Source organism: Lagopus leucura, unplaced genomic scaffold (genome assembly GCF_019238085.1).
Source record: "Lagopus leucura isolate 7727_CA_CO unplaced genomic scaffold, USGS_WTPT01 Super-Scaffold_739, whole genome shotgun sequence".
Lineage (NCBI taxonomy): Eukaryota > Metazoa > Chordata > Aves > Galliformes > Phasianidae > Lagopus > Lagopus leucura.
The window spans coordinates 15,873,435-15,939,706 of NW_024962255.1; the positions used below are offsets into that span (position 1 = coordinate 15,873,435).

At 45.1% G+C, this 66,272-nt stretch overlaps 3 protein-coding genes and 1 long non-coding RNA gene across 9 annotated transcripts in view; 1 reads left to right on the plus strand and 3 right to left on the minus strand.

Annotated features, from left to right (window-relative positions):
- The window catches only part of HELLS (helicase, lymphoid specific), a 20,496-nt gene extending 10,491 nt beyond the window's left edge, over positions 1-10,005 (minus strand). The window contains exons 1-12 of the mRNA XM_042862699.1: positions 9,939-10,005; positions 9,748-9,863; positions 7,736-7,858; positions 6,343-6,402; positions 5,286-5,322; positions 5,129-5,193; positions 4,639-4,680; positions 4,035-4,259; positions 2,609-2,791; positions 2,173-2,316; positions 1,424-1,620; positions 618-714 (exon numbers count right to left, since the gene is read on the minus strand). Coding sequence (XP_042718633.1) covers positions 618-714; positions 1,424-1,620; positions 2,173-2,316; positions 2,609-2,791; positions 4,035-4,259; positions 4,639-4,680; positions 5,129-5,193; positions 5,286-5,322; positions 6,343-6,402; positions 7,736-7,858; positions 9,748-9,863; positions 9,939-9,969 — 1,320 coding nt within the window. The 5' untranslated portion in view covers positions 9,970-10,005. The remainder of the gene's footprint in view (positions 1-617; positions 715-1,423; positions 1,621-2,172; positions 2,317-2,608; positions 2,792-4,034; positions 4,260-4,638; positions 4,681-5,128; positions 5,194-5,285; positions 5,323-6,342; positions 6,403-7,735; positions 7,859-9,747; positions 9,864-9,938) is intronic.
- A 21,165-nt stretch (positions 10,006-31,170) lies between these two features.
- Positions 31,171-60,383, plus strand: LOC122175231. 6 transcript variants are annotated; one of them, XM_042862690.1, is made up of 9 exons: positions 31,171-31,275; positions 40,192-41,045; positions 47,125-47,286; positions 49,914-50,100; positions 51,058-51,209; positions 52,367-52,393; positions 53,853-53,971; positions 57,895-58,028; positions 58,474-60,383. In XM_042862690.1, the coding sequence occupies exons 1-8, from the start codon at positions 31,227-31,229 to the stop codon at positions 57,998-58,000; spliced, it is 1,656 nt and encodes a 551-aa protein (XP_042718624.1). In that variant the 5' UTR covers positions 31,171-31,226; the 3' UTR covers positions 58,001-58,028; positions 58,474-60,383. The 6 variants fall into 6 exon arrangements, with proteins under 6 accessions (XP_042718624.1, XP_042718626.1, XP_042718623.1 ...); XM_042862692.1 differs by having other exon boundaries at positions 58,478-60,383; XM_042862689.1 differs by having other exon boundaries at positions 57,895-58,023.
- Positions 42,388-43,902, minus strand: LOC122175234. The gene is made up of 3 exons (XR_006177355.1): positions 43,721-43,902; positions 42,849-42,948; positions 42,388-42,472 (listed from the first exon to the last, which is right to left on the minus strand). It is a non-coding gene; the product is annotated as an uncharacterized LOC122175234 (long non-coding RNA).
- Positions 60,384-61,968: 1,585 nt separating the features above from the next.
- On the minus strand, positions 61,969-66,014 carry LOC122175416 (zona pellucida sperm-binding protein 4-like). The gene is made up of 11 exons (XM_042863088.1): positions 65,763-66,014; positions 65,582-65,684; positions 65,100-65,255; positions 64,557-64,744; positions 64,304-64,401; positions 63,854-63,984; positions 63,474-63,663; positions 63,254-63,401; positions 62,595-62,673; positions 62,191-62,307; positions 61,969-62,113 (listed from the first exon to the last, which is right to left on the minus strand). The coding sequence occupies exons 1-11, from the start codon at positions 65,805-65,807 to the stop codon at positions 62,013-62,015; spliced, it is 1,356 nt and encodes a 451-aa protein (XP_042719022.1). The 5' UTR covers positions 65,808-66,014; the 3' UTR covers positions 61,969-62,012.
- Between the last annotated feature and the right edge of the window lie 258 nt (positions 66,015-66,272).

The following is a 66,272-nucleotide window of genomic DNA, read 5'->3' on the forward strand; positions in this document are numbered from 1 at the left end:
GGGCTGGCTAAAAAAAAAAAAACAAAAACAAAACGAACACATCTAGCAATAAAACGTTATTTTCACAATTTAAACTAAGGGACTTAATATGTAGAGATTTATATTTCATTTTTTCATAGTGACAGCTACTGGTCCTCCCACCATCAGCTTACAAGGGGAAAATAACAGTTCTGTAAAGCACTTAGTTTTCTTCCTCTTAAAAAGAGAGTTTGAGTGTTACTTTAGTTTTGCCTTTGAAGACAGGCAAATCATAAAACTAATTTGTCAAAAGGTTTTCTGTTCAGTACCTTGGAGTTGCATAAATTGCCTCAAGGTTACCTTTCCACGAGATCAATAAACCAACCAAATCTTTAGGCAAATCAAAGCAAGCAACTGCAATTAATTTTAACTAAATTCAGTTCGGTTCCAAAAACTAAAACTAAGCATTACCAACAGTATGTTGTTCCTTTCAGCAGTTATAAATGCTGTAAATACAGGAGGGGAAAAAAAAAAGTCAATGAAAGACCAGAGGTGCCACAATAAGAATCTTACACCCATAAGTTGCCTCCACTAACAAGATTTTGGCCAACATCTGAAATAAATCATGAAAAAACAATATAAAGAATAAAAGTGAAAACCTGATGCAGCATATGCAAGATGTTTTGCTCCTTTTCTTTAGCAATAATATCTTCAGCAGTTTCTGTAATACTGGTGATATCAAACCACGATTCAAAGCTACAAAAACAAAGCAAAAGAAAAAAAAAAAGGAATAGTTTTCTTCATAGCTATTACTCTTCTTCATTGTGTACTTTGAAGTTTTCCAAACTTTGATGACTTAAGAAAAACAAGGCACTAGTACCCATCACACACAGAGGATGAACAGGTAATAATGTTTCTGATACATACCTGTCAGTTTGGATGCTAAAGTTTTTAAAACTGACAAGTAAAAAAGTTGTCTAAGCTAGAATTTCACTATGTTGTTATTCTCACTATAGTCTATAGTATTTTCCAAGTTCAGTCAGATTCAAGACTGTTTTGGCATTGTTCCTGACCTCCCCACGCTGCTCCAGAAAAGCATCAGTCTCCCATGGGTTTCATGTCTGCCTGTCTCACACAGCCATCTCCAACAGCTCACACAATCTCAGGCAGTACCAAAACCTTATGATTAGAAGCCATCTCTCTGTTTCCCCCAAAGCTCACGATTTAGTTCAGAATTGAGTTTCTACTATCAATGGGAATTGACAATTACTTCTTTCCTTTCCAAAACTACAACCGTGAAAGCAATACACATTTCAAAGCCTCTACCATCAGATAATTATATCAAATTACAACCACAGCACCAAAGAGCTCTTTAAATGCTGATACAAGGTTAATAATTAAAGAGTCAGATTAATGCCCAAACAGAACAAAAGGAAGAAGTTCTTACTACCAAATTGCAACCTACCTTTTCAAATCATCAAAAACATCCGGCAACAAGAAGTTAAGCAATGACCAAAGCTCTGCCAAGTTGTTCTGTAAGGGGGTACCAGTCAACAGCAGTTTGTTGTCTGCATTAAACCGTTTCAGTTCTCTGATAAGACGACAGTTCATATTTTTAATCCTATGACCTTCATCTACTATCAGATACTTCCAGAAGCAGCTCTACACAAGAAGAAAGGACATTTCAGTAAATCTTAGCTTACTCTATCAAAATGTGCCAACGATCAGCATTTGGTGTTGTTTCAATTTTGCCAGACTTGAACAGCAGAATCCAAACAATTAATGCTTCACAGTGAACACATACAGGAAGCTTTGGTGATTACATTGAAATTACAAGCTCTCATCACCAAACTAATCATTCCAATATTAAAATCATAACATTTCTACATCCAAGTCTCTACTCTCCGTCGTCTACACAGAGGTAATAAAAGGAAGTTGCAATACATAAACTGCAGCTGTAAATGCTGTAATTATCTGCTTACTTCATGTTTTGGATAGCATTCTATTTGAAGTACTTCTTAAGTATAAAAAAAAATCCAGTCAGCAATGAAACAGATGATGGCAGAACTGAATGCCAACATAGCTGCTATAGTACGACACTGTACAGGCAGCACACACGAGGTTTTTTTGTTCTGTTAGATGTATATTCAAAAGCACTGCCATTATTGATGAGACACTCCACCTGTCATCAGATTTCTGTGAGAAAAGAAGTACCTGCAAGGCATTTCTGTCCCGCATTGCGATTTCAAAAGAAGTAATGACCACAGGATGGATTTTCAGTGATCCTTGTCGCCCGTGAATTTTACGAACCAGTTTACGACGTTCCTGCTGAGCTCCATGATACAGCATGAGTGGAATCTGAAGAAATAAAGACTTAGAAATCAGGTGAATTAAGCTCATTTAAAGCTGTAAGCCCAAACAGAGATAGTAATGATAATTAACTTGCTTATAAGGTGGCTGTAAATACATAGCAAACCACAGCATAGTACACAGTTACATAGTAGTAACCATGTAAACAACCACAATTCAACTGATGTTCTGTATGAAGTTTCATGGCTAAGAATTACAGTAAGGATTCAGAATTTTGCTCTTTCAAATCCAAATTAAAAAAAAAATAAAATAAAAAAAGAGAAACCTTCATTTCTTTTACCTCTGGAGTAAATCTCTTGAATTCAGACATCCAGTTTGGAAGCGTGGACAAAGGACCACATACTAAGAAGGGACCAGGGACTCCTCTCTCCACCATGAGAGCTATTGTTGCAATGCACTGGATTGTCTTTCCCAACCCCATCTCATCAGCTAAAATACCATTGATACCATTTTCCCAAAGCATCTGCACACACAAAGAAAGACATATAAGCACAGAATAACCATCAAGTCTTAGGAACAACAGACGTTTGTAGGAATTTGGAAATTCTTAGTGGAAATTCTCTACTAAGCACATCAGATGAGTAAAATTTCTCTGTGGTAATAGCATCCTGTAAACCTATATATTAAAGTCTGGCATTTATGTGCTTTGAGTCTATTAAATGTCTGACTAGGAGGCAAAAAAAAAAAAACCAAAACAACAACAACAACCCCACAACAAAACAGTTTTATCTTTTAAAGCAGCTTCTACAGGAAGACTTTCAGCATAGTAGAGTACCTGACCAATGCAGCTTTTGCAGAAGTTTCATGCAAACACTGTCTATCTTAAAAACTGAAAGAGAACCTCTCACAACAGAATAGAAAGGAAGACACAGAAGTGCCTTTTAACTGTTCTATCTACTATTCATGAAGAAAGTTATAAGTGAGGGTCCAACATTGGAAGCTGTTTATTCCTCCAGACAAGTTAGTCTAGAGGCAATCACTTGAGAGATGAGTCAAAGCCTACTAGAACAGGATACACATTTGTTGGAAGAATTGAAGAAAACCGAGGAGAAAAATGAGATCAGCAGCAGAAAGTTCTATCTTGATCTGACAATGAGAAAGCAAAGTCATCCTCATTTGGCTTGCAACGAAAACCTGGGAGAAAATAAATACAGGGGCATTTTTTGCTTATAGCACGTTTCTCCCACTTTTGATTTCAAATGTTAAAGACAAAACATTTTTAAAACACTATGTTAATACTACTAGTAAAGTGTTCAGAATGCAGAGAGAATTGAAAACTGTCACCTGTGTCAGGCCTGCAAGGCAGTTGAGTCTAAAGACCTGGGCTACTCATGTCCTTGAGAGAGGAAAACCAGCAAGATTGCCCCTCAAGTTAAGTATGAATATACTGTCATAAAGCACTTTGAAGGGGAGGCCGAAAAAGCAGTTGAACAACAACATAGATGGAGAACACCAAAAAATAAAGCCTAATGAAATCTTAACAAATCCACATATCCTCCCCACCCTTTAAATTCATATCAACAGTATTAACAACTTAATAACACCAGATTCTTGTATCATCAAAAAAAAAAAAAAAAAAACCCAAAAAACAAGGAATTCTCCTTCTTATCTTCCCCGTATTGACTATAATCAGACTTGTTTCTCCTTCCCTCTGTTTCAGTCCCCAGTCAGCAAGAGATGCACTTTTGTAAACAGTTGCTCCATACCCTTAGCCACTCCATGCCTTCCACTTGATACCACCTCATTACACCTCCAGTAAAAATCTTTGGCTGCTGAAAAGGCACTGGTTGTCCATTAAATTTCCGCACTGGATCAAGGAATTGCTTGGCACTGTGTCGTACAGCTTGACACAACCTATCCTTAATGACACTATTTGAGTCCCCATTTTTCTGCAGGTCTTCTGGACACAGGTTGCCAGCAGAGCTTTCATCCTATAAAGGAATGTTCAAGGAACATGTGACAAATGGAATGTGTTAATAAAGCCCAGCTAAGACATATTTCTATCAAAACTCTGGTAAATCTACACCAGTCTGTTATAGCGTACTGAAGCAAAACAGCGCCTGACACAGATTTATTTTGAGTAACTGTCAACTGAAGACTAGAATTTATTTTGAGGATTAATGCCATAAAAACAGATGTATTCATGCAAAATTTCAATACCTTATAGGCAGTATTCTTTACTGCTTTGGAGCAGTGATAGCTCAGGTCTTCAACAGTTAGCAGATTTATTTACAGGAAAAATTTAGAAAGCCCTCCCTCTTTCCTTTTGGGCTCTAAATGTTTAAACTGTTCTAACATCTGCCAACGTACCTGATTTTCCACTTTACTTTTTTTTGCCACTGATAAGATTTCCTGGAAAAGAAGAAAAAAACCTTATACTTTTGTAGCCTTTCAGATTCAAAAGCACATAAATTTGTACCCCCGAAGATCTTTTAAGAATCTGGACATACTTGAAACAAATTTTCATACTTCATAATTGACTCTAAAGAAGGCCATGCATCAGCAAACATATTTCAATTACAAGAGGTAACTGGAAATTCAATAGGAAGATGTATTCCCTTCTCACCTCACCTCTCCAAAGGTGTTAAGAAAAGTATTTTGATTCTATAGGTTTGCCTGTTAAGTAGATCTTTGCTAAAATAAAGAAATATCTTACAGACTACTGTTGTCTGTTAGTCAGTCTGATGACAACGTATAAGGATGCACTGCAACAAAATACTGATGTCATACAGTGATTGTGACATTACTTAAAATTTGTGCTACAAGAGTTCAAACAAGTCCATTTACAGATGTGGCCTACCTCTTTGGACATGATTTCTGAAATGTTGTATGTTCCGTCATCTCTCCCTCTCTTCTTTTTTGTAGCTATAACATAAGATTTGAGTTTATACAACAGAGTAAATGTTGAGGGAACTAAAAACACCGGTACTGACAAAAAACAAAGTCTAATACATTACCTGATTTCTCTTCTTTTCCATCAGCTGGACTTTGAGTCTAGAAAACAAACACAGGAAGAGTTTCATGATCTATCTCAACACAAATGAAGAATATGTCATCAGACTCAAACCATTATTTTTGAAAGCTTTTTGAAGCACGTTTACTATAAAAAAAAGTAGCAAAGGCAGTTAAGCACCAGTCTTTTTCATCCTTGCTTTCGTGTGCCAGCACTTAGGCTCTCGGTTGACTAAGAAAAGTAATCATTGAATCATTGCTTAAAAAAATACCAGCTTTCAAGGCAAACCCATACCATTGCCTTTAATAAAATTTAGCCAAAATGTCTCCTTAGTAAGACAGTCTATACTATGTGATTTTTTTAAGCACAGTTTAGAACAGTTTTACCTAAAAAAAAAAAAAACAAACACACATAGCTAAAAACCATGGTATAATAGAATCATGGAATCACCAGGTTTGGTAAAGTCCTCTAAAGTCACGTACTCCAACTGTCCACCCGTCATCAATATTTTCCACTAAACCATGTCCCTCAGTACAACATCTAAATGTTTCCTGAACACTTCCAGGAATGGCAATTCCATCCCTGGGCAGCCCATTCCAGTGCCTTACTACTCGTGGAGAATTATTTCCCTATGTCCAACCTGAATCTCCCCTGGCACAACTTGAGGCCATTCCTTCTTGTCCTATCGTAAGTGATGCAGGAGAAGAGGCTGACCCATGGGCCTCAGCCCAGCCATCCAGCCTGTCCAGGTCCCCCTGTAGGGCCTTCCATCCCCCAAGCAGATGGACACTTCCTGCCATTTTGATGTCACCTGCAAACTTACTGAGGGTACATTCAATGCCCTCATCCAGGTCATCGATAAAGACATTGAACAGGACAGGGCCCAGCAAAATCATTCAATAAATCTTTTCTCATCAAAAGTTTCTATAAATAGACATATCTTCAAGTTAAATACTGGGCAAGTCTAACTTCTTTACCTTGACTAGAAGATCAAAATTGATATGGCAGTTTGACAGACTTTAAATACAGGACAGTTACATAAAATAGCTATCTAGTCTTACCTTGGCAGATTTTAACATCATCTCCCTCTTTTTTTCTAACTTCTCTTTCCTTTTTTGTTCCTAAAAAAGACAGAGATACTTCTTAAATAACACCTACAAGAGACCTATCCATTGTAGAAATAACAGATGCAAATTCCATCGGTAATCCAGATTTCTGTGTACCATACAGACTTGTCTTTGCAGTCTCACTACAAGCTTCTATTCTGACAGTGACATTGTTTAAAAAAAAAATAAAAAATCATGAAATAAAACTTAGGTGAGAAAGTGCAACTGCTCTGAGTGGTCTGTCAGTCACTACTCTAAACACTTTCAAATACAGTAATTTAACAAGACTCCAAAGATATTCCCAATTACAAACTCCTTCAAGAGATTCCATTTCCTACATTAAGTATTCAATATACACAGCTCCTCTTCAACTTTTACATGTTACTACTCGTGCTCATTGTGGAACAGAAAGCAACCTAAGTATCCTAAAATGCCTTTAAAGAATAATTGCGTTCATATCTTGATGAATCTAAGATTTTTTTTACATCATCTACTATTTTTACTTGCTGAAAGCAAAAGGACCCTGGGAAAAAAAAAATAATAGAACCTTGGTAAATATAAAACGAAGTAACAAAAGATTTAATATTGAAAAAGGCACTCTATCAATGCTGTAAACATGAATCCAAACTGACAGGAAAAGCTAGAGAATTATTTTAGAAAGGAGCTTTCAGCAGCTTGCCAGTGCCACTTCTCTGAGCAGTCATTAACCTGCATCCTCTCCTGAGATTTCTCCTTTCTCTAAAGCTCAAACTCCCACAAGTTTGTACATACAGGGTCAGTTAATAGAGTCGAGACAAGGCCATGTGTGAACTTAGCAGCCCATAGATTAAAAAAACCAAAAGCATCAAATAATTTTATGGAAGTTTGATTGGTAACAGCTTGGTCTCAGATCACTGTAATTTATACATTTGTCTCACATTAGCATCCTGAAAACAGGCCTCATCCTCAGCCATCAGTAAACAACACAAATAGGCCACACAATTCCTACTGGTTGAGTCTTTGTTGTTGTTGTTTTGTTTGTTTGTTTTTAAATCCTCCTTACAGGTTTTCTAGCTTCCTTAAAACTTTGTTTCTTATTTGAAATACTGACTTCCTCTTCCTAACAGAAGGATTTTAAAGACATCAGTGCTACCCTTTACATTGTGTCTGACCACTTTTCAGCCCGATTTATTTCTATATTTTAAGGACAAACTCAGAATACAGTGTAAAGCACCACCTCATCCTTGAGCAATACCTTCTGTAGATTTATACATTATTTTCACCTTAGTTCAAAATGCTAGATGGCAGGAAAACCAAACAGATGGCAGCTCATCTTAGGAATCCCGTTTGTAGACAAGAACACACCTACCTCCAGTTGCTGCTGCTCCATTTTAGTTAGCAAGAACTTGGAATAAATGTTGCTTTTTTCAAGCAGGTGTTGAAGCCTCTTATAGCGCATTTCACTTGACTCCCTGTCCCAAGTACTGCGAGCCTGGCCAACACAGAGACATCATCACCTATTTATACATGCTTCAGATGCAATGCTTTTAAGACAATGAAGGATTCTCTTACAGGTTAATTGCATTTGTCTCATAAACACACAAGCATTCTCTTTCAGTCATAACACATCCACAATTTGTGGGTGTGCCAATCCACATTTCTCTCTCTCTACAAAGTGCTCACAGATTAATGTAATTGAGGGTTGGATTTGCTCCCATATGTAAACAGAGCTCTGAGTCTATCTGCTTTCAGAGCAGCAGGACAAAGCATTCAAGGCCTCAAAGGTGTCTAATTTTCAGTTTACAGATTTAGAGCAAGGTCATCTAAGTTTATTCACAGCTCACAAAACCTGGCAGAAAAAAATAACTTCGCAAAATTCAGCAAACTGTTTCCCAAGCCATAGGCACAAAAGTACATCAGCAAGCTATTTAAACAGCCTAATTATTAATGCCTAAACCATTAATGCTTAATTTAGAGTGGCCAAGTGAATTTGCAGTATGAAAGCAGTAACTTATTTTGCTTTGCTTTTAAAATACATGCGCTTGAACTGCCACTCTCTTTTGAAAGTGACACTTGTTGAATTTATTCCATACTGCAATTAGAAGCCTGCAAGACATCTTTAAAACCGAGGTCAAGACCTCCTCCAAAAAGTAAAAAAAGCATTCACCCTAAACTGCTTGTTACATTGAGATGTCAAACACACGAAAATGTCTCAATTAGCATCTCCAAGAGAAACCAAAGGGAAGGCAAGTAGCAGAGCTTCGGGAGATCCTTATCTATGCCACAGCCTTCAAAAGGAACACGGGGGGGGGGGGGGGGCACACTAGGACACCAAAACAAGGGAATTTTCTGGAACTAAATGGACTAACAAGTAGTCTATTTACAGATATTAGCTGACTGATAGGGCAAACCGCAAGACAAAAAAGCTCTGGTAGAAATGTTGCCTTTAATTTTCCAAAAACGGTACTCCAAATCACAAAGCAGTAATCACTCTGCTCTTTAACGAGAGGAAGATCCATTTCCACGTGTCATTTGGAGGTTAGATGGCTTTCCTGTGATTCTCCATAAAGTTTTTATTTGCTTCTGCTCTCCTTCAAATGGAAGTACCTGAGCCCAGGAGGACCGACCCTTGATGGCTAGGCCAAGAGATAACGCAAGTAAAATTAAGCTATTTCGTTCAGTGAATTGCTAATACTTTTTTTTTCTTTTTTTTTTTTTTCAGGAGTTGAATTGTTTATTCCCACTAATTGCTTCTTTTGACGAACGCTTCCCTTGACCAACTTCAAGGGAAAAACAGAAAACCCAAAGACGACAAACAATAACAAACGCTTATGATTTCTCCAGAATAGGCATCGCTTTGTCCTTTGACTCCATCCAAACCAACAACAAAGCTGGGCTTTATACCCGTTATACTGACTAGGCCAAATGCACAATGCTTGCTTTTCATCACGCTACATTCTCACATACTTACATAGCAGTATTTTACCATCAGCCCATAGAAAGAACAAGTGCCTCCTTTGCTGCGCAACTCACCTGGCACGGGGTCCACAAAAGTGACAAAGAAACCTCCAAAAACCCAGAAGCCGAAGAACATCAGCTGCCCCCCAAGACGCGCGCATGCCAGGGATTAACAATGCGAGCCACCTCCTCTGCTCCAACATGCCCCGAGCAGCCTTAATATCAGCACTTGAAAACATACATAGCAAGGGGGAAACGAAGCACAGGAACGGCTATGCCTCGAGAGGTGGGGATGCGAAGCTCTTTAGGACGCGTTTCCCGAAGGCAAGAGCCAAGCGGAGCACTCAGACCAGTGCCACGACCAACACCGGTGCCAGCAGCACGAACCCCCCGTGCCCGGCAGCCGCCCAGCCCCCCCCTCACCTTCTCCAGCATCTGCCGCTCCTTCTCCAGCCCCGCCGCCTCCAGTTGCTCCTCTTCGGCCACCATGGCCGGCGTGATCACCACCTCCTGTTCCCCCATCTCGGCTCCCGGCGGCTCTGCAACGACCGCGCGCGCGCGGTTACCCCCGGGCTCGGCCCTCCGATCGCTCCCGTCCGCGGCCCGACGCTCACCGCTGCCGCTCGCCACGTTCTGGGCCGGCATGGCGCCGAGCAGCACCGCGGTACGCAGCGCAGCCGCCACACGCCTACCGCCTTCCCGCGCGCAGCCAACGCCGTGCTCCCGCGCGGGCCGCCCGCCGCCACGCGCCACCCGCCTCGCGAGACCAAAAACCGCGCGCTGCCTGAGTCTCGCGAGAAAAGGCGTCTGTCTCGCGAGACGGCTCAGCCCACCTCTGGCGGGCCCGAATGGAAGTCCTGTTGGGACCTGTCAGGTGATGCCCGTTTCCCCGCCCCGTTCCAGGGACCTCGCGGTCTGCGGTCAGCGGGCTTCGTCTTCCCGTTTCCGTCTGTCCCGAGAGGTGCGGCCCTGGCACCCGGTGTTGTGGATCTGCACCTGCGTAGTGAGGGCACCGCCATCAGTACAAGAGCCTTGAGTGCTTCTGTGCCACCAGAGGGCAGAGGAACGCTTAAAAGATGAAAGAGGGCTGGAATCACTCGAGTGAAGGAAAACTGCCTTTCCCAAAACATTGCCTGTGTTAAAGTAAATATTTCTGGAGCTGAGAACACAAACACTTCAGCGTGACCCCAATAGCACCAGCTGTCAAAATAACCCTGGGCTTACACCATCCCCTCAGGTCCATACAAACAGCCACACTAGTAATTGCTCCCGCCTGCCTGTCCAGTAGGTCACTGCTTTGAGCTCCACATCATGAGGACACGGAATCCTGGCTTTAAAAAGAGTCGGGGCAAGGGAGAGATGGGGGAGTAGCAGAAGGACAACCAAGTCTGGTAACAGCCGGGGTGGATGGCATTCCTCTCATTCCCAAAGCCTTAGAGGCTGGTTCTGGATGTTGTAATGTGGTTTATGGAAAAGCAATTCTGTTTTGCAACACTCAGTTTGGAGGCTGGCACAGAGTGGTTCTGCATTCACTTGAGGGAACATTAGCAGGGAAGAATGTTACTGACCCCTAGTAAAGTTATTTTATTGACACTGTGGTAACAGAATGCAGCCTTGAGGAGCTTCTTAACACCAATGTAGCATTAAGAGGTAGGCACTCCTTCACTGCACTGCCAGATGCACTGGGGGCAGCTCTACCTATAGAATTGCAGAATCATAGAATCACTGAGGTTGGAAAAGATCTTAAAGATCATCAGGTCCAACCACAACCTAACCATACTACCCTAACTCTAACAACCCTCTGCTAAATCACAACCCTGAGCACCACATCCAAATGGTTTTTAAACACATCTAGGGATGGTGACTCAACCACCTCCCTGGGGAGCCTATACCAGTGCTCTTTCTCTAAAGAAGTGTTTCCTGAAATCCAACCTGAACTTACTCTGGTACAACTTGCAGCCATTTCCCCTCGTCCTCTCCCCTGTCACCAGTGAGAAGAGACCAACCCCACTTGCTGTAAGCACCTTTCACATGTTGAAAGAGAGCAATAAGGTCTCCTCTCAGCCTCCTTTTCCGCAGACTGAACAGCCTCAGTTCCTTCAGTCTCTCCTCGTAGGGCATATTCTCCAAGCCCTTCACATGCCTTGCTTTCAGATTGTAGCTATATATACATGCTTAAGCTGTACATATGCATCATACTTCTGAGAACAATCATATTGTTTCTGACAAGTTCTTTGCATACTTCTCCACCCCTATGTGCGCGTGTATTGGGTGTTCTGAGTCTCTCTTGGTGGTCCCAAGGACTCCTTTCAATAGTCCTCCTCAGCTGCCCTTTGGTAACCTCTTCCCTCAGGCACACGCATTGCAGAGTTGGCAGAGATTACTTGTTTTTGTCTTACTTCTGCCTCATAGCTCTTGACCACAACGTTCTTGTATCTTAATGACATGTCTGTATCTACATCCTGGATGTCCTACCTGCAGCTGAGGCAGCAGTATCAAAGGCTGTCTTATAAAGTTTACTGGTTTTGGCTTTGCGGTTACAATTCTTTTTCACTTTCAATCAGTCTCAAGACATCCAAGACATCAAAATAAATAATCAGAGAAAACTTTTATTTTTTAAGGCACCTTTAACTGTATGAGACTCTAAGCAGTTTCCAAAGTACTTAGTGCTGACCTAGATGCCAGCATCAGTTCCAGGTGGGAAGCAAAGGTGAAGGTGTCACTAAGCTTCTGAAGCACTTGAGAAAATGAAACTGCACAAATTTTTGTTGGGATATATACGTTAATAACTCTGCTTCTTTAAATAATAATAATAATAATAATAATAATAGTAATAGTAATAATAATAATAACAATAATAATAAAGATCTGTTCTGTCAGCACATCTTGAATCAGACAGTGTTGTTTCAAGCATTTTCTGCTCTGCTCAGCACCATGCCTGCAAGCTGTTTGGGGCAGGTGAATATGCTGCTGCGTAGTGGTGCCATGGCCATTCCTTTTTGCAGGGAGAGATTACATTGTCCTGTCAAACCGTCATCCTCCCTCCCACCATTGCCGTGTCTGCATCCGTCCCTAGCCCAAGAATCCTGCCTGTGGAATGTAGCAGGAGAATGCTCTTTTAGCTTCTAGAATAGTATTTTCCTTTGTATGTGAGATGTTTTTATGTTCAATTAGTCATCACGTAGGGCTGGAATACTGTTTTCCCTGTTGGTCAGCAGGAATAAATGACAAAATGGTAGTTAATCAGACTTCTCTTGGGTGACATTCCAATATCCTATAATCACAAAACTTTATGCAATAAAGGAGTCTTTGTAAAGTATATCTTTCAAAAACCTATCCCAGGCAAATGGTACAGGATCAGACAATTGGGCCTGGAGCATGCTGGACACACACCGTGGCCTGCTTTTAGCATCCCAGAGACAGACACCAGGGAGTATGCAGAAGACTCATGTCCAGCCTTGCAGATGCAGGTACTTATTTTGGCTAAGCACACATGAGTGGGATGATGCCAACAAACACTCCTCTCCATGCAGCTATCATCATGGAATGAGTTAGTGCTGCTGATCACTGCTCCTCTTCAAACACTTTTGAGACTGAGACTTTAATATTTGATTTTAATGGTCTGACCTCACAAGGTGAATAAGGGAATGCTTATGTAAAATACTCATGGGGCAGATTCTTAGGGGTGGGAATAGGGCCACTTCAGTCAGCAAATAATGTTAAATGGGCAGACTTGGTAGCATCTTCCCTAAGTGCAGCAGGATCCAGAAGATGGTGCAACTTCATGGCATATATTTAGTTTCACTGTTCAGCCAGAGCAAACAGCTTATAACACATAACTTCTATCCAGAAGAAATGTCTTTTGTCTCACTAGGCAGTGACTTGTTACTGCAGTGCAGACAGTCCCTGGTCCATCACCTTTTGTTTTGGAAGATGAAAGTCCCTTGTAACACCTGGACATTTGTACAGCGTAATGCAAGGTGCAGAGAAAGCTGAACCTAGAGGCACAGAAGGGGGCTCGGGGAAATTACAGTGCAAGAGAGTAGATAAGAGTTAGAAAAAATGCAGATTGTAAACAAAGACAGTTCTGTTCTCAGGTCAGCCAAGTGATTGCTGTGAAGTCACAGGAACTCTGGACTGTCACCTTTGAAATTTACTTGTCGCTCTGGTATGCAACACAAGAATGTGTGTTGTTTCATCATGCTCTGTGCCTACACAGTTTTCCTAATGAGTTTATTCCAAGCAGTAAGAGCAGTGCCTTGTACTAATTGCCCTGACTGCTGAAGTTGGAATCTGGGACTTTAAATAAGCTGATTTTCTCTAGGGGAGAGAAGTGAGAAATACAGTCAGGATATTTGTCTCACTCATTTACAATATACGTACAAGGCTTCCTACTCCTGAACACATGTGAAAGTCTTCAATTCAAAGCACTGTGGAGCTCACATAGAGGCAGGTAACAGCAGCTTCCCTGAAGTTCGCTCAATAATCTTCAATATTTTTTTTTTCTTTTCTTGAGAACTAGTGCTGCTAAAATGCAGCAGCAGCCAAAACATCTTGCTTTTGCTCTTCCTGACAGAAGCAACCTGCACAATCTGTCTAAAAGAAATACTGTAGCAGAAGTCTCTCTTCCATCCATATGCACAGCTTTTAGGCGGCCAAAAATTTCAGAGGTCATCAGGATTAGTGGATTAGGAAGTTTAACTAAATCTCCTTTAACTTAGAGTTAAACATTCAGCTGGGAGACGTGCAGGAAGAAAGCTCTACAGTGAGCCAGGGCTCAGATGTTAGCCGGTGTACTATACATACAATAACACTAGATGGCTGCACAGACTCTGAAAAGCTACTCTTTCCTTCAGGCTCAATTCTGTAGCTTATGGGCCTGAAGCATACGAGGCAAAATGTGTTGATCAGTGAAGCAGGAGCATGTTTGTGTGCCAGTCCCTCTGTGTAAGCAAGCAGTCAAATCCTCCTGAGCTGGCAGCCAGGGCTGCAAGGTATGGCATGCAGCTGATGGTTGAACTGAAACGTCCCACCAAATACCATGTTGGCATGAAGTGTCCTTCCTCCAGATTTGCTCCATTTCCATCAGGAGGAGCTGAACTACATGTGAAGCAGCTCCTGAGCCCATTTCCAGTGTAGCTTTTCAAGTAACCTGAAATTGAAATCCCTATAACTGATGATCTAATCATCACAGTCAGCAATTAACCTGGCATTTGGATATAGACCTACTCATACATTGCTTAAAAGATTGCTTGTGTTCACTGTGGTTAGTTTTGGGTATTACAGCACTTTCATTTGTAACTGAGAATATGACATCAGCTAAGAAATGGTGTTTTTATCCAGCCCATCACCTGGTCCAAATCTTTTAAGTGTAAGCTCTGCCAGCAATGCATTTCCTGACTTATCTTCAGGTAACTAACAAATTCCTCTCTGGTTTCCCTGACCATAGCTGCTTGCCTCTGCAATGATTTGTGGGTGTACATCCAGACAGGCACCAACTTCATTCACAATGGTATGAGAAGCAGACCTCATCCTGATAACCTACTGCTCCAAAACTCCAGGCTGCTCTGACTTGATGTGAACATAAATGGAGGTCAGAACTTATGGCTGGCTCCAAATCCTGGAATGCATCCAACTCAGTTGGTCCCTAAACCACTTCATTGCTTTTAACTATCAGAAATGAAAACATTACAGATGAGGGAGAGCAAAGAAGAGCTGCTGTGCTGCAGCGTGCTGCTAGTGAAGCCTTGGGGTCACTGCATGGCTGACTGCAGCCTGTGATCCACAGGGATTTTACTGTTTCTAAGGGATTAGGATAAGAGATCAAAGGGTACAACTTTGCCCTTGCACACAGAAACCTACAGAGAGCGCCCTCACCTACATTCATACATGCCAGTCTTCTGCTTCTCTTTTCAGTCTAAGTCAACTCCGATCAGGAATGATTACATTTTTGAGCTGTCATATGAGACAATGACCTCTAATTCTCAGTAAAGTACACCTCTTGTGAAATGTTTGCTGTCAGGCAAAGGAGGAACACAAACATCTGTAAGCAAAATGTATCAAACGTGCAGGTCAAGAACTTACTACAGATTGAGAGCACAGAAAGGAGGCACACATGTACAGGCAAAAACCAGCACATAAAGCACATGAGAATGTGTTCCAAGCATCATCCATCCGTGGGAAGTAATCAGTTCCTCCTTTCGTGGCTTTTGATCACTGTAATTCAGCCCCAGTGCAAGACAGCTGGTTTGCGTGAGATGATCAGTCTTATTCTTTTGCAATTCCTTTAGAAGTGGGCTAGCTTACAAGATTTATCATCAGGAACATGTTCTCTACCCATTTAATTGTCATTAGAAATACCAGGAAATGCTGCATTAGCAAGACCATGGTTTAACACTGCAGTAAGGAGGGTCAGATTCCTTTTCACATCACCCCTTGAACGCCACAACTACGGTGGAAAGGGATCTTTCCACTATTGAGATCCTCTTCCTAAGGCATAGAAAACACCTTATTTACCAGTGTTACACTGTCGTTGGGGGAATCTCCACTGTAGATGATTTGCCTGCAATTGTACTTATAATGTAATTAAGTACTATAAACAAGACCCAAAATTCTGTTGGCTCACAGAATGCAGATGGTAAAGGAAAGCTGCTACTCAGTTGAAATCCCATTCCATCTGATTCCTCCCTGCTCAGTTTTTCAGTGAGTCAGAAGGGACTTGTACCCTGCAAGAGCATACTGATCTCCTAGAGAAAGCAGAGAAACATGCAGACCCAGAGCCTCCAGCCTGCTTAGCTCACCAGGTGCCAGAGCTGTGGGATCAGAGAGCCACAAATGGCTCCCTGCAACCTGGGTGGGGTGCAGAGCCCTACCTATAATGTATACTTTTAGCATATCTTTAGAGAAGTGAAACTCCCTTCCCTCACACTCACCAGAGCACAAAGGAATTTTGAATCCTACAGAAGGCATGCCAAAAATCAAATTTCTTGCCAGCAATGAAGAAAATGAGGAATGTGATGTAGCTGGTCTGTTGGGCTCAAAGGGGGAGATGACTAATTACCACTGAGGGAGGATGACTGTAGAGGACAAGTCAGCATCTCTGGGTATTTATTTTTACCTCCCTTCATCTATTTCTCATTTTAAAATGAATTTTAAGGGATTATTTACAGTAGAGTCCCCTCTGCATGCTTTGGCATCTCATCTGAAGTCGGTAAGTTCCATCCTCTCTGCCAGCATTCAGAAACCAGTCTAGAAGACAGAATCTTCCTCAAAGACAAGCCAAGGCATGAGGCGGTACAGGAGTAGCTGTAGGTGAGGACTCAGTAAATGATTTACCCTCAGTAAATTCGCAGATGACACCAAATTGGCTGGAAGTGTGGATCTGCCTGGGGGTAGCGAGGCCATACAGAGGGATCTGGACAGGCTGGAGAGCTGGGCTGAAGCCAATGGGATGAGTTTCAACAAGGCCAAATGCCGGGTCCTGCACTTCGGCTACAACAACCCCAGGCGACGCTACAGGCTTGGGGTGGTGTGGCTGGAGGACTGCGTAGAGGAAATGGACCTGGGGGTATTGATTGATGCTCGGCTGAACATGAGCCGACAGTGTGCCCGGGTGGCCAAGAAGGCCAATGGCATCCTGGCTTGCATCAGAAACAGTGTTGCAAGCAGGAGCAGAGAGGTGATTGTTCCCCTGTACTCAGCCCTAGTGAGGCCGCACCTCGAGTACTGTGTCCAGTTTTGGGCCCCTCACTGCAAGAAAGATATTGAGGCCCTGGAACGTGTTCAAAGGAGGGCAACAAAGCTGGTGAGGGGTCTGGAACACAGGCCATATGAGGAGAGGCTGAAGGAGCTGGGAATGTTCAGCCTGGAGAAGAGGAGGCTCAGGGGAGACCTCATTGCTCTCTATAACTTCCTGAAGGGAGGTTGTAGTGAGCTGGGGGTCGGCCTCTTCTCTCGTGTCATTAGTGATAGGACCAGAGCTACGGCAGGGGAGATTCAGGCTGGACATAAGGAAGTATTACTTTTCAGAAAGGGTGGTCAGGCACTGGAATGGACTGCCCAGGGAGGTGGTGGAATCACCGAGCCTGGGGGTGTTCAAGGAAAGGCTGGATGTTGTGTTGAGGGACATGGTTTAGTGGGAGCTATTGGGAATAGGTGAACGGTTGGACTGGATGATCTTTTAGGTCTTTTCCAACCTTGGTGATTCTATGATTCTATGATTCTATGATTCAGACTGGGGCTCACATGGCCACCAAAACATGGTGGTCCCAAACTTCTGGCAAAATTCCCAGGATTACACCCTGGAGATTTTCTGTACCTCTAGAGTCCACTCTTTGTGCAAGCTTCTGCTTTGATCCAGTTGGACTGCACAGCCCAAGAATGCTTGACTCAACATAAGAGGATGAGCAAAGGACGAGCCATGATAAGCAGCAGCCCAATGAGACCCCTCTTTTGTAACACCCACATCTCAGAGTGCACTGCAGCACAGCGCAGCCCATACATGCGAACAACACAGGATAAGCTACAGGCCCTACAATGATGGAGATAACGCCCTTTGGTTTGAATGGAAATCTGGAGTTTTCAGGCAATTACAATAATAAGGATCATATAGTATTCACTGAATAATGTTAATGTTTGCATCCAGATCAAATTCCACCTCCGACCACCTCCTGCCCTATATTTCCAGCTGGATACATTGCTCTTCATTTTGTCTCAAACTCCTGACTCAGAGTAAGGCATTTTCTTTAATGATGATAAGACAAGAAATACATAATCTACAAAGCATTCCATATAGGAAATGGGAAGCACTATACAGATGTGAAAGTGAATGTTTTCACACTTTCTTATAGGAAAGAGAAGAGACAGAACCCACTGAGCTTCTCTCTATGGGATTTATGCTATGGTCTTGATCCCGAGAAGATGGAAAAATAGTGGTTTTCCTCTGAGGGAAGTTTTTTAGGTGGTTTTGATAAATTTATCTACAGCTGTCTCTCTTTTATAAACCGAACGCTCTCTTTAACCTCTGTGCTGGCTACATAAGCAGAGTACCCACAAGGACTTACAGATGCATCTAGAAGAAGAGCATGATGCTTGTTAGGTAAGAGATGGTCCACTATAGATGAACTTACTCTTCTGTGGCATCCTAAGGTGCTGTGCCGTGTAATATGGGTACTCAGGGCTAGCATTGACCCATAGCTCTTTTTCTCAAGCAAAAATATTAAACCTAGGGCCTAAGAAGGAATCAACAGGAGCTGAAAACAATGGAGATGCTACCTTGCAAGTCATATAGGTACAGATCAGCTTTTTTTCAGTGCTTTGCACATGTAGAAACAACCTAGAATCAGTAAATCTGGTTTGCAGCAAAAAGCCAAAGAAATTTGGGAATTGTGGACCAAAATATTTAGGTGCCAGACAGGAGAGCTCAGGACATATTGTACAGACTATTTGTAAAGACACGTTCTCAGTGTTCTGAGTCCATAAATAATGTTTGCTAAAAGGTATTAGGTGCCTTCCCAAGGGCTGTCAGAAAAAAAGAAAGAACCAGACCAGAAGGAGCTTAGGCACATTCCAGTTTGGGGAGGAGAAAGAGGTTGCAGAGACATCTCTAGCAGACTTATCATAGCATATATCATATATCATAGCAGACATATCATACCTGGATGATATGTTTGCCTTTTCTTACCCAGAGGGCAGGCGCTGGGGAAATATGATTCCTTGCTCTGACAACAGTGGGGTTTGAATGCTGTATGGATACAAACAGCGCTCTCTTCTGTTTGAGCCACTCCTGACAAGGTGTCTTGAGCTGGACTGATGGCAGCCAGAGGCGTTTCTGGCAGCTGGGGGATGTGACAAGTATGTGAACTCGTCACATCAAACTCTGGAGAAAAGCAGAAAGAACAAGTAAAGCCTTTGGATCTGTGCAAACAAATCTTGTTCCATCCTTATTTACGAAGTTGATCCAGGCCAAAGCATCACCTCTCCAAAACAAACAAAAAAAATCACTACACAGAGAGCACAGAGAGTCTGCCAGTGTCCCTGTTGTGTTCCTGTATGGGTCTTGAAGCACTCAGAAACAAATGGATCATTATAATAAAGGAGAGTCATTTTTGCCTTATCATCGTATGCTAAGTAACTCCCATGAAAACTTAAGAAACTCCCCCTGCTGCTTCCCCAAATGCCTATGCCTCAGCCCCAGGCTCAGTTACCCCTTTAATCCTGTGCAGAAGATCCAAGATCAAAGTTGGTGAGACATGGTTTCATTGCAGCTGTTCTCAGCACCATTCCTGGAATTTGGACAGTTTTCATTCCTCAGCCCTGGGATAGCCAGTTCTGACACTTCAGTGTCAGCTCTTGGGTTTGGCACAGAGTAGGAACTGGAGGCTGTCTCCTGAAAACTCCTGTGCTCTGTGGAAGCACCCTGGGGGGCTACATGGTTAAATGGTTCTTGCCCCATGGGTAGCAATATTTCAGTGCCAAAGGGAGCAATTCTTATGCAAGTGTGGGTTCTCTGAGATGGAAGGTGATTTGTAAATATCTGCTATATTTTCCCTACAAAATGGGGAAGAGAACTGAAAACATCTAACATTTACTGGAAAAAAAAAAAAACAAAAAAAAAAACCAAAAACAAGACCAGCCCTGTATTTAATCAAAACATTTTGTTTTGTTCCATTTGTAATCATTTCCATCCAATGAACAAATATTTTAGCAATGAAAATGACAGTTCCCTTCCATGGACAAAAACATAAGAATTCACGTCAATTGCCCTACAATGCCACAGTGAAGGTGACATATTTTTAATGATGTGTTGAAATTTTCTTTACTTCGATTCCAGTATTTCTTTACTAAAGGCATCAATTTAGGATTAACAGTCCATTGTACTCCGTGCTGGAGGGTTTTGCTAGGGTGGTGCTGGGAAAACTAACCACTTGTGGGAAAGAAAGCTGAAGTAACACTTCATCTTACCCTGAAGTCCATGAGAACATGACTGAAAATGCCCACAGCATTTGATTGGAGCAGAACGCCAACCTGAATGTCTGCGGGAGTTATTTATGTTGCCAGCTATGCTGATACCATGCAGTTTTATTGGAAACACTACTTTTCAACTACTGAAAAGAAGGAAACAGGAAAAAAATCCCCATTCCTGTACGGGACTTGCTCACACTTGAAAAACAATCACAACGTTGGGGCAGTAAAGCATAGCTATCTCTGTTTTAGTTTACAGTAGTTCTTCATAGCAGCCAGAGGCTCTATGCACATTTTCTGTTATTATCACATGTCCCTAAAGTGTTAGAAACAGTTAACTGAGACTCCTACAACACCCGACCCTGCCCTATAACTGTCCCTCTGCCTTCAATACCTGAGTTCTGTATTTTCACAGAAAAAAAAGAAAAAAGAAAAAAAAAGAAATAACCACAGAGATATCCTCTGCAAAACTACTGGTGAAACAAGGCTTGGCATTTTCATACACTGGGATATCCCTCCTCTCTTCAGCCCCCAGCTCTAAAGCCAGCCATTTTCTCTCTCATATCAGCCAATTTCCAAGTGAAAAAGGAGATGCAACAAATGGGCATCACCTCATGCTTTTGTTGATTCTTTACCCAAGACCATCACATGGGTTCCTGCACCATCTCAGTGTAAATACATCTTCCCAGTGCTCTCTGCAACTCACCCAACCACCCAAAGAGGCACATTTTTGTGCCCTCTAGCAACAGGTATCCAGCGGAGGAGTCCGCCTCTGCCAACTGTGGCTAATACTAATGTATGCAGACTCCTTGCCATGTTCTCCTCCAGCTCACAAGATCAGCACTCCAATCACACACATCTCTTTCATTGGCACATCATATTACCTAAGATCAAAATAGCTCAGTGAAATCCAGCTGCACTACAGAGTTCATTGCCTTTTGTGGAGTGATGTGGCAGCGTCGGCACTCCTGGAAGAGCAGGAGTTTCTGCTGAAGCTGTGGGACAGACCCAGGTGCCTAACGAGCAATTCAGCAATTTGTACTGCCTCTCAGAAAAGTGTGGCATCTGGGGACCCCGCATTACATTGACTTATTAGTACATTCTGTAGCATCACTGGTGTGTGTGGTGGTGGGAAAACACAACTGATCTGAGGAAAGGGAGGAGGATTTTGAAGAACTATAGGCTCTTTGAAGAGCCAGAGGCTTTCCAAACCACCTGGAACACCACCTGGGAAGAAATACTGCAAAGATCAGGAGGTCTGTTTGCTGGTTGGGTGGAGTAAAAACAGCTCTGCAATGCTCTGCTTTGCAGTTGGCAGCACCCCAAGGGAGGAGAAGTTACTCCCTTTTGTGAGGAGAAACTAAGGTGGCCACAGCACACTTAGTAGGGCAGATCTTCATCCAAATATCAGGATGAAATCACAACTTTTTTTCTGAGATATCCAGACCTGCTGGTACCAAAGTTCTCATTACTCATCAAGCTCCACCTCGTTCTCCCTTTGGGTACTGCTGACATTGTGAAATCTTTCCTCACCACAATTCTTTCCACTCAGTATTTTCTGTGCCAGCAGTGAAGACTGGTCAGGGAGGCCAGGAAATTTATAGACCATAATCCTTCTAGTTCTTACAGCTACATGTGTGATTGGCTTGCATGAAAGTGAAAGTTAAAACCAAATAGTTGATCCAAAATATTTAGGATGTACACCAAAGCATCCCCTAAGAACTCAGGAGAATCACAGCCAGGTCCTAACTACAACTACCTAGCCTGTCATACATCCCTCTGTTTTGCTCCCCACGGCTTTAAGGATCACTCTTTTCTCCTAGAGCTTTCTCAAAGTGTTTCTGAGCTTCAAAATCCTAATTTGATTTAAATCACTGTAAAATTCCAGTTGTTCAGATAGAGAGCTTTGGTTATGTTCATGTCTCAGAACCATCTGATTGTTAGCTTGCATGCATGGGGGATAATAATTGAGTTACAGACTCACTTGTACAATTGAATCATGATAGATTTCCTCTAATTATCTTTTTTTCCTGAATTTTGAAGGTTGTGAACTATTGCAGGCAGGAATTTATACAGCCATAAAGATTAAGGCCAGGATATATTAGCATATATATATAATTAACATAAAATCTATACTATATTACAATAATATTAAATTAAAATTATAATTAGTATATATAATTAATATAAAATCTATATTATATTAAAATAATATTAAATTAAAAATATATAATATAATTAGTATGCATATATAATCTGTACATTAGTCTGTAGAGTATACTGACCACCAAGAGAGGCCAGGGAGGCGCAGAGTTAAGGAATATTTCTATTACAAGTGAACAAACAAGTAATTCTACCTGTAAGTCTTACTGATAAGAATGTGCAGACGCTCGGGCTAATGCTGGTGCCAGAAATGTTACACCAGCTCTGACAGGGCCTTGGCCTCCGGCAGCACTGTGATGCTCAGCACAGTTCAGCCTGTTTCCCTGCTGCTGCAGTGTAACCACGTGCCATGCCCTGAGCTTTCCTGTGCCATGGCACCACGCTGCTCCACCTGTATGACTCAAGTAACATCACTGAAAGAGGTACCAAACCTCTCCTTAAAATACCCATTGCCCAAAGCAGCACAATGACAGCAACTCTAGCTTGAGTTACTGCAGATGTGAGAACACCACAGGAAAAGTAAACAGCCTTGAAGACCTCTCCAAAAACAAGCGCTCTCTCTTCACAAAAAAGTGCCTGAGGCATAGTCCCACGACCTGTACTGCCTGCACAGGAACTTCCACAGCACCTTGTGTATGTCTACCAGCTTTCATTATTTGGGCCACAACACCTGCAAACACAGAGACAATGGCAACACCACTTATTATTTCTGAGGTTGCTGGTGCCAGGGCAAGTGGCTGCTGGCAGCATACTGTCCTCTGCCTGCCGCTGGGACCTTGCAGCATCCGTGAGAGGAACTGGGACATTCTCAGTAGAGCAGCTCCTTGTTGACTCAGCTGTGAGCTGCCTGTAGGACAGGGGCACTGAGAGGTAGTAGAAAGGGGCACTCCTGGCCTCCTGCACTCTATCCTTTTCCCACATTGCTCCTTTCCCCTCCTTCACCCAGCCCTTCCTCAGCCTTATCACATCCCCGTTCCTCACACTGCACTCCTCTCAGCCTACCCCAAAGCATGCAGCCCACGCTGGCCCTGTCCCAGAGCTTCCAGGCCCCTTGCTCACACCTCTCACACAGGGAACAGGGTGTGGAAGCTCTACCCTCCCTCTCATCTCCCACAGCTCTGAAGACTGCCTACACTCTCTATCCATCTTTGCTATGCAAAGCACTACAAAACCCTCCCTGCTTCTTGATGCTATCTATTTACCATAATTTTGTTTCCATAAACTCTCCTTCATTTATCCCTCACCGAAGCACCCTTATCTTATCTTGCAAACCTGACTTGACACCAGACAGTTTGGTGTTTATACGAAAAAGGATTCAGCTTTCACAACAGTTCAACGTCCACAAGCAGAGCTAGATCTTCAGAACTGCCTCAGCCTGCACTTTGGGGCAGTAAAATGAGCAGCCAACTCCTTCTAGAGGGCTCTTTGTGTGCTTGAAAACACAACTTTAAATATCCCCAAAACGCTTAGATGTGGAGCCTTTGTTGAAAAATCAGGCAGGTGCCTGCTGCAGCCAAGTGTACCTGAGGTCTGCTCTGCAGCCCTTTGCAGCACGCCCTTGTTTCCTGCTGCCTTCTGAGCCTGTACGAATATGGGATATCAGGACAAATACAAGTCTGTCCCTCACTTCTGATTTTGGCAGACCGGAATGTGACTGATGCAGTTTGCAATACTATATTGCATCTTTGCCAGTTTCTTTATACTAAGACTAACTCTGGAGGAAGAAAACTGTGCTCTGGGACTGCAACTCACTGACATTCAAAGCTAGGTCACCTGGAGGTCAGTATTCACTCTCTTTTTTTTCCTCTTCTGTTAAGAGCACTGCCAACAACTCTTTGGAAGGCACCAAAGAAAGCAAGCTGTCCTTATGCAAATACAAAAATACATATGCCAATTATTTGTACCTGGCATGGAAGCGTACAAGTCTTATTAACTCCTCAGTTCACTTGTATTGACTTTAAATGAAGGATTGTTGTGCAGTGACTGTTCTGTTGTACAACAATGTGGTGACATCAGTCCTCCATCCTTTGAGTTGTGGAGCACTGCAAGGTCATGAAGTGATGCATCACAAGTCTCCTGTTATTTCAGGATATGGAAATATCTCCCAAGAGCTGCATATAGACTAGGGATTCATCATGAGCCAACTTGGAAATTTCAGTCTGAACAGCAATCTTAAATTAGTAGCACAAGGAGGTCTGCAGTGGAATATCTGGCTGTCTCCATTCATCCCACACTAAACAGGAATACAAAGAGAAGCAGAGTTTTATAAACAGAAGCACAGGTAGTACCGTTAAGATAAAAATCACAAAAGTCATGGTCCCAGATTCCTGAAAGTCCTTGATTACGTTTCATTTCTTTCACAGGGTTTAGCTCAGATCTGAACAGAAAAGATAGCTCCAGCATTCCCCATTTGGAGAAGAGCCCTGCTTTGGGGTTTGTTTGAAAAAAAATGAAAAAACAAACTTTCTGTTGTAACTCTCGACAGCAGTGGTCACTCAGCAGATGAAAGGGTATGAAAAGCAGAGCAATGGACTGTCGTGCTCAGGAGGCAGAGCACCTCAGCACTGGTACCAAAGAGTTCCTGTGCTCTTTCCACAGCATGAAAGAGATGCCAGATGTGGGGCCACATAACAGCACACACCTGCTGCTTGCACACAGTCATGTACACAGACCATGGCGTAAGGTCCACAGTCACGTTACTGACTTGATTTCACAAACAGTGGAGCCAGAGATATCCTCCGGGATGTCCAGAGGAAATACACACCCAAGAACTGGATATCAGGGCTGTACACAAACGAAAGAGCACTGATTTGGCTTCAGCAATAGATTTTTTAAATAGCAGGTTTGCAGAAGCAGATGCTATTTGCAAAATATGTCCTGGGGTTATCCAGACAGGTCCTTGGCTACCAAACACCATCCTCCCCTCAAGGACAGTTGTTTTCAATCTTTCTCCATCTGGGAAGCCCTGTAAAATTTTCCAGTGGAGATCATAGAATCATAGAATCCTAAGAGTTGGAAGGGACCTTTAAAGGTCATCTAGTCCAACTCCCCTTCAATGAATGGGGACAAGCACAGTTCGACCAGAAGAGATGAAGGCTTGCGTAGCATATTCAAACCCACTCAAGGTTGGCCTGCTCTCGGCATTTACCTCTGAATAGCCAGAGTAGCCAGGTCTGCAGAAATAGCACTCACTGCTCCAGAGTCTTCTTCTCATACCTTTTTCAGTGGAAGAGTCTGTGGGGCAACTCCATGCTCATGGGTCAGGAGCTCCATCACTTCCCTGAGCAGAGCCAAAGGCCTCATTCCAGGTTCACACACTGCAGATCAGCAGTGTCTGGCTCCCAGTTTTCTTTTGGACAACAATGTATACCCCCTCCAAGTGGGAAACAGTCCATTCTGTAATCAGGCTGTGAAAGTGTAATTATGAGCACAATTAAGGTGAAATATAGCTCTATTGAAGTTGGTGGGAGTTTTATTATTAACCAAAGTTTCACCCTTGTGTTTTGGTTAGTTATCCAGCTCAAGGGAAAAAAGTCATTATTTAATCAAAATGGCATTTATACTGCAATGCCTCTGTCATATTCAAGCCTTCAGGACATGTTTACTTTAATCAGTTCTAATTAAATTGCTACATGAGAAAAATATTTAGTTCTACTGAGGTGTGTACATGTATCCAAGGGAATGCAATGCAAATTGCCCAGGATCTCATGGATTTTACTGCTGTGTTTAGCAAGTCACACCTAACTCTTCTCTTGCACCCCACTGAAACAGATTGCTCTAAATGAGAAGAAACACTTCCAAATGAAAACATTTTAAACAATGCAGCATTTACAACAAGGCCATGGCTTTGCTCCTGAGTTCTGCAGCAGTGGATGGATCTAGACTGAGCAAGTGGCTGGAGCAAGGCCCAGGCTGGCAGGGGTTAACATGTCACTGTCGAGGGAGCTGAGGGCCAATCTGGCCCAGCAGGCTATTTTTTGCACCATAAGGGCATTGCAGTAAAAAAAACTTCCTCTCTTCTGACCTCTTCACCTGGGCAGGCTGTACATGTGCAGGCCATTGCCAAGTTAGCAGGGACCCGTTTCACAGGAAGCTGGGGTCCTCAGGAAACTCCTGCCTGCAGGAACACAAGTGTCATGCGTTTCCACCTCAAACACCTCTTCTTTTTTTTTTTTTTTTGATCATTCACGGTGCCCTCAACCCAGCCTTTGTGTGAGGGGCTGCTGTCTGAGGCAGCAGAGGCTGCAACAAGCTGTGCATGGCAAAGGCAGCTGAAATCTAAAGCCAAGAGCAGCCCCTGATGGCTTCCATGTGGGACAGGTCCCACCAAATCCCAACAGCCGCGGGCAGGTCACCCCCTCCTCGCCCTTCCTCTGCTGATAGGGAACCCCTCTTCAGTGTCTCCTCCTTCTCCTCAGCTTGTCACAAGGATCCAGCGTCCTGCTGCCAGCTACATCCAAACTTTTGTTGCACCAAAAGGAAAGGCAATGCATTCCATTGAGGAGCTTATGGCATTTCAAAGGGTCCCTTCGTGCCACACCACAGTGCACAAACCCAAGCAGCACACAACTGAGCAACCTGTCCACATCCAGCTTTTAACTAACAGGGTCAGGATACGGTGGAAAATGAGCTCTGAGATACACATATGCTGAAAGCGCGACAGTTATCACATTGTGTCCTTCAGTGTGAAAACCGCTGCAACCCTGTTACTGGAATGTGTTTGTCTTCACAGTAAACAACTCAGGCCAGGTGGAGAGGTCCTTCATACACACGAGAAATCCTTTCATTTGGGGGCTGCACACCTTTCAGAAGACGAGTCCTGAAACTACCTACAAAAATCCTGTTCTGCGAGACAAGCTGCAGCAGCAGGAGATGAAGTTATTTGCACAAGGGACTCGCCTAAAGCAAAACAGCAGAACAACACCTGTCCCAGTCAGGAGGGCTCTCCCCTGCAAAGCTGCACATGCTCGGGGCTCTGTCCTGATACTGCTTAATTTGGCTCTCGGGGAGTTTTTCAAAGCAGGGATCACACCTGACAGGCATCCTCCTTTGTGTCTACAGAGCCTCTCAAAGGATGCTAGTGTTTGCTTATAGTGGCAGAACTGGGGCTGATTTCCATCCCGTAGTACACTGCTTCTCTGCAGAAGAGAAGTGCTCTATGCTCTCTGCTCTCGAAGTGCTTCCTACCAGACTGAAGTCTCACAAAGCTGACCAGGGAGATAGGATGCAGCTGTATGCCCAGGGGAACCAGAGACACAGCAGCTTTCCACACATGGGGACTTGCCTGGGTGGAGAGTTTTCTTAAGGCTGAGGAAACTGATGCATCAATCAGAAATGAAGCTGATGCTGACTAAGAGGTTTTTCCTCTTCCCGTTACATCCCCTACAGCTCAAGAGGGAATTTCCTGCCTGGATGCAATCCGGAGAACCCATCCCACAACACGGATGAGTGGGAAGGAGTGAGCCCTGGCACAAGGCCTGCACCCATGCTGGCAGCATGCTTCCTCACCTGGCAGCACAGCCTCACATCTCAGAGCCAGCTGTCCCAGCAGCTGCTTCCATCTTAATTCAAACAGAGCCAATGACCTGTATTTTTTCAACACATAAAATACATAGCTTAAATATATATCACAGAATCACAGAATCACAGAATCACCCGGGTTGGAAGGGACCCCAAGGATCATGTAGTTCCAACCCCCCTGCCTAGCAGGGCCACCAAACATACACATTCAGATATATATGAGGAAAAAAAAAAAAAGGTAAAAAGAAAAAAAGATGCCAATAATCAAAAAACCATGTGTAGTTATGCTACTAAAACTTTCCAATGCAGACAAAAACAACCATGCACAACAGCCAACAACAGCTCGTCAGGGCCCTCCAGACAGTGAACACTGTCACATGTTGTGTCAACACAGGGCACTTCCAGTATTCATTATCAGTTGCACACATGCAAACACACCCTCTTGTAAGAACACCTAGAGCATTAAAATCTTGTGCTCATTTCCAGTAATTTTCATCCAAGATTTACCCTAGCCTAGGGCTGCAATACTTGGCTGGTGTGCACTCCAGGGGTTGTTCTATTCCTGTTCAAAAGCTCACAGTCACTGGATTCATTTATTTATTATATTTTGGTAACAGAGTCACTTCTGTTGGCCCCAAGCACTTGCTGAACACAAAGGGGTAAACCGAGCTTTGAAACAGACAGCTTAAAACTCTCTCCTTAGTAACGTGGTTTTCTGAGAACCTTTTGCTCACTGCCAACGAGTGACAATTATCTGGTGAATAAAATACATAACTGCAGCTTCAAAATCACGAGACATTTCTGAAAATATTGGATATAATCTTCAGTGTCTCTTGGGTTTGGTCTAAACTGACAGTGACTTAAAGCGATGTCTCCTGAAGAAGGCCTGGGCAGGAGAAGACTCACTGAGATGAAAAAGTAGTCTATATGCCTATGAAAAAGGGAAAGTCCTATGCAATAATTATTCTCGGCATTTAATCCTGCCACAATACTTTGAGTTGTGACTGCTTAGACAGCAGAACAGTAGTTTTTTGGTTTTTGTTTGTTTGTTTTCTGTCTCCAAACTCATTTACAAAAAAACAAAAAAAAAAGCCCCTAGGTAGAATAGAAGTATGCTCAGCAGCATATAAGGGAATGAAGCCCTTTGGCAAGCAGAAAGATTGTGCAAACTGGACCAGGGAAGGTCTACGGTACACAGGCAGTGAGGAGGACAAGGTAATGCTTTGCCTTCCAAATCCTTCTGGCTGCTAAGAGCGCTACTGCATATGTCCTAAGGCACCTGGGAGTTACCCTACCACTGCTGTAATAATTCAGCACACTGACACCATCTCTTCATCCTGGAAAACATATTATGTGAGTGGGTGCTGAACACCTACAATCATTTGAAACCTGGCACCATTTGCAACATGAGGCCAAAGAGTGGGAAACTTGCTCTAAATACCATAAAGGAAAAGGCACATTACCAGCTAGGGTAGCTATCAAGGCTATCTTTAGCCAAAGTTTAAATTCATTCACATCTCCTCAGTAGCAATACTCTGCCTTCACTCGTTTCTGTAAAACAGTCTCTGACCTAAGAACACCCCATGGCAGGATGGAGGGGAGGCCATCACAAACAGTCTCTCCAGAAAGCCACTGGGGCTGAGGCCTTCCAGTCAATTTCACCCAAACATTCCACACCCACCCATAGCAGAGGGGCTCAGAGAGCAAAAACCCTACAGTGTCCAGGCTATAAAGGGGTCTTACAGCTTTTCCTTCTTGCCAGCCCTAACCCTCTTTGGCACTGTCACAGAACCAGAAGCAGGCACTGAATGCTCACTGAGTGCCCAGAGTGCCATAAAGGCACTTAGGAGGAGGGATGCTCTTTGCCAGATGACAAGATCTTGGGAGCTATAAAATAATAACTAAATACAAGAGCCATGTGGCGGGGGAAAAGGGCCAGTTAACACTCTGCCTTTAAATTGCAGCTGGCACAAATCAGCAAACTTCAGTGACTGCTACAGCAAAGAGTCAGTTCTCTTCTTCCCAGTTGTGTTTGTTTCAGAAGCACAGTGGGAGGACTGCTGGGAGAGAAGAGCAAGGGGCAGCTGGATTGGATCTCCCCTGACAGCTACTCTCCTGCTGCCTTCCTTACAGCAGGCACTTGTAGCAAGGCTGGTTTGATCTAGGGCTTGCGCGTAGCTGACCCAGCCCTAGATAGCACCACTGGCTCTCTGTGGGCTCCTTGAGGCCGCTGATCCCTTCCACAGCATCAGGCTGGTTTAACCGGTGGAGCAGCACATCTCCTGACAGTGCTGGAGTCAGCAGAAGCCTGGATGGGAGCGTAATGCAGGGATGGGCACTCTCAAAGCAGACAGAGACTCTGAAAAGGTTGTGCAGCTGTTGGCTGTGCGGAGATTGCACTGTCCAAATTTTGCCCAGAAGTAACTTCTTATGTGTGCACACAGACTACAGGAACAGCATCTGGTGCGTGCAGCCGTGCTCAGGGTGTGCAACAGCACTGCGTGCTCAGCCTGAGCACTCGAAGTGTACTGCTGCAGTGGGGTGGCATCACCAACCTGTCTGTAGGAAATGGAGCTGGGAACAGCCCTGCCACGTCCCCTCAGCCCACATTGTAGCCAAGGCAGAGGTATTCACTGTGAATACAAAACCTGGGATTTAAGTGGGGGAAAGGGAAAAGGAAGAAAAGAGAAAAGGAGGGAGGAAAAGGAGAAGAAAGAAAAAGAGAGAAAAAGGTAAAAGGAAAAAATAAATAAAAAGGAAAAGAAATTAAAAAAAAATGAAAGGTTTAAAAATGGAAGATAAAAAGGCGGAAAAAGAAAAGAACAGAAAATGAAAAAGAAAGGAAAAATGAAAAGAAAGGAAAAGACCCACTCTGCTCTCTTCCCCACCCAAAGCATTCCAGCCTTTCCTTTCCTGCCACTTGAGAGGGGGGTTGTTTATTGACATTATGCAAGTGCTGAAATATTTTTCTTTTTCTGCTCTCCCGTCTTTTTTTTTTTTAAAAAAAAGTTCTTCCCCCTCCCTCCTCTGGGGGTTGCGAAGGTAGTTCAAACCCCTCCAGCCATCTCGGCTTATCAGTCGAGGGAGATGCATTCCTCAGGGCTGCTCCCTTTATAAGCCGCCGCCGGCCGCCCGCGCGCCGCAGCCCGCGCAGTTCCGCGCCCTGCCATGCCCTAACCCGGCCCAAAGGACGCGCGGCAGCGCTGGGAGAGCCCGGCGGCGATGCCCCCCCGGCGCTGAGTCGCGCTGCCGCCGGGATGTTCGCCTGGCACCGGAGCTTTCCCCTGGGAGCGCCCTGGAAGAGAGGTGAGCCCGGCCGCCCCGCGGCACACCCCCGGCCCCGCTCCTCCTTCCCTAAGGGTACTTAGGGCTGCCCGGCCCGGCCCGCCCCGCTCCCGGCCCGATGCTGCGCTCGCTGTTCTCCGGCTGCCTCTGTCCCCACGCAGGTAAGGCGGCAGCGAGCGGCCCGGGCTGCGGAACCCGCTTCGCTGCCCCTCTGAAAGAGGCTCAGCTCGTAAGCGCGGATGGGCTCGGGAGGGAGCGGGAGAGACGGGAGAGCCCTGACTCGAGCGGGCTGCGGGGCCACGGGGGCACGGTGAAAGAGGGGATTAGCATCTGTAGAGGCTGTGCGCGCTTTTATCTCCGCGGGCATTGTTGTGGCTTTGCACGGACGTGAGGCAGAGCAGGTCTGCGTGCCTGCCGCCGTGCCGGCGATGGGCACCTCCTCGCTGTCGGGGCTGGCGCATCCCCATCCAACGCGGATTATCGCGGCTCTGAGAGGTTTTGCTCGTTCCCTTCTGCTCAGCATAGACGAGGTGAGGCTGGCAGAGAGGCTGTAAGCTGGTATGCTCTTAGTCTGCTTGTTTCAGGCACGCGTGGTTGGGTACGTTATATCCCTGCAGCAATTCAGCAGGCTTTGAGACTGCGAGCCCAGGCAGTGGTATCCCCTTTGCACCTCAGGGTGCCCCTCAGCTGGAAGCACGGTCTGTGACTTTCATCTACTCTAACATCACTGCACGGGTTCCATTTGCTTGGCACAGAGGTGGCTGCAAACACTCTTCCAGAATTTAAGCATATTGTGCTGCACAACAGCAGGATGGTAAAGGCGTGCGAGATGATGCACTGGAGTGATTCTGCTTCCAGGGGTCTTCACCTCCCACCTGCACACTAAGCTGTGGGGCCAGTAGGCATCACCTCGATGCAAAGGGCTGGCTTTAGCAGCAAGCTAATCAGTGCTGCTGCTAGAGCACACCAGCATCACCACAAGATGAGGAGAATGCTTGAAAACGTACATTTTTACAGAATAGTGGAAACTGCTTTTTTTCCTCCTCTGTGCATTATTTGGCCACAAACTTGTTTCCTCAAAGCAGTATAGAGCAAGTCTACAGGTGAAGGTCCTGGTGGTGGCAACAGACTTACCACACAGGGCACAGAAGAATTAAAAGAGGCTCAGCTAGGAACAGTGAGGGCACTCGCTAGTCACATCATCTGGAAAGAAGCATCAAGTATGACTTGCATCCTGGTTTGGGCCCCAGCTCCATGCAGAAAGAGCCAAGAATTTGCTGTTCCTTGCAAGCTCTGTAGCAGGGACTATAAAGTTGCATTCCAAATGCAGCTCCCAAGGCAGAATACAAACTAAACAATGATTTTAGAGATGCTGCTCAGTAGCAGAGGTATAGGCTGGATCTGACTCCCTTTTTTGAAAAACTGTTGTAACAGGTGGAAGAACCTCATATCAGCAAGTTCAGTCTAATGCAGTTGCAGAAGTCTGCACATCTCCTCATCATCATTTCAGGGGAGGTTCAGGATGGAGATTAGGAAAGATTTCTTCTCAGAAGTAGCAGTGCACTGGCACAGGCTGCCCAGAGAGGTGGTGGAGGGTCACAGTCCCTGGAGGTGTTCAAGAAACGTGGAGGTGTTGCACTGAGGGACATGGTTAGTGGGCATGGTCAAGGTGGGTTGATGATTGGACTAGATGAACTTAGTGGTCTTTCCCAACTTTAATGAGTCTATGATCTCTAGCGCCAAGGAGAGCAATAAAATAAGGAGTCCTCGCCATCCACACTGTCCCTATGTAAGATTTCTGATGTACTCTTCAGTACATTTATGCTTGTCTGCTGCTTGGTTGTTTGAGCTGAAGTAGCTCTCCAAGGTTTTGTCTGGGGACAGAAATGACTGCCCAGGAAGAACAGGTTAATAGCCCCAGCAACCTTTCTGACATAATTCATGAGTTCTTTTGACTTTAGCAGAAGCTTTGGGGTCTTAACGGCTTCAGTCCATAGAGCTATTGAACAACTGTTTATCCAAGCTTATTATAGGCAATAAAACCTGAATTACTGCATACCTGTCATCCCTGGGGGGCAAGTTCCATCCCTGCAAAGGGCCTCCTGTCTCCCTGCACATTTCTGGCTGAATATATCTTATGACATGAGGTAGCCTGCAAATCAGATGAGCAAGGGAAGTAGCTTCTAGATTAAGCAGTTTTGCCCAGGTGTTTTCATTTTCTGCTCAGACACATTAGCATGCTGCATGTTAGATAACCAGTTTGATTGCTGTTATACTCAGCTGTTCATGAAATACAAAGTTAAAAAATAATTACACAAAATGTTGCTGTAAAGGATTCCGGCCTGCGCTCCCTCCGTTGCACTCCTACATGAAGGGACACAGGATATATTGGTGGTTGTCACAGCTCTAAGGATGCAAAAGTCAGTGATGAGCGGGTGATGCTCTTTAGCTGGTGCTATGAGTAAGGTCAGGTGCCAGCCCCTACAAGCACTCAATGAACCAGGTGGTCTATGGGGACCTGCCGTGCCGCAGGACTTTCTGCCAGAGGTCACTCAGTTATCAGACCTGTCGCTCTGTTTCAAAAGAAACTTCACTGGTCACTCAGAATGAATAGAAGCAAGCAATAGAAGTGTCAAGTGGCCTCTCTACTTGGGTAAACTAAAGAGGAAATGGTTTTCCATCTATATCCATCAGTAAACAATCCATCTCCCTCTCATTGCACCTCAAATGCCTGAAAACAAGTATAATTATGTCCTTTTCTACTAAAACATACATGTTGAAGTGCTGATGCCTCCTCAGAGTCCTTGAACTCTGTTATCTTTCTCTCAGCATTTATTCTATATGGAATTATCATTACCTGCTGCAGCTCTGGGGTTATCCATAACCTTTTAGGTCATACAAGATTACCAAACCACCATCCAGAGGAATTATCACATTGTATTAGCAAACTACAATCCAGAGGGACTTCAGACACAAATGACAGCGAGACCGGGGAGCATCGCGGATCAATCCAAGAACTTTCTGTTCAAAGACTGTCCAAGATCTCAGCTTTGTTATGCTTTTTTCTTTGCATCCAGCATTTCAAATGAATCAGCTGTATATATACATACATGCATTTAAGTTCTCTAATGAATATAAATGCAAACTCTAAGAAATAGGTCTATCACGCAAACACCCAGTTACCACATGGGAATGCATTCCTCTGCAAATATGAGTTTTCCTCTCACAATCCCTCCCTTCCCCACTCCCCCTCTACTCCTTCCACAAAAAAAGCTGCCCTTGCAGGTGGAGGCTGTAACTGGTACACTGAGACCCAAAGACCTCCATAAGCTTCCCCAGAATTTCTCATGCTCAGAATTGTCTTAACTGCATAGGAAACCACAGGGGGCTCATCTGTGCAACAGCCCTCTGTACCCATGAGACTGTGCAAGGTACAGGACAACCACTGTCCAGCTACAAAAGTAATAGCCCCTGTGCACCCTGCAGCAGGGCCAGCACTGAGAAGTAGGTGACAACCCAACCTAACCCCTAGAACACATGGTGGAAGAGTCAGCAGCAAAAAATGCCTATTGTTTCAGAAAGGAAGTGACCCTTTTCTCTTAAATGCTGGGAAATTGAGACCTCATCATCGGCAAGGAAAAAAATCTCTTTGCAGTGAAAGGGAAATGCCACCTGAGCTGTGCAGCCAGCAGTGTTAGGGAACACAGAGGCAACAGAACTAGAGGGAGGTTTTTTTTTGTTTTTTTTTTTTTTAAAAGGAAGGAAGGAAAATGAGGGAATGCAAGGGCTGAGTGGGAGAGGCAGCCTTTTGCTTCTAGGTCATGAGAGTGACTCCAGCTCACTAGTCACTGCTGCCTTGTGACTCTTTACAGGTCTGTATAGGGTGATCACTTTTCACTGTACTTGGAGACCCAACTCCATCACAGAACTGAACCTTTGGCACAATTGGAGCCAGAGATGGGTCACCAAGCAAGCTGCACAGTTCCAAAAAACCTTTCTATGGGGTTTCACAGGCACATCTTTGTCCTGTGCTCAGGGCACAGTGGTGCGATTTGACTTCAGCCTCCCTTGGAAGGGTGGCTGTGCAAAATTGTTGATGTTCCAATAACCCAAGCCACTGATGATGCTCTCTATTTCCTATGCTCTGTTCCTGTAGCACACTACAGCTGGGGACTACCAGCCTTCTGGGCACAAGTCCAGAAAGTGCCAAGGGTCACGTAGTAGGAACAGGCACCTGAGCATCTCAGGACTGCTCACCTCATGCTTCTGCCTGGGACTGCCACCCCAATAACCCTGCTAGCACCACATGGAGCAGACAGGTTCACTGTGTACGTGAATCTTGCAGCACTTCTGGGGCCAAACAGAGGGCTCTGGTGGCTCTCACGCTGCTATCACTTGCAACACAATGGCCAATTGAGATAAAGAAAGCTTGGCTCCGGCTAGATCAGTCACTGTGAACCGATAAAACCGATTCTCCCCTTGCCAAGCAATCCACAAATCAGAATGAACGTTTTGAGAAGATGGATGGGCACAGACCATAAGGGAGGAGAGCAGCACAGGGCAACACCATATCAAGTAGTTCATTTGCATGACACCAGCTCCTCAGGAAGCTCCATGCTGCCACCGGCAGCACTCTAATGTCTCTTCCACCTCCAGTCCTTTTATTAACCAGATAACGCTGTGATGCAATACTCGAGTCAGTACATCAGAGACCAATACACAGATCATAAGAGAAAAGACGTGACCTGGACTTCAAATGCTTTGGAGTATGGGGATTTAAATAAAGCCTGTTTAGTAGAAGGGTGGGGGCTTTTGCAGGAGTTCAGTCTGGGCAGGGCTGGGATTGCCCTTGTTTTGGATTATTGTGCAAGTGTTTCTCTTGCACAAAACTTACTTGGGTTAAAGAAAATGCTTGAAAGCACTTCCATGCTTACACACTCATCCTCCTTCCTTAGGTCAGAGTTGTCTGTATTAATGTACTAGGCTGTGCCCTGGCAGCTGCTGGTTATTATGAAACAGGAAAAATGCACTTGGACTTAAACTTCCAAGGAAAGGAAAACCTCAGAACAGCAGCAGATGTGAGGATTTAAACTTCTCTGCCAGGCTTTGCTATCTGCCAGAGGAGTATCCTAGAAAGCAGTTTGGAAATATAGAAAAATAACATTCAAGGGATTCAGCTGAGATACACCGGTTCCTTTCTCTCCCTACCAATTACCTGCAGATATCAGGTAGTGCACTGTTACTACCTCCTCATTAGGTGGGAAGCAGCCTTATCCTCCAGCTCTTCCATTGCAGGAAACCCAGCAACTTGCCCAAGGTTATACTTCATCAGTCACTGTCAGCTACTGGCTTACATTACAACCCAGGGAATCCTGTTTATCTCTGGTGCAATTACAGAGCCATATAACCCCTTGAGAGGGCTACTAAGAAAACAGCACAAGTTCACCCAAGACAACATTTGACCTGGGTGCTGCTTTGGCAATGTTGCCAAAGGTGCTGCAGGAAGCCATATCATTTCTAAGCACACACACAGCTCTATTCCCCATAGCGTTACCACACCAGCACCTCAGCCACGTGTCTGAAAGCAGCATCTTCTGGTACCTTACACACACCACTTCTGGGGTGTGGAAAACCAACCCAGGGCAAGGGAAACAAAACAAAAAGAAGCCTTGGCTGTTTTCCCAGAGAGCAGTCAGCATCAAACCTGGCCGGCCTCCAGCACAAGTAAATTTCATCTTACCAGCCTTAATGCTGCCCTTCTGTTCTCTGAAGTGCTTCACACCTTCTTTCAAAGCGCTGCACAGCTCTGTAACTCTAGCCCTACAGCACGCTCCACCAGCACCCAACAGGAGGCCAGCTTCCCAGCTTTGTATTGCTTGTTGATTGCTATTGTATAAATACTTACACTTACAATCTAGACCCCCTCAGCTCAAAGCACAACCTTACTAAGGCCCTTGCTAATGGGTTAATTTATAGCATCTGAAGGCTTGGGTTTTTTTTTTTTCAGTTGCACAGGTGAACATTAATTACACCCTTCTGGTGTTTATTGGCAAGGTGTTTGAAAGAGCTGAATATTTCTGTATGCTTCTTTCAGGATCTGTAGCAGAAACAATCTACACTTTGGGAGGCCCATGGTGTAGACTCTATGACCCATTTACATAAAGGAAACTATTCCTTAAGAGAGGTGAAGCAAGAACTTGAGTTTCAGGTTGCTGCCTTAATCATGGATGATGTCTTTGCTGTTGCACAGCTGACCTCACTGACCACAGGAAAGTATCACTGAATGACTGAGGATTGGCTGCTTAGATGTCTTGCAGAATCCAGCCATCCTTTACATCCATTCTGAGCACATGGTGCAAGATAACATTTTGCATCATTATCATAAGGGGCTGGGAGCATAACTCAGCAATGTTCTAACACTGTGGTTACTGGGACCTGTCAGTGCCAGGACCGACAGTTTGCAACCTACACCAGATAAACAAGAAACCGTGGTGAAACTGGTTCGTATTACACGGGCTACAGGATGGGAAAAGCAAGGCACCGTGTTGTCCGCAGAACTTTCTCAGCTTTGGAGCTGGTGGTACTGAGGGGACCTTCTCATTGAGTGTCAGGAGTTTAATTTCTTTTTAGTTTCTTTATGCTCTCATCAAACTTGGTGGTACCGCATGGTAGTCATAGATGATACCGATTATAGCATCTAACATCTTCTGTAAGCAGCAAGACCTCATGTTAATGTGCTGCTTCCTGATATCAGACAAAGAAATATTTGTGCAGGCCACAGTGAACCGGTTAAGCAAGGAAAAAAAGGCAGATTGAAAGACAGTGAGAGGATCTCCAATCAAATGAAAGCATGGCATGATTAGTAAGTGAAGGCAGTCAGCGTCTCTGGGAATGGTCTGTTACTGCATACAGTGATTCCTGGCAGGAATGACAGCTGCATTATTTCTTCTTAAAAAGAAAACACTGCACAGTAAATGCTTTACTCCTGACTCTCAGTGAATGTTGTGCCACAAGGGGCAATGATGGCATCCGAAGGGCCTGCAAGCCTTTTATTTTTCAAGCAAATTCTGCACCCTGCCTCTGGCTGCAGAGAGGTGCTGGCAGCTGAGCAAGCGGTTGCTTTTCACTCTGAAGCAGTAACGGCTCAACTCCAGCACCTCCCTCCGGGACCTGGCACCAAGGTCCTCCTTACTGCTGTTGTTTTTGCTCACTCCTTGTCCTCAGCTCAGGGTCCACTATGCTCATCCCAAAAGGAGGTGCCCTGTTACCCAGCCCAGTGCAGCAGCTCCTGGTGAGCTTTCTGTGGCTTTTCCATGGGCAATGTCTTTTTCTGGCTGCCCATCACAGCAGTGTGCTGGTGTAGTGTAGCTGGCAGGCTGGTGCTGTCTCAGATGCAGCTCTTTGCAGTGGAGAGATGCCTGAGAATGCTTCCAAGGGAGGTGAGTACAAGTCTGTATTGGATAAACAAGGTCTTTTGTATGGGCTTAAAAGCACTACACACCCATAGAAAGTCCCAAAGAAACCCCATCAGATATGATCCTTCATCACTCTCAGCCCTTTTGAAAATCCAATGTAAAATATTAAATGTATGGCTGCATATGAGCAGTGAAGGGCATGTTTCAATTGTGTCCTGAGAAATTCTTAAGATCAAATAAAAGGAGTACTTAAATAAAGTAGAAATTGACTCACGTAATTGCTAGCCTGGCATTAATGAGTAAAATTCTCCCTTGTCTGCAGAAAGCAAGCTGGAGGAGGGAAGGCTGGAAAACGGGTTATTTTGGAAACAGGGATTTTTCTGGGTTGCAATGAAGGAAGACTGCACAGCAGAGCTCTCCTCACTGCCTCCAGCTGGGGGTCCTCACCTCTTCTACCTGCTTACAGACTGCCATGCTGCCAGGCATGAGTTTCTGAAGCAGCTGTGGGCTTGGTGAAAAGGAAGGAAAGCAACAGAGGGGAATTACAGGAAATGAAGGAGGAAGTAAGACATCCTCATGCGTGTGTGCATGGTAGCCCTCCAAGGTGCCCTGGGTCACAAAGTAATAAATAAACTATCAAAGAAACTGAAGCTTTGTGCTTCAGCGTTCGTGCTACCTCTTGTAGCAGACACCAGAGTGAAGCAAAACTGCACTCTGAAATATGAGATCCAGAAAAGCAGTAAGAAAACCTGGGGAAAATCTCCAGCTTGTGCAGATCAGCCTTTCACCCAGAGACTGTTCTACACTTCATCCGCATCACTGCGTGAGATAATCACAACGTGAAAATAAGTCCTCTTTGTTCACGTGCAAAAACTAATGAACAAAGCTACTCCCACATCCTTTCTCTTTATAAGGAAGGAAAGAGTTCATTTAGAAATGACTTCAGAGCTAACACCATACAGAGAGTGAGAAAGTCCTATAGTGCCTCATTTACTTTTCCTATCACTACTTGCTTATCATCATCTGTACGAGTGCAGAGCACTGCTAATCAGTTTGCAAATTACTTGTTGCAACCAGGAATTCACTCAAATCTGCAGAAATAGATTTGGTTTTGTCCTTTTTTTTTTTTTTTTTTTTTCTTACTGCTGCTTCAGAATACATTTAATCAGGAAATTGTCTATCTTGTGTTCCCCTGCGTCTGTTTGCAATTAATGACAAAAAAAAAAAAAAAAAAAAATCATCTGACTACATGCATTGTTTTCTACCTACCTACTAACTCAGAACTCTGTGTGCATTTATGACCCCCATAAAGGACTTCAGGTCTATGAAACACAATACTTTTGTTGTAGCAAAGTCTACAAGAAAGCTGTATATAGCTCAAGAAAAACAAACCAGACCAGGGCTGCCCCCTTCTACAATATTACTGCAGACAGCTTTCCATTCACATTCCTCAGGCGATGGGTTGTAGATTAGATTGAGTTTGCAGTCTCTTGTGACCTTCTGCTTGTTTTCCTTTACACAGGTAAGAAGAGTCCACCTGCTGAGGACAAAGTAGTGCTAACACATATGAAGATATTGAGCAATGAAGGAATTCAGAACCCAGGGCTAGTACCAGAGGCTCCTGCTGATGCAGCCTGTACTGAGGAACCCCATCTTCCCAGCACAAATTTCCCACAGGACTGCCAGGGATGTCCAAATGCCACAGCCATAACAGCAGACACAGACTATGCAGAAGCCCCAGCAGGCACAGATTATGTAGCCACACTGCCTGACCTCAGCAGCTTTGAGTCCAAGTGCCGCCTTCACAGATTCTCCAAATTTGAATCTGAGGACTCGGGAGTTGAACTGCCAAGCGGAGCTAACTCTCCATCAACGCCAACGGGCTCAGAGAAGAGCTTTGTTCTTCACAGCAGAGACTCATTTTGTGACTCAGGTGTGCTTAGCACCTCATCTTCTCCAGAAATTGACCACCTGATAATGAGAGCATGTAAAGAGCGTGCCAGGAAGGTTGGCCAGCAAGGTGTGGAGAGTGAAAAGAAAGATGAGCTCTATAGCCAGGAGTCAGACGTGGTGGAGGTTCCCACACCTTCCCTTGAAGACTTCAGTGTTCCTCAGGAAGGAGAAAATCCTGATGAGCATTTTGACCAGAGTGAAAGGCAGTCTCTGGAAAAAGAACCATCCCCAGAGACGAACTCCCCCACAGAGAGCACTCTTCCCACCCCGATTCCCATAGAGGAGCCAAAAACAATTGCTGACAATTACACAGAGACCTTTGGCAGTACACAAGACCTTCAGCTCCATGGACATCAGCTGAAGAAGTACCCCACAAGTGACAGCCTGGACGAATACATGAATGAATGCTGTAGACTGAGTGAGGTAAGAAAGGCACCTAAACTGTATCTTATAGCTAGGCTTGTCTAAATATCACATAATCACAGAATTGTAGGGGTTGGAAGGGATCTCCAGAGATCATCAAGTCCAACCCCCCTGCCAAAGCAGGTTCCCTACAGCAGGTCGCACAGGTAGGCATCCAGGCAGGTCTTGAATATCTCCAGAGAAGGAGACTCCACCACCCCCCTGGGCAGCCTGTTCCAGTGCTCCGTCACCCTCACTGTAAAGAAGTTCCTTTGCACATTTGTGCAGAACTTCCTCTGCTGCAGTTTCCAGCCGTTTCCCCTTGTCCTGTCTCCACTCACCACTGAAAAGAGTCCGGCCTCGCCATTCTGCCCCCCACACCTCAGATATTTATAGACCTGGATCAGGTCCCCTCTCAGTCTTCTTTTCTCAAGGCTGAACAGACCCAGTTCACTCAGCCTTTCTTCATAGGAGAGATGCTCCAGGCCCTTCACCATCTTTGTGGCCCTCAGTTCTGCTGTCCATAACAAATTATGAGACATTTGAACTAACAGTAAAGTCCATTTCAAAAAGCTTTAGATTAGAGGATGTGCTTATGTCTGTTCTTAAAATGAAAACTGTGAAGTAAGTAATTCTGCAGAGCCACACCGCCCTGTTAGCTGGGGTGGGAGCAGAACATGGTTTCAAAGTCAGGTTATTCCTGTTTCTGGGAACAACTGGCTGGCTGTTGAGGTTCCAAAGTTTGGAGAAAACTTGTCTGAGGGGCAGTTCATTCTGCCCAGGCCTGGATCTGGCTCAAGAGTCAGTTCTCAAGTAGTGAGTGAACAGCAAATTAATGCACAAATCCAAATCTTTGCTGGGAGTTTCCATTTTACTTTACTGGAACAGCTGTGATGGAAATTCTTGTGTTCAGAGACCGACTTAATTACAAAGAAGTAATTTTTTCAGTAACTTGTGCTACTTCAAACTCACTCCTTTCCCATTGCTGGGTACACTGTGCAATGAATAGGAGAATAAAAAGCCGCCTGAGTACCTGCTCCACACTAAATGCTGGCAAGTGCTCAGGCCAGATCTTTGCCTGGAGTGCACACAGACATGCTGACAGATTGTGAACCTGCCTGCCATTGTGGCTTCCAGGAGCTAGTGACAAAAAGTTAACTCTCACTGCAAGTTAATACCTGAGTGAGAGCCAGAACAGAGAGCTCAGTAGGCAGAAGGAAAGGAGAGGGCAGGCTAAGTACCAGCGGTCACCAAACAGTGCATAGTGGGGGCTTTTCAGAACGTACAAGGTGCTTGGACCCCTCTAAAAAGTAATTCCCAAGAGCAGTACCTGTTGGAGGCTCCAGAGAGTCAGTCATCCCATGTCACACACCAGGCCTGGGGATGCTGCCTATATCATCAGAATGTGGGGCTGTGTTACCATGGTGAGTCCACGCGTGGCTTCCCATCTGGGTAACAGGATGAATTGGAAAAGGGAGGCAGGAGGGAGACAAGAGACATGTGCTGTGCATGTAACAAGCATATTTCATCATGACCTCCCTGGCCAGGCACAGACTCATCAGTTGGCCAGACCTCCCAAAGCAGTGAGGAAGGTCAGAGATGGCCCCATAGCTCAGGACCACTGCCCTTAATATTCACATCTGGGCAGCACAAGCAAATCAGATTCAAATGGAGTGTCCTTTTCCTCACCAGAGCCACCTTGCACATTCTTGTGAAGTGAGTGACTTTGATGGTTCCCAGACAGTGGCCTGGCCTTTTGGCTGGGAGCTCAGAGAGGATTGGAGCAGCAGACTTCGAATACAAGGAAACTTTTTATAAAGTTACCTAAATTCTCTGTCGCTCTGGAGGGTTTGCAGCTAGCTTGATCTTGTCTGACAGCTTTGGCTGCCCATGAAATTCCTTTAAATCCTTTGTGAAGCCAAGCCTCAGTTTCCCAAAGCAGACCATTTAAATAAACAAGAGAATAAATTAGAAAGAGGCTGAAGAGGAAATGAAGCTCTTCGTGGCTTATCTCCTCTCCTTTTTAATATCCTCACTGGCTGAGTGCTAAAGCTCTGTGCCCCAGAGCACTTCTCTGTGTTTGTTTTTGGAGCAGTACAAATACAGCTGTGACCTGGACACTGGGGAAGCCTGCCCCCCGTCACAGAGCACCTCCGGGCTGCTCTATCTCAGGAGCAGCACTCTGCTAACTGCTGGGATGTCAGCAGTGCCCAGGCTATCTGGGGCAACAACAGACCAGGGCTGCTGCTGTATTTGAGCCTCAGAGCATGAGGACAGCAACGACAGAGCTTTGTGCCCTCGCTAAACCTGCACAATGTTGTCCCATCCTCACTGTCATGCAGTGCAGGCAGGACACTGTGTGATCCAGAGTGATCTATCTGTACAGCTGATGGATGCATCTTGGTTTGCCCCAGCTGAGGCCCTGCTCTGTGCTCACTGGAGTTTTCACATGCTCCTGTCACCTGTCTGAAATGTGACTTAGAAGCCAACTCTTGTCTGTGTCCCTAAGACCATTCCAGGCTTGACATCTCTGGAAACACAGTCAGTGTCATCTGAAAGACAACAGGCCAGTACATGGAATTCCCACTCTGCTTGGCAAAAAAACATGCCCCTTCCAATTAATTCCTAATGCATTAATTCACTTGGAGTTTCCCCAGCCCAGTTGGCTGTGGTATTGCCAGTGGCTCTGAGCTTACCATCAAGCAAGGATGCAGCCCTGGATGAGGACTTGATATCCTCCAACCTTGCTGCTGAGGCTGCTTCACAGAAACATGAGGGAAAGTGCTGGAAAAGAGGGACTGGAAAAGACAAATGTTTTGATGCTTTGGATTCATTTGGTGAATGGTTTTGGTTGAAAATATACATCACATCATTTCAGTCTGGCATTTCTTAAACAAAGTGTTCTGATCTTCTGTTTTGAACTGGCGTTATTTTGAAATTTGCCTACATTTAAAAAGATGAAAGAGTGTGGAAGCTGTTAAACAACAAGAGAACTTTGAAGGCTAAATAAAAGCATTTCCTTTTAAGCCAAATTAAATGTTTTGGGTCAGTTTGAAGATACTTAGCTTTTGATGCTTTTGCTTTGCAAACACTTCCTCACACTCCATAAAGTTTACATTTAAAGTCAGCCCAGGCCCCTACAAGAAGAGAGAGGGAGGGAACGTTGTCGTCATTAAATGAAAAAAAAAAAGCCCATTAATCACACAGCACTAATTATCCTTGTCCAAAGAAGTCAAACTACTTGTCAGTGGAGAGGAGAAGGGTTGAGGGGAAGGATAGGGCAAGCTGTGATGCTCTGCCCATAGACTGTGCGTGCCGCGCGCAGGAAACCAGAAGCTATCAGCAGTGCAACCACTCGTGGACATCAGGGTGGAGTGATCAGAAATATACAGCATGATCCCTCACTTTCCTGTTATTCACAAGCCTCAGGGTGCTGTCAGCTCCCACTGACAAATGCTTCCCGCTCTGCCTATGGCGTCACCAATCAGTCGCTCCAAGCCCATGATGTGCAGCATGTGATTACATTCCTTTGCCTTTGTACAGGCCCCATGCTCCATCCTTGCTCGCCATGCTGATGGGGTGGAGGAAAGTGGATGGGGATTTCTGGAAGGACAGAGCACTGTTCTACTCAAAATTGTTCATGGGAGAAAGCAAAGAGTCTGGTAAACAACTGTCTGTCTTGCAGCTCCCACTGGCCTTCATACCTCAGTAGTGCAATAAGATAGAGCAACTCCAGTGACTTTGGAGGAAAAGCATGATTTTACACCAGCCAAAATATTGACCAGAGAGCTCCAGATAACAGCTGCAGCTCCCAGTGCAGGCACTGATCCTGTATTTTTAGGCTTCCCAAGGAATTTGTGAGCTAGCAGAACTGTGAGGATTTATTGCTGAGGAGGGCTACACCTGCTGAAAACCCATCCCCAAAACCTAGTCAGGTGAGCACTCCCAAGGGCAGAGATCTCAGTCCAGTTTCCCTTCAATCCACATGGTCAAACTGTTAGTGAGAGCAACTCAGCACAGTGGGGCTGAGACCTTGCCATCCTTTTCTGAGAGTGTCTTTCAGTTTGACGTGCCCGAAAGAAAAAGCTGGCACAATTTATACATTATATACTTACTTCCCTATTCTAACTTTAACCTTCCGATTTGTAAGCTCTACCTGATCCTCTGCATCTTTATATTAAGAAACACAGGTTTTATGCACCCAAAAATAGGCTTTTGTTCGAGTACTATTTAGCAATCCCCAGTGGGGAATGGGAAACATTTCAGCCCCGTGAGATGAATGTTTTGGGAAGCTTCATCTGAGAGGACAGACAGAAAGGGACTCCTCCTGGAAAATGTTTGCAGTTTTCCTGTGGTTGCTCCCCCACAACTTCAAGCATAAAACTCTGATAGGTGCTGAGAGGAAAATATTTATACCAATATGTGACAGAGCAGGTTCTGTACGCAGCACAGCCAGAAGATAGTGAGGGATGTGTAGGCGTTTCCAGTCCATGGAAAAAAAGTCCTGGAAGGGGCCCTGGAGAGGCCCTCTCTGGGCAAACATTTTTGGGGGCAACCTGCCAAGTTACACAAACTTTCTGTATTGAATGCCCACCACATCTGAGCAATCCTACCGCAAATGGGCCTCGTGGGAGGGCACAAAAGCTGAAGCTCTCCCTTCAAAGCTCTTACTCTTGTGTGCTACCTACTGAGATGGTTGGCCCTGCAGGGGTGGGCAAGCACTGCAGGCTCTGCCTGGTTGGTTGCCTTCTCACTCCTTTGCACCTGCTGGGATCATGGCAACAAAACACAAATTAATTTGCTGTTCAATAGCCTGAAGTTCCTGATCTGGGCACTCTGAGGGATAGCTGTAGAATGGGATCCTCCAGTATATTATACCCAGTGTGGTTTAGTTCCTCCACAAGGGTGAATCCCCCTTGCTACAAGCCTGGAACAAGTACTCTACCCCTTTTCCCTCTTTTCTTTTGGGATGGGTGACCTCTGTCCTGCCACTTCTCCTCCGGGTGCTGCTGAGAGGGACACAGAGCTCAGGAAGGCAAATGGCCAATGGAGACTTGGAGTCACAGCGGATTTTCATACCATTTCATGTGACCTCTGTCCCAGCTTCAGACACAAAAACATCTGGACATAATAACGCCTATTTATAAACAACATTGTATCATCATTTGTTTAAAAAGAAGTAAATCCTAATGCTGATTATTTTTGAACACACCATGAGCTTTCTGACATAATGAAAAGACAGGAAGAGTCCTAAGGCTGGCATTTCCCCAAAAACGTAGATTGTTGTGGGAAAGGAGACAGAGTAGGCTTCCTGCTTTTGTAGAGGGAACTTTTTTTTTTTTTTTGAAGGTAAACTTACAGCACCACTTTTATAAAGATTGAGGCTTATTTTACTTACTGACATCACACAGCAGGCAGCAGGCAGCGCCAAGGTGGAAGAGAGCCTCTGCGTGCATTTGTGAGCACTGCATCCAGCGGCGCCCTGCCCGCGTGCGGGGAAGCCCTGGGGCAGAGGCTACAGGCTGGGCATGGGGAGACGCTGCAGGTCCTGGTGGGCAGAGAGCAGCAGTACAGCCTACTCGTGGCTCATGCTTTTCTGCTGACGTACCAACACTGCGAAAATCTGCTCACGGACAGCAACACAGGCAATCCTTTTCATCAAAAATCACACCACCTCCTAGCGCCCAGTCCCAGGCAGCTGCTGTGCCTTCAGCTCAGCTCCAAAGAGACCAAGCTGAAAGCACACATTTCCAAATGGGCGACTTGTCATTCTGAAAGAACTACAGCACAGTAAAACTCACAGCATTGCAATGTTTCTCTCCAGTACTGATCATTTTTGCCCGTGCTCTGATAAAAGCATTTTAAGACCAGTTGATGCCACACTTACAGAACATCCTGACAAAGCTATATTGCAAACTTGGGCCAGCAGACTTCCTTAATATCTGAGAAAATGGCATCTGGGTTCTACTAAACTGGGAAGATGTTGTTCACAAGATGCAGATCGATTCAGGTACATGTGTCTGCAAAGAGCAGGCTGGGCTCCCAGATGCCAGTAAGGGTTGCTCTGCCATCTGTGGCTCAGGCTGTTTTGTCATTGCAGGTGAACCAAGGGAATAGCAAAGCCCTGGGATCTGGCCTGGGATACCTGGAACACATTTGCCAACTGATTGAGAAGATTGGGCAGCTGCAGGAGCACAACCTGCGGCTCCAAAAGCAAGTCTGCAGCTTACAGAAAGAGCAGAAGATGAGCCAGATAAAAGAGGTAAGCAGACAGTGTAGAATCTTTCATTAAATGATATACTCAAGGCCCATATGGGAAGTCTCCAGCCCATCTGAGGGATGATGCTGATTTTACTTGACCACCTGGGCTGGGTGCTCTGCTCTTTAGGGAGCCCTTGTCCTCCATGGTGAGCTCAGTTTCTCTTGGGGTGGTCTTAGATTTCTCTTCTCCTCCAGTTTTGTTTCTCAGATGCCCTAACTGCCATTTACTTGCTTCTGTTGAGTTAAAAAAGGCCCCCTCACCTCATGCCATGGCCAACTCTGTTGGTAGCTTTCATTTCTCTGCAGTCAAAAATGCCCCAAGAATGCATCTCCCTCTGACAGTGTTATCAAAACAAAACACTTTCATGGACTTCTGTAGCAATCACATGTTTTGAATTGCAAGTTCTTTCTTTCCCTTCTATTTTCATGTGGTCGAAATCCCAGAATTTCCCACAAAATAGACACAGTGGAAGAGAGAATTGGTGGTACCACTGCTCAACATCCATGCTTGTTTTTTTGTGTTTTCCCTTTCTGCTCTGCTGAGCTGCCAAAGGAAGAATCACAGAATCACAGAATGGCCAGTGTTGGAAGGGACCTCAAGGATCATGAATCCCAACCTCCCTGCCACATGCAGGGCCACCAACCTCCCCATTTAATACTAGACTAAGCTGCCCAGGGCCCCATCCAGTCTGGCCAACACCTCTAGGAACGGGGCATCTGCAGTCTTTCTGGGCAGCCTGTTCCAGCACTTCGCCACTCTCTCTGTAAAGAACTCAGAATTTATGACTTGAAACATCTTAGTGCTCCCATCTGTCTTTTCTTTCATTATTATTATTTTTTTTTTTAAATCAGCCAGAGCTAGCTGTGGAATTTGATTTAAATTTTCAAATCATTTCAGCTTCCTCCCACACAGCAAGTTCTCAGACCCTGAACACTTTGTTCAGCTCTGCGCCACCTCTTTTTCTCAGTTCCTTTTCTTTGGCCACCATACCAGCTTTCCACCTTTTCACCTCCCTTCCCTTTCTCCCCTTTCATTTATTATATCACCCCCAAAGGAACACAAGGGGTCTGTCACACTCAGCTATTTCTTCCCACCATGCTGTGATGAGTTTTTCATTCCTCCGACACCGTCATTCCTCCCCTGGTACTGCTCTCCCACCTGCTGGGACTGGATCTGCAGTAGGTGACCAGCTCCTTCTCAGAGCTGAAGCCAAGTTGTGAGTCAGGTTGCAGAGCAGGGAGGCTCGTCATTTCCATGTACTCATCTCTCACACTCAGAGGAATGCAACCTCCTGCATAGAGCCTGGGAATTGTTAGCACGTTTCCTGAAGCTCTACAACTGAGTCATTGCCCAAAGCAACCCTTATAAGCTGCAAATTCAGGGTCAAATCATCATCTGGTGTATGTGCACCATCCTCCAGCTCCCATTAAAATGAAAGGCACCGTGCATTTATGTAAATATTCGAAACTGGTCTTCACAGTATTTTCCAAGGTCTCTCAACACAGCCTTCTTGCCTGCATATGTCCCGTGATATGCTGGGGGGAACTGCACTCCCAGTTGTAACACTCAGCACTTGCAACATGATCTACAAAACTGAATGCTCTCCCGGTATTACTGTGGTGCCTGCATCTTCTGCATCCAAGTAATTCTCCATTATTTTCCTCCTCAGTCCCACAAGCCCTCTATACATATATATATATAAGAATATAGAAGAGAAACATTACTACCACTATTTGCCATAGGACATAACAGCTGATGTCCACATGACTTTTTCCTGGGAGGGGGGGCATCTTAAGGCTACTTGCCAAACCACAATAAAGAGGAGGTATCCTTCTTCTGCCTTTACTGCGATCCCATTAGATCTCACCAGCTTAATGACCTCCATACTTACCAAAAGACCTCCCAGACACACCTGTGGCAGGGGCTGTGTACAGAGTTGATACTGAGGAGCACAGGGAACACAGTTACTTCATGTCCTTTGCTTTACAAATGATCCTCAATGCCCTGGGTAAAAAGCAACATATTTTATCAGCTTTTCAAAGCACCCCCCCAAAAGCCCAGATACTGCAAAGTGCTATGTGAAACATATCCAAATGAGATGTTACATTAAGATTGTCAATCACAAAGTTGAAAGGCTCCCTCTCTCACTGTACCAGCTACAGCAAAGCACCACATATGGTGAGTGTTTGGTAACACGTTAGCAAGTTATGGCCTCCCATCAATAAAAATACAAGATATTGTTGTCTGTGCATGGTCCAAAACAAATAATATTATCATAAAATGTGAGTCTGTTATAATGGATGTTTATTTACACAACTGCTTCAGCTGAGCAGCTCTGTGTTTAGAAACTGTCTTCAACTCCTTCTGGCAAACAACCCCAAAAGCTGCTGAACACCAAGCAGTTCAAGTCAAGCACTAATGAATCCATGAAGAAATCTGCATTGCTTACTCTAGACTGCTCAGCCTTACAGAGAGGTAAATCCCTTATCTGGGTCCTGTCAGGTCTCAGGACAAGGCTGAGCATCCCAGGGCTGGAATGCTTGCAATCTGTCTGTGCCTTCACACTGACCCGCTACCTTGAGCTGCTGCAGCCTCACAGTCTGCTTACCTTCTCTTGTCTGGTGTAGGAGTACCTCATGCAGCATTGCTCCTGTGGAGCTGCCAGCGTGTTCCTCAACTCGTACCAAGACATGAAGACATTTTTGGCAGGGAGAAGCAGACCTCATAGCCTCTTGGTTCAGACTGGAAACCCTTCTGATCTTTCAATCATCCCAGAAATAGGAGCAAACACTGACAAGCTCAGCGACTACTGTGGTGAGTTTGGCTGCCCCAAAACTGCCCTCCCATTTGTCACCACTTGGTGAGACAAGCTGACCGGCAACTCCCTTTTCCCTAGGACAGGCAGATAGGAATGTGCCAGCTTCCCAACTAAGGTTTTGTCCCATTAAAAGATGCATTCTGAAATACCTTGAACACTTGCTCCTTCACATGTGCGAAGTCAGATTTCTTGCCCACTGTAACTGTGGCTACAGAGGTTGGGCCAAATATATTATCAAAATATCTTTCTCTTTTGGAAACCTAAACAAGTCTATTAGTATAGCTCCTCCATGTGGCTTTAAAATCCTCCCAGCCAAGATATAGTTTTATCTAAGGTGGGAAGCCTCATGCCTATTAGTCTCCTGCCCTCTCATGCAGGCACAGAACACATTCCTGGAGGATGACATACTCAATAGACCAAGAGGAAATAAACCCCAGCTGCAAAGCTTGGTCCAGAGATCAACTTTTCCAGAAGGCTGAGAATGACTGGGCTCAGCCTACTCATGTAAAGCCAGCTGAAAAGCCTAGATAAAATGTTACATGTCAACTACCACAGTAAATGAGCCTAATTGGTTTATTTCAAACCTTCAAGTTCAGCCTGCTGTTATACCCTCTGAAACACAAAACTTCAACACAGCTTCTAGCAGAACTGGGTCACTGTGTAAACGGCCTTTGGGCCCTCTAGTGCCAAAACTCAGCAGCTCTCTTTATTGGCAGTTTCAGTGCAGGGTTGAAAGGAAAATAAGACCATGAGGAAGCCAACAGAAAGTCTGCCCCGATCATGCACGAGCTTGGATCATTTACCTTCCTTGCACCAAATTGTGGCATGAAGACAAAAAGTTTTCTGTCAGTCATTAAGCCCTAAGAGGACTCATCCTGTTGCTGGCAGCACTGTCCACCAGGACGTTACTTAGAAATGTGAGTACAAATATAAGTCCTTGCATTTCATTGCAGGAAGTGAGAGATACCCAGAATCAGGAAACAGCCATCCAACAGCAGGGCTCAGGAAGTTGTCGAACAATAGGAACAAGGAAAATGAGTTCAGAGAAGGTGGTGGCATGGCCGAAAGACAGGCTTTTCCACCAAAGGATTCTGCAGCCAGAAAGGTGAGTGATAAACCTGGCGCCAGGCTCTGGGTGAGATCTGTGCGGGAAGTAGGGAGTTCTGCTCAGGCAAATGCAAAGTCAGGCACTGGGAGGACAAGCCCACACTGCCTGCTTTCCACGAGGGCTGGGGCATGCAGGAAAGTGTGCTCTGTATGCTTCTGGTCCCAGCCTCAAACAAAGATCGTATGCCAACATGGCTAGAAGGGCACAGAGCAGGTACCCAGTGTGTACCAACCCCAAAGAGTTTGATGCATGAAGGCAGTTCTAAGCACCTTCACTAATACTGCCAGCGAGATTAAAGCAAGCACATGTTCATTACTGCAAATAACAATTTCAGTGGGTCAGCCTGTAGCTTATTGCCAGACTGGCAGCATATCAGTGTAATAATCAGACCTCAAAGCTTGTTTTAGGGAAGCCCTATCACTGAATTCCAAGGAAGCTGCAACGAATGGTTTTCCTCTCTCTCTCTCCCATTGTTTGTGGCTGCCTCAGCACTTTACTGTTCCAAGGGGGATCAGAAGTGCTGAAATACCAGTGCAGAGGCTCTAATCAGAGTATTCCCAGCCCCACAGGAAGGAGGAAGGAGTAAGTCTCTCACGGGAAAGACTTTCTCATGAAATTTCCACGTAAAGTTGCAAATTGGTTGCAAACATTTGCATGAACTCCATAAACACTGTCAAGAACATATCCTGAAAGATGCTCAGTGCTGCAGCTCGTGTCTAGCAAAGTTCTGGCTATGAACATTATTTAAGTGCATGGGAAGTCCTGATTACTTATTTCACAGCACAGCAGAACTGAGATCCACACTTCTTAAACTGAATCCTAGCGCAGTCTTCCTACATCGCATCTTAGTATAGTCACTCCTATATTTGGTACTGCGGACCTTTACCTTCTACAGTTGCAGGAGCTGTATGGGAATCCTGCCACACCATTCCAGATGCAAGAGGTATGTGAACTGGCAGTCTGAATAAAAAAGAGAGGCAAAAAGAAAAGGAAAGAAGGGATTACCATCCATATGTAAAAGGCAGAACCACAAAGAGATTAAGGGGTATGAGTGAAGTCAGGGCAGAGATGAGAAGACAGTCCAGCTTGTTCCCACCTCTCTGAGATGGTCTCACTGTCACAGTACTTACAAGTCTATTTTTCTTTGCTTTTAGGGTCTGGAGACCAGCAAGAACTGTTCGGTAAGTACTGCTTTGTGGAATATATTTTGCTTGTATCTGCACTGCCATGGACCTAGCTCCCAAAGCACACAGCATTTTACATAGAAAAAGAGATTCGCTGACCCCCGAGGATTTTTGCCAAAGTAACAGACCACATATGCTATTTTTATGACTTACTGCATTTGTTCCATTGTTCTCCCACTCCCACAATAGGCAGTAGCTAGCTAGCTAGGAACAGGCAACTGCTCAGCCTTTGTGGCATTAACAGTGCTGGCTCTTCTGGGACACCTCGGGCACAGCCAGGGACTGCCTTCCCACAGTGCAGAGCTGCCGAGGCCTTCAGAAGTCTGCTGCAGCACACGTTAATCCTAGTAAGAAACACAAAGGTTTGATATTTCCATGAGTAAACAGTTTCTTACGGGCAATTAATTCAATAGCACAGAAAACGCTGCAGTTTTCAGCTGAGCCCATGACCTCATCTGAAGTTTTGAAGTGGAAATTTAGCTGAGCTTCAAGAATTACTGCAATAGGTTCTGCTTTGGCAGCTGCCAGGTCATGCTGCCAAGATGGCCCGGGTTCACGGAGCTGTGCTGGAGCATGTGCTCTGCTGGTGGCACTGTGGGATGGCAGCTCAGGACAAGGCCCAAAACATGGCAGTGGTTCTGAGAATTTCACCAAAATAGGCATCAGCAACATTTCTACCCCTGGACATGATTTTTTGCCTCTGCTCCCAAGGTTTTCCAGCCTTTATTTTAGGAAATTTAAAACAACATAGGAAAAAAAAATATTGAACATTTTTTATACCTTTTTCTTCCAAGTTAGTAAGTCCATCCTAAGACAGCAAACATTAGGGAGGACCTCATGAGGCTCCATGACCTGATAATCACCATTAGCATTTCAAATGAAAGCACTCAACAGCTGCAGCCTGTGAATGTGACAGAGAGACAAAGGCTTGGTGCCTTCTAATTCATGGGCCCCAAAAAATGACACCTTGAGAAGGGCTGATACCAATGCACCTGGCCTAATAAAAAGGCAAAGAGAGTCAAGCTGCTTTTTTGGGTAGTTTGCTGTGTAAAGTCCCCCTCCGCACCCCTGTAATGGGTGCAGGTAAGTCGTAGAAAAAACAAACCACTTCTCTTTTCCTTTAGTACAGTGTAACAATGAGGTGCAACGCGGCTTTAGGCAGCTGCTCAGCACTCACCAGGGAACTGCTAGGTTTAACTAAAACCAAGGCTTTTCCTATGTGTCCAAAATAAGGCAGCACAAAACAGTTAGCACTGTATGCACTGGTGAACTGCGCAGCTGTGGCGGAGTCACAGACCTATATGAGTTCCTTACCCCTTTATCTTGGGATGTATTATGAGTGGGAAGCTCCCTTCTTCCCACCAACCTAGAGTACACCAAAGTATCATATGCTGGCCAGATGAGGTCTGCCAGCAATCAACCTCTGGTCCCAGTTACAGCTTCTTCTTCTCCCTAGGGTGAGAGCCATGCGTGGGGGAGAATGAGAGATCTTATGAGGAAGACAAGGCTGAGAAACCAAAGCAAGCTGGGGCTGTCCTCTGCTGCTCTGAAGAGGTCCTGCCCACAGTTGTACAGGTAGGGCAGAGCTGCAGGAGGGTTTCACTCAGTGCTGGTGCAGCTGGTGGTGACAAGAACATTTTTCTGAGTGAAGACCCTCCTTACCTTCTTTCTTGTATAAGAGCGTCCTGGCCAGCACAGCCCTTTGCCTAGGTGCTCTAAGATCCCCACTGGACAATGTTACCTATGTGAAAATAACAAAAATATTGGGGTCCCTAAGGAGGTGCCTACCACTTGCCATCACTAGCAAGGGTCACTCCAGTGACTAACTACTACATCTATTAAGAGATCTGTGCTGGTCCCTCAGGTCAGTTTGCTGTCTGAGCTGCAGCACTCTCTATGCAAGGTGATAACAGCATCCATTGCACAAATCCTCTCTGCATGCCTGTCAAGTACTCCCAGCTGGTCTGGTGGATTTGTGATGTTTGCATCTATAAGCAGGTAACAGGAAGAGCCTGAGTATCTTACCAAAGCAGGAGAATTACATGGAACTGGGCACCTCCCTGTGTTTTTTCAGCTGAGGTCTTGGTAACCTCGAGGGGAACAGCTTGGATGTGCTTAAGCCCTCCTTGGGTTTTCAGAGGGGCAAAGATAGGGAAACAGCAGTTGTTTAACCACTCAGGAACATCCCATTGTTCCCTCTGATAGCCTGCACCTACCTTACAAGATGCACAAGGGAACTGGAAATCTTGTAATTACAGCTGGAGAAAACCCTCTGTAGTTCATGGACTGATTTTTCCAGCTGGGAGAAGCTTAGCTGGGGCCCAAACACATGGTAACAGGCAAGCTTCCTCCTATTGTTTGTGAAACTGAAAGGACTACAAACAGAAAGAGATCAAACAGCTCCATCTAAAATAGATGGCGAACCAGCTGGGGAAAACATACAAACTCTTGTGAACCTGCCCTCTAAAACTGAAAAAAATGAGACCCCATGTGGGCTTCAGAAAAATGCTGTCTCTGCCACCCCCCACAGCCTTTTCTATGCGGCACTGAGGATGCTGCCAGCACTCCCTGGGTGAGAATTACAGCCTAAGTAAATTCATTTTCTTCTACTGAAAGGCCATCCCAACTGTTCCTAAAAGAGCTACTTTGGCATACATATAGGACAACTAAAACACATAGAAAGGCTGCAGAATGAGATGCCAAAGGGATGACTTTTACCTGACTGAAAATGGGCAGCTCCAGAAACCTGGCATGCTGATTTTCCCAGGATGCTTCCCGTAGCTGGTAAATAAACAGCTTTCTCTAACATATGGGCATAGACACTTCGCACATGTCCCATGCCCCTGAAGTCTCTCCATTCCCTCTTCTCCTGCTTTCCAACTTTGTTCACTTGCCCTATCCCTATTTGCTCTCACCCTCTCTAGCGCACATCCTGCAATAGCAATGCATTGATGTTTGTTTTTTGCTGAGGCTTTCTAGGAACGTTGCTCTTAGGGCATTTTAAGTACCTACTACCCTCAGGCTCATTTAAAATAAGGCACTGAGCCTCAGTAAATCAGCGACAGCTCTGCAAATGCTGCTGGACAGAAAGTCGGGCCCATCCTGCAGCAGTACCATGATAACAAAGCAAAGCAACGTAAGCACTGAAGCCCTGATAGTCTCAGCATTTAAAGCCACTGCCTTTGTCACAATTTATGAAACATGTTTGTCCTGGCACTTGATCCTGTTTGTGCATGCAGGCACACAGAATTGGCTGTCTTTTGCTTACCCAGGCTTCCTTGGGCTCAGAGGCATCTCCCAAGGTCTTGAACTGGAGCAGGCTGTAGCCTGGTATCCCACAGTTAACATACAGCTCTGAAGGAAGCACAGATTTGTTGCCTTTGACACTCAGGCCCACTTGAGTCATTCAGGCAATTAGGGAAAGTCTATTTGTTTTTGTTTTTGTAACTAGGTCAAAGCAAGTCGCCTTTCATGCTCCCACTGTTTATGATGAATGATCTGCTTCAGGGCGGTGGCTCTGTTTTTCTTTTGTCTGTTTTTTCTTTTTTTCTTTTTTCTTTTTTTTTTTTTTAAAGTCCACAAAAGAATTCTCACAGTAGTGAGAGAACTTGGTTCTTCCAGCAGGAGAGACAGAGCCTGCCAAGGTAAACACACTGGCACAAGACTTGGTGGTTTGTCATATATTGTTCCAGCCAGGCTTAGGTTTTCGTTTCATTTTCTGTTTCCTAGTAGCACTTTCACTCCTGCAAAGTCTGTTTTTCTTAGAGGGCCAGAAGAAGCTGATAGACGACTTGGTCATGGAGTTGTGAATTTAACAGCATATGGACCTGAGCCTGACACATAGCAGAAAAGTAGATTTCTCCCTCAAATCCTTGCAGAAAGTACTCTCCACAAAGAGCAAGGAACTTCCTTCCAGCTCAAATGATCCCTAAGACAAGAACTCTCTGTCTTTGCACTGTGAACTGGTTTCAGTGACAGAAGACTGTTCTCAAGTGACAGTCTGGCATCAGAAGGTCAAATATTTGCCCTGAATAAATAATTGCAGACTGACACTGACTGGAGAGAATCCAGCTGGGCTGTAAGTTCCGCAGGAGCCCACCTTGAAAAATTTATTGCCACTCCATCTGACATTATAAAGTACATGTGGAACTGCCTCTAGCTAGATTGACATTCCTACCAGTCCCCAGAAACCCAGGAACAAGTAGGAGCACATAAGTGCCTCTGAGATATTTTTCCCTTATTTTCCCCGGCACCATTTTTGTACACGGGAGACTTGTAATCCGTTGCTTCTCGCCCTGACTGCAGCTGAGAAGTAGTCCCAGCCATTTCCACAAAAGCCATTCAGCTCAGGAGCTTTACTGATGCTATCTGAAATCCCTTCCTAGGGCAGGCTCTAATGTGGGAAACTTCAGATAATCCCAGCCTGGTACTCCTGTTGAGACACATCCACCTATTTATCTACAGGCGTTGCAGCTCTAAGGTAGCTATGTGGGCTTGAGCTAACCTCAAGTTATGGTATCTTTTGTGGGCAAGGACATTAGTTTCGATCTGACAGCCGCTGAAAGCCTACATCTGTATGACAGCTACTTGGTGGTTAGCATGAAGTAAGCTAGGAAGTACAGTGCCACACCAATATGCCAAAGTCCCTGTCCAGAACAGCCTTGTGCAATGACTGAAATCCCATGACCCAGATCTTGCAGGCCTGGGTCTGAGTTGCACTCTTAGGGAAAGTTACTCCCATGGGAGCAGAGGCAGCCAAAAAAACTAAAGCAGCAAGGCTTAAATTCAGCCATTTCACTGCAGAATACTTAAGAATTAATGAAAAAGAAATCCTACAACATTTAGGAAGAAAAAAAATCAGTAGCTAGAAAATAGAAATCAGCGTCATATCAGTTGTGGTTTGATTTGAACAGTTCTTCAAACCAAATATAGCAATGAGCTATTTGCTAAACATTTGAATTGCTTCAAAATTTTGCATTTAATAAAAAAAAAAAAAAACACCAGAAAACACAACATATGTCTTCACTTTCTCAAACAGCAACTATTTTTACGAAGTGTTCTAGAAGATTTTTCTTTCCCAAGTCCTGGAGGCCTGTGCCATTACAACCAAACAGAATGCACTGCACTTACTGCATTGGGAAGCAATAAGGAACAACTGCAAAGCTGGAGACAGCCTAAGCAGTGAGCTTAGTCCTGTTCTTTCCAATTCTTCACCTCCTACTGAAGACCAGAAGCGTTTAAGCCTGTGACAGTGAGCCGCCAATCTCTCCCTCTTTGCAACATCACACCAAATTATGCATTTTGTAGTGTTTTGGGTTTCTCTTGGATGCTCCCACAAGTATTTAGCCAGCACGTGGATTGGAATTCTGGACTGGCAAGGGGAAGAGCATTGGGTGCTGTTTGGATGGTGGGTACATATGCACAGCACGTTAGTGCTAAAAAAAACACCGTGTGTGCTGACTGCTGTCAACTTTAATTGTATTTTTCTTTTTATTTAGGCCCGATATTATGTCTTCAGAGCTGAGAAAAGCTGAGAGAACTGAGAGGAACTCCATGATTGTTTTGGGGCAAAATACAAAGAATGAAAACATATGGCCTTTCTGATAACTCAAGTTAAAGGGGACAAGGTAAAGTAAGTAAAACTTTTCCACTCAGCACAGAAATTATGCAATTCTGTTCCCTCGTCCAGACACGCTCCAACAGGCACAGAGCAGATTCTTGAAGTTCAAATTGTATGGATTTATGCCAGCTGAAGACCAGCCCATATGCCTTTGAATTAGTTGACACATTCTGCCCCCTCCTCTTATAAGAAGAAAAAAAAAGAACAGTTAATTTTAGGCAATTATAGCCATTTAGCCTGCATTACACAGGCATTCTGCATTCAGTGCAGAAAGAAATGCAGCAGCAAGTTCAGTTATCTGCAGTCTTAGTCAAATACTCCCAAATAACAAAGCAAACATATATTGGGAAACAATCTGCTCATGATAAAAGCTAAAAGTGAAGCAGACTCAGCCCACTGGGTAAATGCAGAACAACCCTTTCTAGTCCCTCACATTCACCACATGTTTTTGTTTCAGGAAGAAGTGGGAACAATTGCGGACACAAAATGGAAGAGCCCAGGGGTGCTTTGTGCAGCTTCGTGTACCCAGCATCCTCCAGCTGTTGGCAAAGCAACTCTGATTTGAATGTTGGAAGGGAAAGAAGGAAAGGGGACAAGGATAATGGTCTGTGGACAGATGCATACTCAGCTACCTATGGCTTTGCTCCTGAACCTACCACATACTCACAAGCCAAAGAAGAAGAAACTTGCAGCTAACACCTTGGTACCATAACTAGGAGAGGCTTTTAAATGAGACTTGATAATTAATTCTTCCTCCTACCTGTGCTAGGAACAGTACTACCTGAATCACCAAAGCAATTATCACTGCTTCCTGGGGACCTCTTACAGCTGAAATGAACTTCAGCCTCACAGTGGCCAGAGGAGCACTATATGCAGAGATGGCCATTGCCTGCACTCCTCCCTCAGGCCAGGGGCTGCAGGCTGCTTGCCCTCAGCACACTCCTCCCTTCCCAGCAGGGCCTCACCAGCTATGCAGTTTTAATCAAATGCAACAGGAACAAAAGTCCATAAAGCCAAACTCTCCCCCAAGGCCGTTCAGAAACCCACCACCAGCTGCACCTTTTGCAAACACTCCTTGATTTCAGTGCCATCCTAACACAGAAGTCAACATGGTGAATGGCACTGCAAGAATTGACCATTAGAGAGTTGGGAGGGTACATCCATGGCAGCATCTCAGCCATCCAGCAGCCCAGCTCTCTGTCAGGCTGTGCTGTCCACCTTCTGGAAGAGCAGGGCTGCAAGGATGAGTTACTCACACACATCCTCTATATTCTGTATCTAGGACTGTTCTTTTAGATCTCTTAGGTTTTGAGGTTTATTTTTTTTTAATGCTGGTGCCTCATTGCCACATCTCCACAGAGCTCAGAGAATTGACAGCATCTGTTTCTGAAGGTGCTGCAGCTGCCACAGTGATCTCTGCTCTTTTGCTGGTAGGAGCTGGTGCTTTTATACCTATGGAGTAAAAATTCAAGCAAGCCAACTTCGTCTCTTGTTACAGGAGCATGCTACTCCCCTGAATTACAATATAACTGTCAATCAGGCACTTGCTATTTAAAATCCTTTCTGGGCTACCCTTGGGAACTGAGATTTCAGAAGATGACAGTAACATGCCAACTTCAGCAGGTTTAGCCTTTCAGCAGCAGGTGCTTCCCTTCTGCTCATGAACAGCAGTTGGAGCCCTCCAAGGCAGAGCAGGATCTCTTCTTCTGAGATTCTGTAAGCCCAGTTCTAGCAGCAACACAAAGCAAAGAGTTGTTGCTCACTAGAACAACAGATCATGTTTACTCAGTGCAAGTATAATTTGCAGGTGAAGTTCAGTGTAGCTGCTGTTATTTAGCATCTAAAAAAAAAAAAGTTTATGCTGACTCACAGTTAGTACCCTGAAGTAGGTGCTGTGTTTAATATTTCAGTTGTCATTAATTACAGCTGCTGTTGTAACACTTGGTTATTCACTGTATATTTTGCTAGCTTCATCCAAAGCTAGAGATATTTATGACTTGATTATTCTGTGAATAGTCTGTATATCTCCATAAATCCCAGGGGCTAAAAATCCTGCCTCAACTTACACCCTCCACCCATACAGACACTATGAGGAATATGAATCAGTGTAGAACTGGACTTGCAGTGTTTCAGGAAAGTCATGAACTGGTGTTTTCCCATCCCCTACTCTCCTCACATTATAGGTGTTATGGTTTTTAAAATTAAGATGAACTAGCACTCTTTTTATTACTGCATTATATGAAATATATTCATGTATTTTCAAAACTATATTTATAACCTGTAACATACTGTATAGTTTGCCACTTTTAGATATGCTTGTACTACAACTTAATAAGTTTAATAATAAAATCATCACTTATTAAATAACTGGTTTCAGTTCTCTTACTAATGAAAACCAGGGGTGGAGTACAGTTACTGGTGGCACATTTTTCAGGTAAACACAGCTCATCAAGAAAGGAAGCATTACCTCTGGGCTTCCAACAGCTTCAGCTCCTATAAAGGACCACCTGCTGCTTTGGAGAGTCTGTTGCTTTTTCCCTACAGGCACAGCTGGGAGAGGTTGGTTTGAGCAGCTCCATGGCAGAGAGCTGCACTGGGCTTCGTGCCCACAGCTATAGGCAGGCACAGCAGAGCAGCACTCAGCACTGCCACAGGGAAGAGGAAAGACACCCAGGACAAGGAACACAGATGCTCAGGACCAGTGTTTCTGGAAATCCAGATTTAGCAGCAGTGCTGCTCAATTGCCCTGTCTCCTTGACTGACTGGAGTTTGGCGTTTTAGGGGTGTTGGTACCCCACAGAATACCCCCGAGCCCGGCACTGGCCCTGGAGCTGCTTGCAGACAGCCGGGCGCCGGCAGAGCACGGCCATAGCACGCGTCAATGCCCCTCCAGCCCCTGGGCTTGCTTCCAAAGAGCTTCCAGTCTCGTACAGCCCCTAAGCACCTCCTCACCCAGACCCCCAGCCTCATCAAGCTGATTGTTGGCTTCAGTACGCACGCACCAACCCGCGGGAGGGCAGCATCGAGCCCCCGGCCGGGCCCCGACGGCCGCACCCCCGCCCCGCACGGGACGCTCCCGCAGCCTTCAGCTATCAGCCTGCACGCACGATTAAGAGCGGAGCTGGAGGACAGCTTCTGATCTACTGAGGTGTGGTTAGCACTAATCCTCTCGTTGCCCTATAATAACGCAGGCTGCTAAAGACAGGTCAAAAGGCAGACAAATTCATGCCCTGCATTCCCAGATAAGCTGCACGAATACCATTTAGCTGCAACAGGCACTCCCTTAAGGGAGGCGTTAGACTTACTCTCAGCTGATAATGGCTCCAGCCAGAGAAGTCTGTGCATGATAGGGCAGAGGGCATCACCTGCTCCTGTCCTGAACACGAGACGACTAAGTACTGCTTATCCTGTCCTGGAGGTAGCAGGAAAGAGCAGCACAGCCTCAACTGAGCTGGTGTCCTCGGGGGCAATGGGAGATTCCCAGCTCCTCTTTATAGCCACATGCTATCCTACATATCCCAAAGAGACAGCAGATGAAAAAATACCTTAACTGGTTTTGCTGCTCTTGAGCTTAGTGTTTGAGAGGAGAAAAAAAAAAAAAAAAAAAACACTGATCTTAGCTTTTTTTTTTTTTTTTTTTTAAAAAAGATATCTGAAAGAAATGCAGACCCCACCCAGCATCACTCCTAGCTCAGCCCGCAGATTCCCAAGACAGGGCAGAGGCTCCTTCTTGACATCAGCATAGTTGCACCAATCCCATGGCAGAACAGACAGACAGCAAGATAAGTTTAGATAAATGGCATTTGGAGAACAGCCACCAGGATCATTTGTCTTGCAAAAAAAAAAAAAAAAAAAAAAAAAAAAAAAGCAAAAAACAAAACAGTGCCAAGGCTTACTCCTGTTCCACTCCTCCTGCTCTGGATTAGGGAGAAGGCATCCCAGAGACTTAATGTGTTTGGGAACCACTTTATTGCAAAACAGGTGCCGGTAATGAGATCACTTTCTCCACCACAGCACAGCAGCCACCAACACCATGCTCAGCACTGCCCCAGCAGCCACAGCAGCAAAACCCAGAGCCCAAGGGGCTGCAGCTGCTCCTGTAGAGGAGAGAAGCCCCAGTTAGAACCAGGCTGGGAAAGGACTGGTCCATACTCCTACTGAGTTGCACACTTACTGAAGTCATTCACATCAGCTACTTGTCTTAGCTCATCCTGCAGGAAAATAACAGGGCCTTTGCTGGAAACACGGGAGGCACTGTCCTTAAGGGTATACTCAGCACTTCTTTTACCTCCTGTGGAACAGCAAGAGAGTTGTAGGTTACAAAGATGCCTAGTCCTCAAGGTCAGGAGGCTTTGGCCACCTTCTCAACCCTCAGACGAGCCTGCCATGGATCAGAACAGAGAGAAGAGCCTACAGTGACCCTTGCATTTCTGTCAGGGAGGCAAGAGCCTTGCCTTAGAGGAAAGGAGCAGGAAATGCCTGCCAGTCTGTACTAAGGAACAGCATGTGCACCTGCCCACTGGCTGGGAGACCAGAGCCCTGCTGCCCCTTGAGATGCAGCAAGGCAAAGACACTTACTGGCTCTAGCAGGACAAGTGTTGGTGCAGGACTCCTGCACAGACCGGTGGCACACTGAGGCACTGCAGTGCAGGTACACCTAAAGAGAAGGCAACACAGAACTGAATTGCTCACTATCTACAGACAAATTATATCCTGCTGTGGTACATTGAACTTGTCCAACATAGCAGCTTTGATACTTTATCCACATGGACTTCGAACTACATCTGATCTGGCATTACAGCACATCTCCCAGACTCCTAGAATTAGGTCAGTTGAGTAAGCACTGCCTAAGTACACAGCTGGGACTAGTTTGGAGTATTGGTTGATTCAGGAGCACTGAACAGACAGCACAGGAAATAATAAAATTCATCACTGAAGTGCTCAGTAATTCACAAGATTCATAGTCCAGAAAGCTACTTCCAAGTCATTTTAGCCATGAAGTTTACAAATTTGATCTGTATAGTTGGACCACATGCACTAAACCATTTCAACACATCCTGGGCAGCAAGCTAGCACTTACGTAATCTGCCATTTCAGTAATCTCATTTTCCATCACGTTCCTCCACTGATACATCGCCTATACTCAAAATCATCTCAGGGAAGACACGAGACCACTTAATGTGTGAGCAATAAGAACCAATTCAAGAGGAACCCAGGGAACAAGGAAGACTGCTTACCAGCCCAGAAAGCAGCTCTTGGGATGCAGAGTCCACAAAGGTAAACGTGTAGAGGGTGAAGCGCTGATAATGTGATGGAAACAGTAATCCTGAGGCAGTACTAAGAGGTACCAGCTGTGTCTGATAGTTGTCTCCTGAATAAGGGCACCTGAGAAAGAGGCCAGAAGTTAATGAGTGCAAGTCATTCCCCCACATCCAAAGTTGTTTACAAGCCACTTACCCATTCACCAGGACAGGCCACTGTGTCTGTTGATGAGGATTTATACTTGGTGTGGCCCAGCAGTGGTGCAGTAATAGAACCAGGTCAGGGTCTGTCCTCTGAAGGATCCTAACTTCTATGTAAATAGGGTTTCTTAGAGCCTTCACAATGGGATAGTCAGTGTCAGTGTAGTAGGAACTATATCGTTCATCTGGGTGAGAAAAAAGGGCTATTTTAGAGCAGGAATAAACAGGTAGAGAAACTGAGAGCATCCTTCATAGCCGTGACATCAAGTCTTGAGAGTGGCAGAGAAGCAGTAATAGAATTCACTCCCTTATTACCCAGCAGAGAACAGAGCCCCACACCAAGAAGCCAGACCAAGTCCTGTAGACTTCTCACACCTGAGGCAATACGCAGCTCCAAGGACAGAGGACCAGGCTGGGAGACAGCAGGGAGCGGTGGCAGCGTGAAGACCTGAACACTCAAGGGGACAAAGCTCCCAGTGATGGCATAACTACAGCGGACATGTAACCTGGTGGGACAAAAACACTGGGTCAGGCAGATAGGTACTCTGGCATTGCCTAGCTTTTCCCCAAGATCACAAACTGGTATCTGCCTTAATTATATCTCCAGAGTATCCTCCAGTGCTTCTTCATAATTAGTCAAAATTCTCTTCAGAGTTTAAATTCGAGTCCACAGGGTGGCATTGATCAGCACCAGTTTTATTCCCTTTAATTGGAGGCATGCCAGTCCCTAGCCTACTCAGGTGACTGCTGTACATTCCAAACTTGTGTGCATGTTCTCTGGACAAGTTCCTGCTTGTTACAGCAGTGCCTGCCCCAGGGTATTACCTGAAAGTGCTGTCCCTAGTGATAGAACCAAGGCTCCCCATATTCACATCCCTGGATGCCACCAACTCATTCTCATATATGGCATGGTCTCCAGTCACCTGCAATGACAGGACAGACATTTTTGCTGCACTGGAGTCAGGCTGGAGAACAATGGTTAGCTTCTGGAAATCCATAGGGTGCCCAATGCATAGTCAAAGCCACATCAGGTTGTTCCAGATCAGCATGCTTCAGTTAGTTCAGCTGCAACTCTCACCTGAAAAGTAGTGCCACAGGCAGAGAGGGGGAACTGGTACACAACAAAGGCATTGTTTTTCATTACAGGGATGCAGCCAGCACTGCGCCCACTGGCTAGATGCACAGAGTCCAGGATAACAGGTGGCAGGGTCACATCTCGAGAGACAGCAATGGAAAACTGTCCATCTGGTGTGCAGTGTGCTGTCACTAGGGGAGAGAAAAAGAGTCAGTTGTAGGTCCAAGGAGAAACAGCCTCAAACACAGTACAGAGAAGAGCAGCAAGACCTTCTTGTAACTCCCACAGCATATGCTGAGTAAAGCAAGGTAGAAATGCTGGTACAAGTGCTACCAGCACTGGATACTCTCAGCAATACTGATTCTAGCCATAAACCCAAGCCTGTTGCAATACTTATTATTGGTTGAATACGTTAATGAGTTTCCTTGACAACCAGAACCACAGCCCTAAGCCATCTGCATGACTGGTACACCAATCCTCTGCCAGGGAAAGCAGGTACTCCAGCCAGCTGTTGCATCAGAGGGGAGGATGGCCATTCACACTCACCTGTGTTACCATAGTAGCAAGTCTTGACTTTGTCTCTAGGGTTGTAACAACAGCCTCGCACTTCACAGTCTCCCTGGCTGATGGGTGAAGAGGCACAGGGCAGCCGGTCCTGGCTGTGGACAGCAGAACAGACACCACTGCTAGGAGCATCCAGTGCTGCAAGGAACAGGAGAATCTTGCAGCAAGAGCACAGTAGCAGAGGATCAAGGGCACAAGGAACACTAGTTTGATTTTGCATACAAGTCAAGGGAAGTTTTATGGACTCAGGTGAGGGTCAAACATGCCTCAGAGCACACATAGAAGCCTGCTGACAAGCAAGTACCCAGAAAACCAGGGCTCTCTGCACTGACATTCTCCAAGATGTCACCTGTGCAGATACAAGCTACCTCTCCAAACCTACAGGAGGTCTAGCAACAGGCATCTACAAGAAAAGGTATTCATGGCAACAGGCAGCATACTTCTTCAGGAGCGGTCAGTCTTACCAGGAAGGTCTGCAGGGCACATAAACAGCTTCTCTTCATGAAGAACCTTTTGTCCAGCAGCATCTGTCCCTTCCAGCCCAACAATTATAAAGTAATTGCCATCCTGGGAGAGAGCCATACATAATCAGTGCAGCCAGAGTAGCAGTCATTGCAGCCCCAGGAGAGTCCCCAAGTCACTCACCCATCCAAAGACATAGCAGCTGGTGTAGGAAACTGACACTACCATGGAGCCATCCGGAGATTCAGATACCCAGAGACCACAGCCAGAATCATTCTGCAGAGCATGTGCCCTCCCTTCAGTATCTAGGAGGAGATGAGACAGCAGCAGGGTATTCAGCAGCCCATGCTAAAGACATGAGTGTACTACAAATGTACAAATGTAAATTTGTACAATGTACAAAAATGTACGAATCGGTTTAAAAAAAAAAAAAAAAAAAGGCATCTCAGCCCACAAAAGGGCCTGCACAGGCAGAGAGTTGTGAGGAAACCTAGCAGCCAAGGACATGTAGATCCTGGCACAGCATTCTACTCAAATCTATGAAGGCCGGGTCAGGTAAACAGCTCCCAGATTACACAAGCAGCACTAAAACTACTAGCATATCACATAAGAGCCAGCACCCTTCACATTTCAGCCATACCTCACTACTGCATAGAAACAGCAGCAGCAGCCAGAACGCCTCTTGACATCACC

Coding starts and splice junctions, on each gene's coding strand:
- LOC122175231 (XM_042862690.1), top strand. CDS start 31,227: ATGTTCGCCTGGCACCGGAGCTTTCCCCTGGGAGCGCCCTGGAAGAGA. Junction 41,046..47,124: donor AATGCTGTAGACTGAGTGAG/GTAAGAAAGGCA, acceptor TTGTCATTGCAG/GTGAACCAAGGGAATAGCAA. Junction 52,394..53,852: donor AGACCAGCAAGAACTGTTCG/GTAAGTACTGCT, acceptor TCTTCTCCCTAG/GGTGAGAGCCATGCGTGGGG.
- LOC122175416 (XM_042863088.1), bottom strand. CDS start 65,807: ATGGTAGTGTCAGTTTCCTACACCAGCTGCTATGTCTTTGGATGG. Junction 64,745..65,099: donor TTGCTACTATGGTAACACAG/GTGAGTGTGAAT, acceptor TCTCTCCCCTAG/TGACAGCACACTGCACACCA. Junction 64,402..64,556: donor CCTGTGGCACTACTTTTCAG/GTGAGAGTTGCA, acceptor CTGTCATTGCAG/GTGACTGGAGACCATGCCAT.